The following is a 72089-nucleotide window of genomic DNA, read 5'->3' as shown; positions in this document are numbered from 1 at the left end:
ATCATAAACTACAAAATATCTCTTAATATGTAAAGATCATTGAGAGGATGTAATTTGTTTTCTATTTCATGATGACTTCACTCTAAAAAAAATGAAAATGGCGTTTATCTGTTTTTGCATTTCAATTATTAATACACAAACACATACACACACATTTGTTTATATATATATATATATATATATATATATATATATATATATATATAAGATTCATAGTTACATATTGTGATCGAAAGAAAGGTGGGAAGTTTGAAAGGGATTATTGTACCAAACTTGTCCACACTGACACACTATCATCATGCCTATCCCCCGCTACATCATAATCCCCACTTCAAATGTGTAAATGTGTATGTATGTACTGATCCCTTGGGCTACATGCCTATATGTTGCAAGGACGTCCTCTGAATACAAAACCTCAAAAGAACCAATGAAACATTGCACGGTGTCTCATATTTTAACGACTGCAATCCATCGATTTCTTCTCCGAGGACTCGTACGACCGATTGATGATCGATAGCTAAAACGACAGCAGCTTCCAAAGAGGGCCAGAAATCCCCACCTACTTAGTGAACGACCATTCCCACGTTTGAAGCCCTTCTGGCCCCAATTTCAGGAAAAAAAATCTTTGCTGCTGTAATGGAAATTGTCATGGCAACGAAAAGAAGCAAGCTTCCTGATTCGCTGTTGCCACGGGAAGTTGCTATTCCAGCAAGAGTTGCTATCTTAGCATCTTTTATTAAACGGAGCCGCCCTGGTGGATTGCATTCGAGGCTTTTGGTATCAAATCCTCCTAGCTTTATCTTATTTCTTGAGAATTGCAGTAGAAACAGACTCGAACTGTAACGGACTGGAGTCATTTAATTCTATTTCAAATGAGGTTCAATATAAGCATAGATGTCACGGACAGTCTGAACTTAAAGGACAAGTTCACCTTCATATACATGTGGATTGAGTGAAGGCAACAATGTTAGTAGAACACATCAGTGAAAGTTTGGGGAAAATCCGACAATCCGTTCAAAAGTTATGAATTTTTAAAATATCTGTACAATCACTGCTGGAGGAGAAGACTACTACAGTGTATGATGTCACATGCGTACAACGATATAAGGAAAATAAAAAGAGAATTTCACAAAACTTGACTTTTTGAATAAAGTGCACATTTCCTCGACTTGTTACTGACTTATGTTAGGGGTAATATTATTCCCCCTGACTTCTGAAAGAGAAAAGTCGAGGGTTCTTTTATTATGTGAGAAAAGTGAGAATATCTTGAATTTTCTTTATACTTTCTTTATATAGTTGTACTCATATGACATCACAAGCTATAGTAGTCTTCTCATCCAGCCGTGACTGAGCAGAAACTTCAAAAATTCATAACTTTTGAACGGATTGTCCGATTTTCCTCAAACTCTCATTGATGTATTCTACTAATATTGCTGCATTCACTCAACCCTCATGTCTATGAAGGTGAACTTGTCCTTTAAAGTTATTTAAGCTTGAAACACTGTATACTGAGAGCATTGATCAACGCTCCGATTGTCCTATTCCCTACAAGACTTGTTTCGCAGGATAGCTCAAACTATCTGCAGCTATATTATCATGACCTTTAATTTTTGCCAATCATTGTCCATACGTGGCACGAGAATTTGCATTCGGGTCAAGTAGGTATACTTAGCTTCACTTATAGATTCGGGTAAATAATCTAAGGTCCAAATGGAAGGCGAAAAAAGGAAAGGGAACAGGGCAATAATAATGACAATAGTGGGTTCATAATGTTATAATAATGCAATACCTGTGCAACTATACTGCTTCTACTATCAAATATTGCGATATTACTCACTAATTATTTAAGGCTGGATCAAATACTTTTCTCCGTCTAAATTCTTCCAAATTTGGGAGAACATGTTCGTATTTTATGGCAATGATAATCTGGAATGCGCGCAGACTGGACTGCATGCAAGAAATGAATTCCAAAATGAACGCAAACTGCCAATAGATACATGGCAAGCCTCGTTAACTTTCATCGATTGACACGGACAGCTCTTTTTGGGAATACCAGTTGTACAGAGAAGGCATGCGATTTGATTAGATTTAATCAGAATACGAGGACGAGGTCCTAGAGAACTATTTCCATATCTCCTTTCATATTACATTCACATTTTAGTCAGAGGTCCTTTAAACCCCTATATTATACTGCAATACCGCTATAACACTGCCGTGCATTTTAAGGTAACCTTATCTGTGTTGCATGCAGTGTAGACTTTGCGCTTTGCTGCTGCTTGGCTAAAAGAAATTGTAGGACTTACTAACTGGCATTTTCTATCTGAGAGTACCACTGAAATTTCCGGTAAAAACTATCAGCCAAAGTTCATATACTTAGATAAAAACTCAATTATATCTTCAGGGCAAGGAGATAAATACGAAATAAAGTCTATAAAGTCTTGTTCAAGTATTTATTCTTTGAAAGCTTCACTTAAACGATATTTGATACAATTATATTCTCCAAACCAATTGAGCTAACAAATATTTATAGTATAGATTGTCATCTTATTGTCAATTTCTATTTTCTTCCTTCAACTGCATCTTGCACTCTCACCTGCAACTGCACTGCACTCACCTGATCACCTTCCTCCAAGAGAGTTATGTCGTTGGATAGTCATTTTATGAGGCCTCCATCCATTTCAAGCTTAATCGCTTATGATGGTGGTCTCCTGCATTCAATTATCTCTGTTGTTTACTGAAAAATACTGTATATTTTATTTTATGTTTCTGTGTATCTACATTGCTCAATGCAATCACCTATGTGTGTCTATTTATGTACTGTTATCGATTTATTTCACTGCACTTGTTATTCTTTGTCTTTGTACTTTTTGAAGTTTGCATTTAAATTGCATCTGATTGAATGCAGAAATAAAAGCAAACAAACAAACAAACAAATGATAATAATAATAACAGATAAAGATTCAAATGAAACAAACAACACCCAAATAAACGGTACATGCACACTAAGGGGTAAAACAACCTGTGACGTGTGTTCTAATGTATGACATTCACATGTTGGAAAAATACTACGAAGAAAATACCAACCCTCGTTAAGAATGAAGAAAGCAATGACATTATTATAATCAAACATACTGACAAATCCTTTCGTGATGTTTATACAGTATCTAACTGAAATTCTTAATAAATTTCCGATATCACATTTTTTGTGTGTATAGGATCGACTTAGTGTGAATGCAAGAAAACCAGTTTAGGTTCTTCATTAAAACGTCTTTACTGCCTCAGATTAAACCTAACCCGACTGGACCTGAAAAGAAGGAAGGCTGACGCTGTAATTCCACTTTTTCCACTGTGTTTCTTTCTTATCTTATTTTTTTTTCTAATTTCCACAGGCAGACTGAACAGTTTAATCCGAGCCATACACTTAGCTCACCTGTTATTGAGAGTACAGTAAAAGTACATGGTTTATTTTTGGGCGCTCCACGCTTGAGCAGTGGATCGAAGATGGAACATTACTGTTCAACCTCTTAGGTCTTCGCTCGCTCTATGCCTCTTCAAACCCACAGACCAAGGTTGAACCTACTGAACGCTTGACACATAATCTGATAATTATACGAATAAATCACACGCTACGCTAACCCTCCGTAGGATCACGCGGAGATTGCAAGCAGAAACACTCAGTCTCATCCAAAAAACTACAGAGTATTCGGTCGCCATGGAAACGGGGGAATCTTCCCCCATGAAGGCAGATCAGGATCGGTGCATCTCAATGTTACATAAGATGATAACTTCACATTGATACTGAAACGGCAACACTCTTGATATTTAAAATGAAAAGGGCGTGGTGACCAGATTAAACGAGCTCCAGGGCACCTTGAGTGAGCTCAGAGGGGCTGTAAGCACTAGAGAGGCGCCACCTAAAACCCATTCACTTGCCCCTAACTAGTCGTTTCATTAAACTCAGAAAAGTACAGTCACCTTTCAACCTAATTTCTCAACAAACAAACAAAATGCATCACAATGCCCCCAGGGTAGTCCTCTGCGCGCGCCAGTGATCCCATTGTTAAGATATAGATGTATATTTTCCTTGATTCTCGTTCTATCTCTCTCTCTCTCTCTCTCTCTCTCTCTCTCCTGATCTATCTTCAAATCTCTTCCTCTCTTTCTCTCCTCCACCCCCCCCCCCCCTCCTCCTCCTCTCTAAGCAACCACAAACTGTGCCGAGAACGCCAAAGCTTGAACCCTGGAAACATTGCCAAATGGGTGGAATCATCCTTGTCGCCCACTCTCCGTTCAAACACACCCTCGTATTGCCGTAAACTCATTCCCCTTCTCCCATCCCGATTTAATTTCCCAAAGACAGACAACCTCCCATACACACACATGCACACACACACACCAAACACCAAACACCCACACTCACACGTACACATATACATACATACATAAAACATACATAAATGCATACATTCACATCTACAAACACATAACCTACTTTGCATAAAAAATAAGTTAAAACGTCTCCATTCTTCGAATTCATGAAATTTACGTCGATGTCGGGCAATTTGTCAATCAGTCGCAAAGTCTCCATTCTTCCAAACGATTCTTCACATTGATGTAACCTCTCTGCCGCAATATGATTTTAAAGTGCGACCCCACTGACTACATTGATTTCCATTTCTTGAAATGTAAGATCTATTTCACTGTCTTCATTATGACAGTCCTAAAATTACTTTTTTCCCCCTAAATTTCTTGAAGCAATTACTGGGGTAAACGTGGTAAGCACCAAACGATCAGAAGCTTTCTTTGAGTAGAAGGAACTCTGTAACGCACGATCATTCTATTCGTGCATTGAGTCATATGCTGTTACGGCAACTTTCATTGTAATGACATATATAGGACCATTATGTGCACCCTATGTCTTATCCTTCTACCGCTATACTGTTGTGATCATCCTGAATGTACAGTATTCATTAGCATATTTCTTAGCAGCATTCTGATTTCCCATATTTTTACCCTTCTCTTCACATACGGACATTATTTTCACGAACATTCTGCAGCGGAGATCTCCTCGGTTTTACTTGGTTGTCGACGGTAGAGCAGAATTCGTGTCGGTATGAATCACTCGCATGAATATGATGTTGCCTGACTCTGTATGTCACGCTCGATGTGTTACCAGCTGGTTCCTTTGTCCATGAAAGTCACATTCAGACAGCCTTTATTTCTTTTTTTTTCCTTTTGCAAGATTGAAGGAGCTGGAGTATTAAGACAGAGTCTTTCAACAATACACACATGTGTCATGCTCATGCGATCCATAGCACGTAAAGATGTCTGAGAAGTATTTCGGGGAAGATTTGTCCATGAACTCAATGCCCCAATCGTCAAAATAGATGAAGATTCTAGCACAAAAAGGTAGGAAGAAGGCGAACTGAGGGAGAAATTGGAGGGCATGAACACACTCCGGCGAATATAAGTATTCGGCCCCCTTTCATAAGGACGTTTGAAATTATTGTAACTTGGTAGTTACAGACACACAGACAAACGCAAACAAACAAACAAACAAACAAAACAACTGTGCAAAGTTGATTGGTTATTGTTGGCTTCTACCATGATAACATAAATAGACATTCCTAATTTTTTTTTCGATATTTGTCTTGAAATTTTCAAAATTGTATTACTGTTCTTGTTGTGTTATTATATGTATTCAAATGTTTTAATCATATATGTTGGATAAAACGAAATGAAATGAAAACAAAATGAAATGGCGAACAATATCATACATACACACACACATACACACATACATGCACACACATATAATTATGTATATCCCGCTAACGTTTTTTTTTTTTTTTTTGTAAATGCTTCATAAATGATTTTGAAACCAGTACTGCTAAGAGCTCAACATACAAGTATTATGGATGTGTCAGTCATTAATTTCCGTTTCTGATGCTTTGATACACAAATAGTCCAAAATAACTATATGCACGTAGTTTGGAATAATATGTGCCTCCAGTTCATATGTCTTCATTTACTAACTGAAATGTCAAGTAGATTAGATAGACTTGAACATTAATTTCTTCTGTCTGTTCTTCTGTTGGACTATAACCAAGTAAGAACTGGAAGGGACCCATTGGATTTATTTCAGGCCCTATATGTTTGTATACTGTTTATACAGATAGATAGATATAGATAGCTAGATAGATAGGTAGATAAATAGATAGATAGATATAGATAGATAGATAAACGCGCATATATATAGTTATGTGTACATATGAAGAGTTTGTTCGCAAAAACCGATTAATCCATATTTGCCAAATGGAGATATTTGCGATTAAAGGTCAAGAAAAATAAAGAGAATATTGAAAAATTTTTTGCTTCTTTTGACCAAAACTTCAAAAATGTACCTTTACATGTAGTGACCAATATATCATTTAAAAGGTATTATTTAGTACATTATGACAGAGACCGTAGTTCAAAATCTTCAAAAATGGACTTATCGGTTTTTGCGAACAAACTCTTCAATTATATTACCTATGATTTATATGTTCTTCCGAAGTAGATATCTATATAAATAGATAGGTAGTTACGTCAGGAGAGAAAGAGAGAGAAAAATATCGTGAGAGAGAGAGAGAGAGAGAGAGAGAGAACGAAAGAAACATGTGGCTCATTGTTCCCACGTAAACCGGGAGCAAACGGTTGGTTGATAGTACTGCGCACTGCTGCGCTGTACTAGCCAACCATGAAGTTAGAAGTGTCAAAATAACAGTCATCCATGAACATGTTGACATCGTGTTTGCAACTGAAAATGCACACAGCTGCTGATGTAGCTAATCCAACCAAGAGAAGGAGATAGATAGATAGATAGAGAGAGAGACAAAACAAAACACCGTGCAACACGAAAGAATAATCTGCAGTTTGATATTCAGACTTTCTTTATCTTCTTAAGTGGGACTTCTATCTGCATTTCTACTGTTGATGTTAAACTATCGGCGCTAACAAACAAGTATATACTAACGAGTCCTAGGAGATAATGTACAAATCTCTCTCTCTCCATCTCTTGATCTCTCACCATCTCTCTTTCTTTCTCCCTCCCTCTTTCTACCTGTCTGTCTCTCTTCCTAGGAATCATTTGATGTTATATATATATTTGATATATATATATATATATATATATATATATATATATATATTGGCAGCAATACTTGCAGAGAGACGTGGCTGATGTTGGGTTGCACCTCTTTAATCAAGCTCTCGGGCGAAATGCCCTTCTTCAGAATCTACACAGTCAATGACAACAACGTATAAACAAAATCAACCTAGATGTAAAATCATACTAACTTAACTAACCTTCAATATTATAGATTCCAAAATATACTCAACATATCAATGAATACAAAACATACAAAGTTACAACACATTTAAATATATATATATATATATACACATAATTATAATATATAGATACATATATAATATATTTTCCTTTACACATACAAATTACGCGTATTTCATATATGATTATATAGCCTGCGCTATAGAATAGATGATGAAGAATCAGTCTTTGCATGATAAAAATACATGTACCTGTCCATTTCCCTGTACAACTTAGTGTCATCCCACCTTCTTGTTAACGGTATACGTATGAGCTCACTTTTTTTTTCCCTTTATCAGTGGTCATTTTCAAGGCTACGAGTCCGATTCCAGTCAGGCCTATATATGTATATCGAGCTCCATAAAATTCGCATTGATAAATGCACTTTGCGTTTCTTGATTAATGACGGCCTTTTAAAAGCCTGCAACCCCGACCCCCCGGATCAACCATTCGTAGAATCAAGGAGCTTTATGTCGAATCGACTTTAATAGCGGTATCGTTGGATATAAATGACGTACAAATCATGTGGTGGGAAATTCTCGTCATGAGAAGCGGCGTACTTTGATTTAGGGATTCTTAAAATGCAGTCGTATTGTCCGAATGGACATTATATCACTCTGTCCAGTCCACTGACCATGCTGACCATCTCAGCTGCAGCCGAGTCGGCATAGGGCGGCCAAGCGAAACCGTTCCCATATTAGTAGAAGAGAGAAAAGTGCAGTAAACCCTAGTCTCTCGTAGTCAGACCAAACTGCGTTAATCCCGGATGTCCATTCTGGGTAGTCCCTTTAATACTTATACCGGTGCTTTCTGTTCAATGTATTTTTATTATTTGCTTTCGCACCTTAAAACACTGGACTGGCTAAGAAAGACGTCTTCTGTTATCAAAATGTATATCTTTATGAAATGGTCATATCAATACATGGTAAGGAAAAACATTCACATTCCATACTTCAGTACAGACATGAAATACAAAAAAAAATGTCGATTCGGTATTGTCATAAAAGTCATAGCGCCTATTGTTCGTAAATTCACAGTGTTTTCCTGTCTTACAATTAATGTTCTATACCGATTTTGTGGAATTATGTACTTACAAATATTCTACTATTATTTCATTTTTGCTGGAAATAAAAAGAAACAAATGAAATGAAATATCAATTGGTTGATACACTGATATTCATACATTTATAAAAGACTATTTTCGTCAAAATTACTTTCTATTGGATACTCAGTGTTCATATTCTGCGGAAGCATACTCTGATCTGAATTCGGAAGTTCTTCTGTCTGTCACTGTTTGATATTGCTATTTTGGTGTATGTCTGTCTGTCTGTCTGCCTCTTTGTAATTAATTCCTTTAAGCACACACACACAAACACACACACACACACACACACACACACGCACACACACACACACACACACACACACACACACGATTAAGCATGTAATAATTGTACCTACACACATTCATTTCCTCTCTCTTTCTTTACTCTCTTCTCCTTCACGGAGAAATCTAAAGAGATAATTCACCCACTCTGTATCGGAATTGCATATCTTAATGATGACGTAAGTGTGGGAACGTGGGAAAAAAAACATCATTCATTAATCGTGTTTTTGAGGGCTGATCGTACATTTTATCTGTTTATGCAAAGACGTGTCTTTAGCAGCCAGAAGTTCTCAAACCAAAATGGGTTAACGCAATTTCTTGTTTAAGACCAATTAATCTTTTTATTACACTTTTCATTTCACTCATGGGGTGGAATACCCTCGTCAGCCAAACGTTGCTTTTCAGAGGGCGGGTTCGCACAGGTTAAAACTATAAAACATACACCATTACATACAGAACAGATGAAAAGAAAAATATTTTACTGTCGAATGTTTCGACTTATCCATTCCTCTCGAAGGGAACTGCTTTTTAGCGTCCCCTTCAATCAAAATAATTTTGATTCTGAACAATTATAAAAGTTACAGTACTTCTTGTACTGCAGTTATAACAGCATTATCCTTTCTTACAGTATGATGCTGATTTTGTATTACTATGTATTAGTAAATTTTTGGCGTTGCTGGAAATGAAATGGATGAAGTGAAATGACAATTCTTAAACATCAAATGTAACTTAGGAGAGATGGCAGTGTGTGTGGTGGTGACTTTTTTCTACTTATGGCAGAGATGCTATCTTTCTCTTTCTCTCCCTCTTTCAACCCTTATTAACACACACGCACACATGCACAAACACATTAATAAATATGGTAATATTCGATTCAATTGAATAAAATCTATTTCTATTTTTCTTCCACAACATATAAGAAACAAAATGATCTTGAGTACATATGTTCATTGACTGTAGAAGTGAAAACTAAAAATGATTTAGAAATTGAGAACATGTATAGATGAAAACAATTTCAAACCAAACTTATTGCATTATCCATATTCTAAAAAAAGGAAATTGAGGGGTCCACTAAAAAGCAATGCTTGTAAAATGTGAACAACTTATGCAATATCAGAATGGAGATCGACGGGGAAAAACAGCTTTGACTCTATTAATCACGAAAGTAAATACAAAGTAATTGAAATCAGGACAGACATTACGGGACAGACAGGGCAGGAAAAAAACACAACACATACACAGAAGCCTAAAACTGAATGACTGTAATTGTAACGCTAATGCATTGTAAATGTAAATGCAAATGTGAATGTAAATGCAATGTAAACGTAAATGTAAATGTCAATCAAATGTAACTGTAAATGTAATGTAAATGTAATGTAAATGTAATTGTAAATGCAAATGCAAATGCAAATACAATGTAAATGTAAATGAAATTGTAAATGTAATGTAAACGTAAATGCAAACGTAGTTGTAAATGCAAATGCAAATGTAAATGCAAATGTAAATGTTAAAAAATTGTAAATGCCTACAACCTGCTAATGAGGAATCGGAATTAACCGAAATGATGAGGAAGAGATGCAAGTTTGCATGTGCTAAGTAACTGCTAATAATGTATAAATGTCTTTGGACAGATGAAGGAAGAATTAATGACAAAATGAAATATCGCATATCTTGAAAGTGCGATCACATATCAAATGGCATTTTTAGAATTGGAGTAGTGCCATGATTTTAGAAGTTTTTAAAGACTGTAAAAGCAGGGGAGAATTTCGTTGAATTTTCTTGGAAAAAATATAGAAACCCCTCTCAGCGTACGCTTTTGAATTTATTCATATTTTCCCTGTTACAGTTGTTTTGCTCACATAATAAATCTTTGTGAGCTATGCAGTACTATAGGTACACAGTACATTCAAATAGGGTGCCACCTACCTTGGGTAAAAGTGAAATCTTCCATGAACTTTTAAAAGATAACATGATCCCTCTTATTCATTTGATTTTCGTAGATAATTTGGCTGTAGCCAGAGCGACAGAACAATAATACAGAAAGGGAAAGGAAGAGAAATTGAAAAAAAAAAAAACAAAACAAAAAAGGACCAGTCTTTTTGGTTTTAACAATAAGTGAATGACAGAGGCACCCATTGTGAGTGGGTGGTCCAGGTTCGATTTAACGGTATACCCCCTTTTATTCGCTTAAATAAAAGCAAAAGCCTGCTTAAGATGTAATGAGGGCTGGAGGTCCAGCATTGGTATGGTAATTGTTTGTAAGACGCAGACAATAAGTTAAATGCTGGAACCCATCTTAAATTCTCGCTTCTAAACGTTCGCCTCTGGCAAAATGATTTCGGCAACTTTTTTTTTTTACGCTGTCTAACACACAAAAGATTGTGCAAGGACACATATAGACATGTTCGTTATTGTTACCAAAATTTGGAAACTCTAGGAAAACAGGTCAACACTTTTCTGTTCGCACGTTCAGTAATTTAAATGTGTGTGTGTGTGGGGGGGGGGGGGAGGGGGAGGGGCACGTTGATGTAGCTGATGATGCTTTATGCTCTTTCCGGCGGAGGATACTGGTTCAAAGCCTCGTCCACTTTAGGCGAGCTACTTACACTAGAGGTGTCCTTCTCCACCCTCGGATATCGTAGGTAAACGGTAATGCTGTTGTGAGGCGTAACTATTATAGGTTTTACAAGAGATCCTCTGGGAAAACAATGCTCACACTTATTTAAAAGAGCCAGAGTCTATTTTTTTTTCACTATGAACTGGTTTCGTTTAGTTGTATACAGCAGAAGTTATAGTGAGTGACCTCGAAAACATATAAAGATAATGGTATCAACTTAAAAGCAAAGTACAAGGAGACTAGTCAATATGTCATTGTGAAATTTTTGGTAGGAAAGCATACATTTAGTCGCAAAGGCGTCAGGATAAAACATGAATCTCGAAACACGAAAGACGAATGAAAGGTGATTTATATTTTCCTGTCAATAGATTTTTATTCGTTTGTTTATTCTCTGTAATCGAGAGCTTTCAGCATCCAATCAGCACACGGTTTCACGTAATCACAAATCAAGACGATTCGTAGTCTTCAAAATAAAGAAACTGATAAACACAAACAATAGTTTTGAGACACGTTTTTAGTCTTTTATTCAGGACAATCTGCGTATTCTGGCATTTTGTTAGACGGACTTCCAACAAGAGTTAGAATGTCTTGGAAGGAGACTACTTGTGGCGACACGCGAGTGTAAGCAGACGTGACGACGAATCGATTTGGCGGTAAAACTTTCAAAAGCGTCAAAGGAAGAATAGGATGTATAGACGGCCATAAACAGCTGATTCGATCTATTGTTGAGATTGTGGCCGAACAACAGCTCGGGCCTTCAGGCCCAGGGATAGCGTCTTAGTGCGGGGCTTTTAGCCCAGGCTTATCCCAAAATTACCAGACCCTCGTGGCAGTTATTGTGGCCGGTCTGGGTGAGGCGGCAGTACATTGTGGCCCCTTTCATCAAGACTGATGAATCTTTGGTGGAATGACATCGCCTGTCCAATTAATGGGTGAATGTTGAATATGCCCTGATGATTAACTATCGACTGACTCCGGGTCATACCTGCCGAGGGGTCATCGGTACAGTTTAAATACTTACATCTAAACATGGGAACACGGTTATAATGCCCTACATAGGCTATACGTCTACCCTCTTTGAGAGTTCCCAAGCACCATTGGAGCTATTCCCGTGACTTGTGCAACTTACGTCATTGGATGGGATGTTTACGAGCAGAAATTATAATATAAGAGGGGTCATGGTGGTACGCAGTGATCAGATTATCGCGGTAGGACCCTGCCACCGGAGCACACACAAACATTATGGCGCCACTTCGCTTCGTCACGACGTTAACACACCACTATAATGAGCGCTGCGGCACCAGAAACATGAACAAAATTATGCCACTAGAAACATAGTTGTACGATCAAAAACAAACAAAAACCCAATAAAATCACACACAAAACAAATTCGAACGATATTTTCTCAGGAGCATTCTGGCTCCAACGCCACCACAATACCACAGAAATCGCATACCAGCTTCATGGTATCACACTTTATAGCACGCACACAGGAGCAGGAAAGAAGGTATCAATGACCAGCCCGATACCTCTTTTAGCACCACCACACCACAGTGCACCATTGTCAACAAAGAACCATGAAATTACAAAAATGTTGACTAGCAAGAACACGACAAACACCACTGACTGTAGCACCGCACGCCCCCAAAATACAAATAGATTGAAAGAAATACACATGGATTATTGCAATACTCTACTTAAATACAGTAATGCAAGAGCACCGTAGTACCATCGTCACATACGCCGCCCAGTACCACATGTAGGAACAAAAGAAACTCATCGACCACGGAACCACAACAGAAATCAGAAGGTGCCACACATACACCACACCCCCGCACCATCATTAAACCGTCATCCATAACATGAACAAGGCCTTGCCGCCACCATGGCACCAAGTACCACCACAATAATCTAAACACACCACAATCACAGGATCATCAGAAAAATATTAGCAATAAAACTATATAGCATTGCCAAAATCATTTTGATACCACTTGTTTGATAAAGGATGGCACCACGGTAGGACCTGAACAGAAACAGCTAGAACAACAGGGAATTTTTATTATATTGTAATTTTAAACACATATCCAAGGGCTACGAACGCTGCACCATGACCAGGATGACATTTTTCTTGCAAGCGATGCGACTGGAAGGACCGCTCCTTGTCGGAAGTAAACAAAAGAAAACTGGAACAAACGACGGAAGAAAAAAAGCAACAGAAAGAAGTGACGAGTAAGAATATGGCTTGTGATAAATTGGCTCATTGTACCACACATGAACCTCCTAGATCAGTCACGCAGCGAGTGAATTCTCCCGTGTTTAGCTTATAGTATTATATATCACTAATACAACATTGTTATGTCACTAGCTATTACCAAGGTTATCAATAGTTAAGTCAGAATTCCTTAAAACCGCTTTTTTCTTTGTTTGCTTGTTATCGTAAAAGCTATCCATCTGGTGATCTCGAACTTCGCTAGAATGTTGTTGTTCTTGTTTAACCCGATATTGTCATAACAGCGATTTACTGTACACCGATTTATATTAAACTTAAATATTATACTCAACTTAGCAAGAAAACAAACTTACGATGAAAGAAGAAAATAGGTGAAAGGTTGAACCAATGAGTTTTTTAAATCATTGAACTCACTGCACTTCCGATAAAACCTAATAGGTTAAGTGTGACAAATCGCATAAGTCATGATTAGAATTAGGCCGTATCCATTTAAAGTCATAAAATCTTATTGATATTGGATATTCAATGTCTTTGTCTTAACGCAAATGTGAGACGCTGTAAGCATAACATAAAGACAGATAGAAAGAAATGAAAGGCTTAGTTTAACATGTCAACCTTGATCTATTACTTGCTTGGTCACAACTCCAGACATAACTTTGTATTTTGCCGGTATGCATGTATAATTTTGTATTTGTTAACTATTATCTACCATGTAAAATCGAATACATGCCTATGTTATATCTTCTGATTCATTTCGTGTTATGTTTGCCGAAAAGAAAGAAAGAATGAAATAAATGAAATGAAATGAAATGAACTTCTTCCTGTCCCAACTGGATACACTGCAAGGGAAGAACTCCGTCATTCGATCAGGGGATGTGCTGAGAGGTACACGTATGCTCAAAGGAACTCAATCTAAACAGGGAGGTGTTAAAGGTAGGGGATACCTTTTACAGACCTCCCAAAATGCAGCAAAACATTAAATATGAACCTCAGGGGACTTGCTTGTTTGTTTGTTTGTTTTATTTTATTTAATCACGGGATAAAATGCCCTCGATCAGCCAGATGAGGCTGTTTTTCAGAGAGGCCGTGAGTACAGTGTTACAGCAACAACAAAAACAACACAACAGTTAACAAATCACTCAAAGTAAATTACCACTTACACAAAAACACATAAAAAACAACAAGCATAACATAATGAAATACATTACAATATAGCAGAAACTAGATACCAAGAACAAAAAAAAAAGAGAAGAGGAATATAAAGGTAACCACTTAACACAAACGCTACAAAAGAGGGTGACACAAACAAGTTCACGTAAATTCAGGCAAGTTAGCTCAAACATAGTTATGAAATCCACACTATAACACATACTCTAACATTCTTTCAAAAGCCTTCAAATTACCGAGTATTCTTACATTTTCGGGGAGACTATTGAATATTTTAACACTGGAATAAATGCATCCCAATTTCATGAAATTTGTTCTGGGTTTTGGAAGTATAATAATATTACGTGAATTACGTAAATTATATTTATCTATTTTGATAACTACTTTTTTACAGATAAATAATGGCAATAACTTGTGTAATAGTTTAAAGATAAATATTGCCGCGTGTTTTTCCCAGCGATTCATAATTGCTTCTACGCCAGATAATTCATATAAGGCTCGACTACTGAAACGATTATCTACTAATAGAATGGTGCGGAGAGCCCTCTTCTGCAAAACACTTATTTGATTTACTAGACTTTTACTGGCGTTCCTCCACACAATTGAACAATAATCCAAATGGGGCTGAATTAACCCTTTGTATTAAGTAAGGGTGGTGTCTTGCGGAATATATGGCCTTATTCTCTTGAAGCAATACAACGCAGAAGAGAGTTTGGCTTTTACATTGGCAATGTGATTGTTCCACGTCAGGGTGTCGTTTAAGGTCACACCTAAATACTTACAGGAGCTTTTTTGTTGTACGCAAAAATCATTAACCGTAACCTTAACGTTATCAAAGAGGTGTTTTTTCCGCATAGGTGTGACAATCATGTATTCACAGTGTATGAAGAAGCTTCCAGAGAACGGACGAGTCACCCTTATTTTTCAAAATACTTTCATTTATATATTTTCTTTTACATTTACGAATCAAAGAAGTTACACGATTTCTCAATTGCTTATATATATTCCAATCAGATATTTGTTTGGTCTTCAATGCTATCTTTTTACTTTTATCTCTTTCAAACATAAGCGACTTAATGTCATCATTCATCCATGGGGCTGATTTCTGCTTAACCCTTCTGCGTTTCATTGGAGCAAATTTATCTAATACAGTCACATATTTAGAAACCATCATCTCGTAGGCGGTATTGGTGTCTACTTCACAAAACACTTCATCCCAACATTCACTGCGTAGCTCATTACAAAATGTGTGAAAATCCAGATTTGCTAAATTGCGAGAGTTAACATATTTATGATTTGATGTGGCTGTTTTCACTCTACCAATGGCTGATACCACCATATAATGATCACTGAGTGTGATTGGTGCTACGTCACAATACTGCATATGTTCATGGTTAGATGAGAACAGTAAGTCAATGGTTGTAGCAGAGAGTGGTGTAATTCTAGTGGGCTTTGTTACAAATTGTTTCAGACCATAATCTGAGGCAATGTTTAACAGCTTCCTAGTATGATTAGATAACACAGGCTTCGTTACATCACAATTCATATCACCGATCACAATATAATCAACAGATTTAGCATCTAAACACTGAAGAATATTTTCAAATTCTTCAAAACATTTCACTGGAGCATCTGGGGGCCTATACCACACCACAATACACAGTGACTTCTGCCTAAGAGTAACATTTATACATAGAAGCTCGATATCACAAACAATTTCTGTATAAATCGTATATGCTACTGAATCTCGTACATATATAAGTATACCCCCTCCTTGTCTATTCCTATCACGACGTATTACATTATAACCGGCTATCTCTATCTCAGTGTCAGATATAGACCCATCAAGTCTGGTCTCACACAAGGTAAATATATCAAAATGATTATTGGTCAGTAAATTTTCTACTTCTTCTAAGTTCTTCATAAGAGAACACACATTTAAATGACAAAGTTTTAAACCACGGTGTGATTTGAGATTGCGAAATATTGTCTCGCAGTCATCATATTGAAATGTGTTTGTCGATAAGGACAATGCTGTCTGCGTGGGTTCATTTGGCTCAGGCAAGTTATTGAAAGGCAATTCGGTGAAGATGCACTTACTACAAAACCAGTCAGCTGTTGAATGAAAGAAATCGTGGTCCACGTTTGAGCATGAGAGATGAATCCAGTTGTGGCATGAAACACATAATATAGCGTTGTGATTAGATTTGACGGGCTTTGAACATTGAATACATGGGAACTTGTGTAACATAACGGATGATCACGCTGTCTGCGATATTCAGTGTTGACAAAACTGAGCTAGAGCTTTTCAAGGTCACGCTCACTGTTGATTTTCACCTTCCTGTTGTCTGTTGCTTAGGCCACTGCTTAGAAATTTGGAAGTCAACAGTTATCTAAAATTTGAATAATGCACAAAACTCAACTACTCAGTAGTTCTGTGTGTCAGCCACACTTAAGCCTTTTTGCTGCATTCTTCTGTATTTGTGATCTATAAACACAAATCTAAAAGTACAAGAGCTGATGTAATAACATATAGAGTGTGTGGTAAGAATGTATATAGAAATGTTTGTAAGTGTTGATGAACTTTCTTCACAAAATATACATGATGGACACACATGCAATACATGGGTCTGCAAAGGTAGCCTAGTAATGTACTGGAATTTACGGTGAGCCCCGAAAACAATTCAATTCAAAATCTAACCGTCAAAAAATGTACTAAATGTTACCGTCCACTTTCAATACTTTATGGGAGTTTCTAAAATGATATTCTCTTCAACATACCACTGTATTTATACAACTCTTCATTTAAGGCGTGCAAATGGGATTCCCTACCTTTAAAGAAGGAGAAACAAGAATCTCTCTTTTGTACCAATGCTCCGTGCCGCCGAGAAGTTTATCGCAGGTGTTAATAAATCGTTTTGACAAAAGACAACGCTTCTGTTTAAGTATGTATCATTCCGAAAAATACAACATACCTAGCCAGGAGCAATTCCATGTCCCTTTCAATATTTCCGGCAGCAACTGATTAGTGTGCAAAGAACGAATTATTGCACATGAGGGGGAAATTAGTCAAAAAAAATGTACTTCTTCAACTGTAAAGTGCTACATAACGCGTAGAAACACGCATTAGCCAATTACTTAATTTGAAAGATTTAACGTTCAAATGGTAAACCTGGCGAGCAATATGCACATAATGTGCGCAAAATGTGCTAATTAGTATATTTTAGTAATGACGTACTAATACTCCTTTTTTTTTTTTTTTTTAGTTCGGTGGTGTGAACAACGGGTGCACGTCACGAGACCGACACCCACGAGTCATACAGCCCACGGGTCATACTGCTCACAAGTCATACAGCCCATGAGTTATACAGCTCACAAGTCATACAGCCCATGAGTTCGACACTAAGCGAACAAGGCCCACGAGACTGACACATTACGCGCCGTGTTGTATCTGTCGAACTCGTGGGCTGTTTTTACCTAGTGTCGAACTCATGGGCTTTATTTGCCTAGTGTCGAACTCATCGGCTGTATGACTCGTGAGCTGTATGACTCGTGGACCTGTTTTCAATGTCGAACTCGTGGGCTGTATGACTCGTGGGTGTCGGTCTAGTGGGATGACCCCTGAACAACAAGGAGATTTGACAAAAAGAAGTAGTTGTTCCGTACAAAATTACCACCAAGTTCGATACATGATTTCAACATTTCTCTGAAATACAGTTTAAATTTGTTAAAATCAAGAACCTCTTCTTTGGTCGTTATATCCAAAATTCTATGGAAGAGCGGCTCGGAGCAGGGAACATCAAAGCCAGTGAAATGCTAGCATTCATTGACATGCTATAGAACCTACGCATGAATTTGCACAAATTGCGAAGAGATTCCACTCTTACTCTAACACCTCCCTGTTCTAGAGGAGAGGATAAGAAAAGATAGAAGAAGTTGCTCCGGGTGCTACCATTTGTCTGAATTCTGGGTAAGCGAAAATCAAATTTCGGTCCGTATATACAAAATTCATTAAGAAGCTATAACTGCTTTACCACGTCAGTGACAAATCTAATTGTAACTTCTTGCTATTACTTCACGATTCCCCTCTCGGCCTTCAAAACGAGGTTCGCACCGGTCATTCTTCCCCTAACATGGCGTCGCATTTATGTCGCTTGTTGTGCCCTCTATAAGAGGCAGAAGCATTTCTCAAACTGCTCAACAAGTTGCTTTCTTTTTCTTTTTTTTCTCCGAGTCTTTTACATGTCTCGAAAATTGTGCGTGTCATTAGAATAGAAAGGTTCACCCAGCGACTGGACATTTTCTTTTTTCTTTATCACGAAAGGTCGGACAACCTTTTCCAGCTCTCACGTCTCTTTAGAACTTCACATTTGCACAAACACTGATTGTACTGCGAGATGGGGTCCTTGGGAGAAAGAAGAAAATTGTTCCCTATAGAAATCAAAGAATGACAATTGATCCCAAAATCTCCCGGGGAAAAACAGTCTAGCTGTGAAGATGCTTTGCCGAAGTTTATCTTGTAATCGTCCGGTCGTTTTAAGGCCACATGTTAATCCCTCGATTTTTTTTTTGAACGAAAGCTGTCTATAGACGAGGCTTGTCAACATTTTCTGCAGTTGGTGAAACTTTATTTGGTGAATCATTATTTATCGATTCGACGTTTTTTTTTTGTTCTGACGTTGATGTTGTTGCTGCTCTGAATGATATTGATAGCTTTTTGACACATGTGGCATTCTCCGATTTTTTTTTAAATTATTTTAGTTGGATAGCATGTGGGAAGAAGAGGAGCACCTTTAAACCCAAGGAATTATACACGAAATGTTAATCAAAGCCACACACGATTACGCATATTAGAAATTTACACAGGCTAAATCTAACATAAATTTAACATAAATGGTAGATAAACTCACGGTTTTGTTTTGTTGGTTTTTTTTTTGTTCCTGTGTACAAACATTCTTATTTTGTTTGTTCGTTTAAATTCACAATAAAATGTGGTTGATTTGTCAAATAAATGGAATATCTAATATCTGTCATGTTCATTTCAAGATTCCTTCTCCAAGGGGATTTTGTCGACCTGATTCTTCAAAGGACACATTTCATTCATTATCTTTTGATCAAGCCCTGGTATTATTGGTGTCACTTTCATCTTGATACTTCCTAGAAAGTAATTTTCACACGGCCACAATCAGAATGTTTTGCGCGAGCAGATATATTTGTTCCAGTAGATGTTCAAGTAGCGATATCCATTTGAAAACTATACGCTTGTAGTGAATGACAAGGAAAAATCCTTATAGTCCCGAGGGATGTCTGTAAAAGAAGAAATACATTGCCCATTGCTCCATCATGTCCATGCAACACATTAGTTTTCGTCTCTGAATGCGAGAGACGAGAAGAGATATGAGTGTTGTTTGCTGGGGGAAAGTCACATTTGGGTGTATTGTCAAACGTTAAGCCCCTGTTCCACTATGCCGTTCTCGCTACGATTTGACAATTTTCTCAGATCGGGAAGGATCGGGTAAAATCTGAGCCGATCTGGACACAGTACGATGTTAGAACGCTCTAAGTACACTGCAGTTACGACTAACACGTGCTTGCTACGCTCTTACTGCGATGATCGGGAATGAGGCATTACGATCTCTGCCGCTGCAGCTACGCTTTAGAACGATGTAGCTACGCTGTCAGTGCGATGTTGCCGATGTTATCCGATCGATGCACGCTGTATCTACGCTCTGAACGATCTATACGATCTTATCACGCTGTCACCCCGTTCAGAGAGCTGAAAAGTGCCCGATGTGACCCGATGTACCCCGATTCGACTGTCGATCTGCAGTCCGTCAACTTATTAGCATGCAGAACCGAAGAAATATACTGTGTACCTCGAAGAGTCACCTCAACTCCCTGTTCTTTTGCAGAAATACATTGTTACAAACAAAGACGTGCTGATTTTTCCAAGGCTTTTTCTTGATGTCCTTGCTTTTATAGTCCGTCTTCCTCCAGTTGTAGATGATTTCACATTCTTCAAAATTCTGCTATGTCCTCTTCCTCCTCTTTAAGCATCACGTGCAGTCTCTCTTTCTTCGCCTTTTGGGTGGCTGCTTTGCTGCTTTCTTCTCTTCTTTTTCTTCATCTCTTCTTCTTCTTCGAAAATTTGAGCTCCTTCTTCTTCATGTTCTGCCCCGACAGGTGCAGTGGCAATGCCATCCTCCTCCTCAACAATTCTGCCTCTCGATCTCCTTGATCTTCTTCTGGCAGACATTTTTGTGTAAGTTTTCTTCCCGTTCTTGTGCCGATGTTACTACGCTCAGAAAGACCTTGTTACGCTCATCCCGCTGCGTTTACGCTGTCACTACGCTCTCCCCGCTTGCCGTACGATTGAATTTAGGTCAATTTTGATCGGGGAGATCGGGAAGAAATTTTGAACAGGTTCAAAATTTCTTCCCGATCTGAAAAAATGCCCGCTCCAACCCCGACCTCCACACGCTGCTGCTACGATGCTTCCGATCCCCGTACGCTATTGCCGCTCTCTCCCGATCTGCTAGATCGGGAGAGATCGGGGTCCAGATCGTGATAGTGGAACGGGGGCTTTACCAAGAAAGGTTCATTCCGGGACTATTCGCTGAATTGTGCTGAACTGAGTCGAGTAATACTCCCATTCCACAGAAATTTTTGCTCATCGGTCACTCGTCGGAAGCAAAGTTTGTTGCTTCTGGCCACCAATCGAAGTGTATCGGATCGCAGTCTGATGAATCCGACTTGTGTTAGTCGACTATCAGGGGGGCATTTCATGAAGCAGTTTGGTCGGATATTTTTCTGACAAACTGTTACAAGCTACTGAAATCCTTGCATCTGATTGGCTGAGAGCAAATTTGTCCGACAACTTTGTGGAACAAAATGCTTCATGAAATGTCCCCCCCCCCCCCCCCCCCCCCCCCCGGTGAGTGTCAGACATGATGCGCTTGATACTCATTGGTCCATCTTGCCTCATCGGATCCCGCCCGACATATCCGACACTGACCTGATACTGTAGTCGACCGACACCACTCAGATTCATCAGACTGCGATCCGATACACTTCGGTTGGTGGCAAGAACAAAACAAAACAAAACGAAACAAAACAAAACTTTGCTTCCGACTAGTGACTGATGGGAAAAAAATCTATGTGGAATAGGGATATAAACGGCTGTATGCTCATGATACCAGGAATACACAATTAACGATGTTTTTAACAAGCCCTTCATGAGCATATATACGATCTTTCACAATGAGTTTGGGCAATCCTAGAACCTTGTTTCCTTATACATTGTTTTCAAATGAATTATTTTATATATAAAAGAAGAAAGAGATGGCAAAATAATTTCGTATTTACATCTTTCATCCTTTGTCGTCTTGGATGTTGAATGATGATGAGGAACACCGCTAAAGGATAGTACTAGTAGGATAGGACCAATAAGTGTGACCAGGAGATACCGCTTTGTCATGATGAATTTCAAGTTTCAAAACTCAATATACTCTCTCTCTCGCGCGCGCACACACACACACACACACACAAACAAACACACACAAACAAACAAACAAACAAGCAAATAAGCAAACAAACAAATACCGAGGTATAGTCCTTTTGGAATATCTACCTTATATTGATAAATTTGACACCAAATCAGCTCAGGTAGAAATATTTGGATAGTGACTAAGTTGACTATGTTGACTATGTCTTTAACTGAGATACCTGACAACGCACAATCCACAAAGTGGAAGTAAAACACAACAGTTATTATTTCAAAATTTATAGCTCCCAACTTCTCTTCTGTCAGAATGTCAATACTTTTCCCCCAGCCTTTTTTTTTCTTCGAAAACGAAACAAAACCATGACGTGCAGCTGGTAGAATGAAATCACTGTAATGACACGATGCTCTGATGGCTTGACAATTTTTCAAATTAAAAAAAAAAAAACCCACACACACACAAGTGCATAAAATAGAGTGATGAGTCCCAGCTGTTGGCGATAGTGGAGGGCACTGAACTTTTTTTTTCTCCCCTCCAGAGGTCGATCGCTGAATTAGACTCGACGGTATCGGATAAACAATCGCTTGTAAAATTTGCGATGCATGTTCTGACATTGACCTGGCAACGGTTTCTAGGAAGAGACAAAAGTCCAAACGGTCAGAGATCATCGCCAAGTGTGTTTTTCCCGCCATTTGTCAGTATCACCGACTGATACCATAATTGATACGCTTCTACACATCAAAACACCCCCCCCCCCCCCCCCGAATCCTATTTTGGGATGAACGTATCTCTTTCAAATGTACTTTTTGCCCCTCTCTCTTCTCAGTACATCGAGCTACAAGAACGAAAGTGAGAACGATTTACGGGTAGACGTTATCTTCCAGAAAGCAGAGATAACTCGTTAAGTTTACTCATGTGTCTACTTCCTAAGTCATAAATCTTGATCATGTATCATCGTGCCATCATTTAAAACAGCCCCACCCTCAAACCCTGGCCCATCTCTCTTCCCTCTCCCATACCAAGCTGACGTGGATTTCGCTTTTAAAGGGATGGTATAGTTTTGGTTGAGATAGGAGATTCAGATGTCAACTATTTGAAAGAGATAACCAGTAAGTACTTGTGAAATATCAAAGAGCATACAATTCTGAGAGATGTTTAAATGTTGTTCTTTGAAACTCGGTTTTAAAATGGTTGAGATATCCGAAAACACAGTAATACAAAGTGATCCTAATAAAAGGTGGGTCCCACCTTTATTAAGACCTCTTTGGTTTTTTGGTATCTCACTTATTTCAAAAATGGTTATCATTAAAAAAAAATTGAATTTCTCCTAGAATGGTTGGCTCTTTGATATTGCATGTAGGCCTAAGTATTTATGATTATCTCGCAAAAAGTTCGAACCTGAATCTCCATCTCAACCAAAGTATACTATCCCTTTAACCTATCTAAACGAAGAGACCCCATTTCTGTTCTTATCCATACGTGCTGCATCTATTTTGTTATATTTTACTTTTCATTGTTCTTGTTGGTGCTTCATAAGGTCGAGTAAAGATTATCTTTCATGCGTAGCTTTTCGTTGTTTTGTTATAATTGTTTCCTTTGTAATTAAAAAGTTCAATAACTAATTATGTAATAACTTCTTAAATTGACAACACAAATTTTGACATCAAAATTCCTGTTTCTCTCCCAAACTGACAAAGTCTTGCACATTTCTTTTTGATTTTATGCAGATGTAATCAATTTCACCAGTTTTACGTAACCTCTTTCCAGCATGAGATATATACAATGCGATTCATAGGAACCAATCAAAGAACGATAAGAGCATACCAGTTATTTCTGCGCCAAAAGAGTCCCGCAGGTATGGTGAGGTTAAAACATACGGCTTGCATGGAGCCGAGAGTGAAAGTGACTGACGTTTTCAGGTCAAGTTTGCAGTCCGGGGGAATCTCTCCGGAGGGCAACGAACTCTCCTGTCAATAGGAGTCACGGACTTATCTGTACTCTGGAACAAACGAGTAAAATGGGGTTGACTGTTCTTTTTTGTTTACCTGTTTATAAACATGACATAAAAGAGATGGGGTGGTGATATGGTGGTAGTAATGATAAGCACAAAATATAGTTTTTTTGTGTGTTTTTTTTTTTGTTCGTAAGTTATATGACATTCATTATAACAGTTCACTTTCTTTTGAATCTTTTGATTTGATTTTATTTGATCTAATAAGTTTGCCCATTTTCATGCCGGCATCGCTCCATTGTTTAAAACAATCAAGATGAAAACAAAGGGAAACGTCTCTCCTACTACAGCAATATGCCACTTCGTATGAACTTAGAAGAATTAAACAAAACAAAAATACAGATCAAAACAATGCAAAACAAAACCAACAGATCGTATAAGCTCTCCGAAGCAAACATTCATCATCAATCCTTTTGTCTGGCAACTTTGAATACCTCTAACTCCATTACATAATTATATCTCCCTTAAAATATATTTCTGATTCCAAAATTCGACGACTTCTTGCGACGACAATTTGAACGGGTACATTCAGGTTGAAAGCATACTCACAAAATTTAAGGGGAGTTTCTGAATTTGGGTGCAGATTGAGATGGTGGGTCTATAAAATCGTTTGATTTTGACTTTGATAATATATCAAACAACTTTGGCTTGCCTTGGCTTGCAGTTTATGTACTGCTCTATTACAAAGCAAAATTTTATTGACTCCAAAAGTTGCAAAAGATACCTGCATTAGTTTAAGAGTAGAACCGGAACCTTATATCTCTTTTAGATTCCAGCGGTTTCAGCTTGAAAGGAGAAGACGTAAACATTCTCTTGTTCTTCCGTTTCAAATTGTCCAACAATGAGCAAAGGGCAGTAAATAATTCTAGATTCCAACAAGTATGTCCTGTCCATGATACAAAGAACGTAAGAATTAAACAATTACCAAAATATTACAAGCATAATAAACACAACGAAAGAAAGACGAAAACATACGAGGCCTTCAACAACAACAACAAAAGCATCAGAGACAGACTGCTGGAATTAAAGCTTTTCAGGCCGCATGAAGTCATTGATGTAAGGGAAGAACTGGAAAAGACGCTATTTTATCCTCGTCATCTTTGTTTCATGTCCAATTAGTTGGCTGTTCACCCTGGCCTGCACTTCAGCGCCCTGACCCGGGGCAGCGTCCCGGGCGACCCATCGAACTCTCCTGCTTGACTAGCTTTCTCTCTGTCTCTCTTTTTAATGGGGTAAATGTGGTTGGGCGATATTTTTGTTATCTGTGTCAGTTTTAAAGGCATAATTTACCTTTTGCAGATGAAACAAATACCCAGTTTTAGTGCTTCAAAATAGTTCTAAAATGTGAGTTGGGGATAGAAACAACCAATGTAAAATTTTTAATCATTATAATCAATGTTAAGTATTGTTAAATATACCAAATGTGAACGATAGTTATAACAAAATTGTTTCTAGACTAAACCGTCTATACAGTTATGGTTTAATTCAAATTCAAATTCAAATTCAAATTCAAACTTTATTTTCACTTTTTTTTCCAACAGAATGTACAAGAAACAATATGATACATTTGGCATGCAAGTCGTTGATAATATACATAGTCGGACAGGGATGATAACATGTTCATGTCTACATGTTTAGTACAAAAAGAAACATACACTCCATTTATACACTCTGTGAAAAAAAAAGTGGAAGTACCCACTCAAAAGACTATGCTTGTAACATATGGGTACCTCTGAGGGAAAAGGGGGAAAGAGGGGAAGTAAAGGGGGTGAAAAACTACAAAGAGTGCGGGAAACTGGGAAAGTCGGGAATAGAAAAAAGAAAGAAAGAAAGAAAGAAGAAAAAAGAAAGCAAAAGTGTGAAAATAGGGAACAGAAAATAGGGAGAAGAGGAAGAGAGAGAGAAAGAGAGAGGGAAAAACCTAAATTACTTTGATGCATACACCAAGGGGCGAAGCCCACAGAGACAAATAGCCACGCGTTTTCGAGAGTGAAACAGTGTTGAGCTGCTTTCCAGCGGAACAGACTGTAACCGTGAGGGCACGTATGGAATACAAAAATACTAAACGCGGCAAAAACGGTCGATGCCTCAAGATAACGCTGCCTATAGTGAAAGAAGATACATTACAGAATTATATTTATTCGGTTGCATTATAAGACTTCAAAAGAAAAATCTTCAATCTCTTTTTTAAAAGAATTCAATGACGGTGCACTTTTTATGTCCATGGGAAGGGAGTTCCAGAATCTTGGACCTACATAAATGAAAGTCTGCCGAGCAAACACAGTTCTCAATAAAGGTAAATGAAATTCATTTGACTGTCTGGTTGGATATCCATGATATGTCCGGTTGCGCATGAACATGGAGTTAAAGATAAACGGCAGGCAGTTATTATTACAAGTATACATAAATTGCCCGAGTTAAAACAAAAACAAATCTTTAATTTTCAGAATCTTATTATCAAAAAACAAAGGATCTGTATGAGAATATGGAACGGTGTTACAAATAATGCGAAGAGCTTTCTTTTGTAGCAGTAAAACCCTATCCAATAATATTTGATGAGTGTTTCCCCATACTAAAATTCCATAATCTAAATAGGGTGATATCAAAGATGAATACAATGTAAATAACGAATGTTGAGGAATAGGCAATTTTAGTCTATTAATAACACCTATGTTACGTGAAATTTTCTTACAGACATTATCAATATAAAATTTCCAGGAAAGTTTATTATCGACTGTAATTCCGAGAAACTTAGTATGGAAAACACTTTCTAAAACAGCATCACCAAAACAAATATCCATGTTCAAATTATCTAAAGTATTACTGAAAAGCATATATATATATTTTTTTTTTTGATATTTAAAGACAACTTATTTGCTCGTATCCACTCACATATTTTTTTCTAGCTCAGAATTAACTGTCTGCACAAGGGTATTTGGTTCTTTATGTGAACGAAATACATTTGAATCGTCGGCAAAAAGTATGAAAGATAACACATCGGAAGAAACACAAAAATCGTTGATGTAAACAATAAACAATGAGAAAACAATGATGATATCTCCTTACATTTTAGGCTTTATTGAGAAATTTTTATGTGGTAGGATGTTTTGGGATACAGCTGACCTACTACATAATTATTATGCATCAAGCAGTCAAATGTGATAACTCGAACATTGTTTTAAATCACTGTTCCCAATGGTAAACAGTACCTTTAAGGACTGCGAGACTACGTCATAATTGCGGTATGTCGGGTTTTTTTTTTTTGGGGGGGGGGGACAGGAATGGTAAGGGGAAAATTATTCGATTGTTTGTTCTTTTTAACTACAAAACTATGCCTACTCCCTGTCACCATTTTAATCACAAAAGGAATTGCGTACCGAAGTTGATTTTTTTCCCTGTTTGACTAATATTTGGAAGGACTACACCTTCATACCGATGTCCCCTCCTCTTGTCTGTTCTGGTTTAGCACTAAACCTATCATTCCTTTCTCCTTCACATTCAAGAAGCACTTGAAATGGTTTGATATAAATTACGATTAATTTGTGACGTCACCACATTCAGATTAATCACTTGGTATCAGAGTGTCATTCTTACAATGACCACTGGTTATCCAGAACGCTACATGACATTATTCTTTCACAGCTGCACTGCGAATGTAATTCGCCATCTATACAGTCGATGCTTTAACTTCTACTGCTTCTGTATTTTGACTTTGCTGCTTTTTCTATTTCTAGCCATTAGATAGTAGAACGAGTATCAATGTGTGATTTTTGTAATATGAATATAATAATATATTCATATTTGTGTACATATGTTAGGCCTAAATATATGTAGATATACAATAATATATGTTATATATATACATATATATATGATATACATATACATGTATATCTATATCTATTATATATGTTATATATATATATATATACATATATATATATGATATACATATACATGTATATCTATATCTATTATATATGTTATATATATATATACATATATATATATGATATACATATACATGTATATCTATATCTATTATATATGCATGTTTGTATATATCTATATACCAATTTAAATCAATGAATGGTATTATATCTAAATCAATCATATAATTACATTACCATTTTCCATTACACAATTACATACGTATGGATGTCTACATGGCTGTGAACACAAATCAGAAGAGGCAACATCATTGAAGTTCTTGAGGAATATTTTATTCGTAGATAAGTGACATTCAAAATAACATGTATTAAGACACATACACAATCTCCTATCTCATACAGTGAATATCTCTCGAACATGCGCATTTCACAGCTCTTGTGGTGCAAAATGTACTGAAAAACCGAAAGAATAATGAATAAAATATGAATACATTCATTTGCTTCTGTGCATGCCAGGATGATATTAATGTCATGCATTTATATCTTAATTCATTGGAGAGAATACGGCATAATTGGTTGATCTCAGCAATGTGCTTTACTGGCATACAAGCGAATCACGAATGTTCTATATCTTTGTATGACGAAACTTGGATAGAACCCTTATATTCAATTGTCTCTAGTCATGAAATACAATGAATACAATTCGTTTCTTTTTACTGAGCCATGCATGTAGGCTTCGATCCTTCAGGAACAGGAAATAATCGTAGTTACAACATTGCTTTTAATCAAAATGATTGCATGAGAACTATCACAAGTCCAGTAATGAATATATTACGAAAATGAATAACCCGGACTTAAAATCATGACACCGTTTTATAAAACAAATAATACACATTACTTGGTAGGGCGTTAGTAATAACGCCCTCTGTAATTTGCATTAGTTTTTCATATTACATCAACTCATTAGTGGAGGTTCTTTCCATGAATTAAGACTGTTAGTCAAAAGCTAATGTAGGTAGCAATGATCATGAAAAGCTCGTAAAATCGTGATTTTCCCCTTTTCAACAAAAGTCATCGAAACAGAAAACAGTTCTTTATTCTGCAAATGCAAGTAAAAACTCCGAACGAAATCCTGCGAATTATGCGGCCTGAAAACCTTGTTATGATCCATATTACAGATTCATTTCAACGATAGATCTCATAAATCATCATCCCACACTATAAGAAAGATCTAAATTGCTTGGCTTTTATGAACCTGCGCTAACCAGGAAATTGTGTGAACCTACTGAGAAATACTAGTAAATATGACAACGTCCTACTAGAGGTCTTGATTTATTGACTGCAGAGAAAGAGTTTCCGAAAAAGAATTAAGGATGTTTATTGTTTCCAACTATGTAGAGATACTTGTAATGACTGCATCACATACTTACTCTTACACATACATTGAAGCCTAAAACGGACCATAAATACAAATCACACTTGAGAACTAATGAGTCAATGAACAACAGGCTTTTTTTTTCAAGCAGAATCCTTGAATTTAATTCAATCACACTCACACGTTTTAGGGGAATAGCGACTTCATTCATTTCTAAATGTATATAGAACACCCTCATACGTGTGAATTTAACAAGGTGTTTTTCGTTTTTACCTCACATTGTGGAGTTTCTGGAAACTATATATGTAAAATATATCCTCGCATAATTTAATATCACTTAACTGTCATAAACTATATTTGATCAAGCATATCTACAAATCTTTGGTATCACAGAAATATTGGTCTACGAACTGCAGGAGATAGACCAACATGAGAATACTGGAGTTTCCAACACACAAACATAAAACTAAAAAGTTCGCCAATAAAAATATGCTATACATATAAACCTGAAGAATACAATAAGTGGACGAAAATCCCATCGTCATATCAGATCTCCTTCATGAAAACAATGAGCATTTCAATACGACTGAACGTAGTCGACGATAAAACCTCCGGTGCATGACAATCTAATTTCGTGTGCTACCTGACTTGAAACAATTAATGTTATTGTCAGGAATAGAGAAAACAAGATCAACAACATTCAACTGTATCAAGGAAATTTGGACACTTCATGTATCCGATCTTTGAAGTAACAAAAGAGGAAGAAAATGCGGATACGACATATTTTTTTTTTCACCAAGACTGGATCAGTGACGATTGTTTATCTAAAACGGAAATTAAACATCTACCCTTGCAAACAGATTGGAGGATACATGTATGTGTCATCATACTCCAAATCAGATTAATTACTCAGAAAAAAAAGATGATTTTACAAAAATCAAAATACAGGATTATCAAGTCACATTTCTAGTCTGTTTGGAGAACGGTCAATTTATATCTTACAGCCAGAGTTTAAACGCCGTTTACTCCATCATATGAAAAGAAATTTATGTGGTAAAGAGGTATCTCTGTCAATCATTGACTCGATGCATACCAAGTGCATCGAAGCTATGAGGCTAACCATATTTTAGAGGCAAGGTGAACAAAAAATATTAGGACAGATATACAACAAGGGTTCCTCCTCTTTTCAAGTCGATATGAAATGTATTGTGACCTCCAGTCGAATTCACTGTCACAAGACTTACTTTCCTCTTACGGATACAGACTGTTTTGGCAAATTAAGAACAAGGATAAATATCACATCAAAATAAAGGTTCCACATACTTCCAGGCTAATATCTACTACTATTTCAGCTTTGGCTAGATTTACTGTAAGAAAAAAAGATACAGGCTATTTTCAGTAAAATGGAAGTTGACACAAAGAACAAGGAGGTCAAGGAACTGTTAATTGGAGTGCATGAAAGACTTCGATATGTGTTTTTCTTGGTTGTTTTACATTTTTCCCCTTGATATCGCATGACGAATCCGATCAGCCGATAGCCCGATAGGAGTTACCCACTATCGATCACCAGTATCGGGCGAGACGATACACGTACGCGTAATGATCACGACGATTCCACGGCATCCTCGCACTGCATTTTAAGATCGATACTCGCAAGATCCAGATAATCTCCACAATCGCGTCATCGCTACACTGCTCTATGACGTTTGATCTCAATGGTCGGAGCAGGGTATGCTGCAAACATCCGCGTCTTTGAGGTATATATTAATGTCACGCATACATTCGTTTCTGCAAACATTTTGCTTGTCAGGAAAGAGTCAGACCGTATGTTGCGTTCACTCCTGAACGATCTTTCGCAAGACCACAGTGCTCTTGCACTGACTACCGTCTGCAGGTGGTGTGTTAGAAGTTGTCCAGCGCAGCGTGCGCGTCGTCCCCTGCTTCCCGTGAGCAGCACGCGCCCGCCTGATATCCACAGTGCAGAAAGTACGCAAAGTCTTGCGGCAACGAGAAACAGAGGGTTGACCAAAAAAAGTATTGTTTGGGTTGAAGTACCAGAGGTTCTATCGGACTTCGAGACATAATTTGTAATCGCAGACTGTCCTCACAAGCTCCGAGCCAGGCTCGAGGTCCGGCAGCGGCTCGCCGACCGCCTGCCGAAGGTTAAACTGCTGCAGAATTCCGCCAACGAGAAGACAGAGCTGCATGATGGCCAGCTGGCTGCCGAAACAGGCCCGGCTGCCGAGGCTGAAGGCGAGGAAGGACTTCGGCACTGACACACGTCCGTGCTCGTTCAAGAAGTGTTCTGTATGGGATAACAGACAGGAGAAAGTTACGAGGAGTGATCAAGAGCTGACACTTACAGCTGTAAGGACATAAAAGCTAAATTTAGATTAATATACAACAAAGTCAGTTTGTGAAGATACAACGTTTTTCATGGGTCTAAGCGATCACAACTGATAAAATATTTCAGTCTCACAGATCCAAGTTTTTTCTGTTGTTGTTCATGACGTCATTTGTTGCTTTTAGTGATGACGATAAATAAACATAAGTTTTGCTATTCGTCATATGTTGTTGAATAAACGCATTTATGGGTTTAATATGAATCTATGATATTTCCGGTTTTCGAAGATTATTATGCTGTATTTGATTATAAAAACTTTTGATTGATTTTGGAGCGATTTTCTTCTTGCCATAATCTGTATTTACCATTTGGAAGAAAGATGCAGACGCAAAACTCTACATCAAGGCGAAATTGCGAATACGTCGCTGGTATTTCGTTTCCTACCTGGTCTGAAGCTCGTCGGAAATTTCCAGTTCTTTGGATCATGATGAACCCACCAAAGATTGCAGAATACTGTCGTATCCTTGGGAATGTCGAACCCCTTAACCCTGAAGAAAGGAAAAACGAAAGAATACAAAAGGAAAATTAATATTTAAAGTGAAAGGGTGTGTCTTTTCTTCTGAAGATTCTTGAAACGATGACAGTGGAATTTGCGGTTACTGTAACCACAGCAATGAAAGGATGATCATGGTAACTATCGGACCAAAATATGTTCTTGAAGTGGGTAAAAACGCATAAGAAGACGAGGAATATAGCGATGGAAATTAATTATGAGAGAGAGAGGGGGGTGGGGGTTAGAGAGATAGGGAGAGGGATCAAAGAGGTGGATGCACATTTTATGATAGCTCAATGAGTACATTTGCCTTCTTTAATAAAGTTATGATATTTTATCAGACAAACGAGGCCTTAAAACATGCATGTAATTTTCAACATGTGATCTGAACAGTGAAAGCAAGACAAATCAGTAGTGTAAAACACTATTACCACGCATCCCTGTGAACATTTATCTTCTGTCAACCTACTCGTTTATCTCTGTCCTTACCACCACCAATCTTAAAGGGTGTGTACAGTTCTGGTCGAGGTGAAGATTTAGCTTTTAACATTTTGCCAGATATTTAGAAACCACTCTATAAGATGTCAAAGAGCATGCAGTTCTAAGGGGTATCAAAAGTTTATTCGAAGAAAATCGGTTTTGAAATGGCTGAGATATCCAAAAACAAGGTGAAACAAAGAGATCCTAATAAAGTTGTGGCATGTCGCCTTTTATTATTAGCACTTTTTTGGATATCTCAGCCATTTGAAAACCAATTTTCATCAAATAAACGTTGAATCCTTCTTAAAATTACATGCTCTTTCATATTTCATATGAGGATTTTCATTATCTCACTTAGGAATGTTCAAAGCATGAATCCCTACCTCAACCAGTACTGTACAGTCCCTTTAATGCCACGAAATGTTCATGACGTACAGTCAGACCTGTTTATAGCGACCACACAGTATGTAGCGGGCATCTGGCGTATGCGACCACTAAACACAATTCCTTCCCAGAGAAAAAGCCATATTAATGGCCCTGTCTATAGTGGTCACCTGTCTACAACGGCCACTATTCGTTTCCCGTGGGTGACCGCTATAGACAGGTTTGACTGTATTAAGATTTTAAATGTGGAAGTGTTAAGGTAAGATGACTTTCAGGTGGACGACTTACTGGGTGTCGCAAGTTGTTCTTCTCGGGCCGTTCATGGAAGACATCGAGCTCTGTCGCAGTGTCTCCAGAATGGTTGCCTCGAGGAACGGGAGCTTAGCCCGGTCCTCCCACGTTGGCAGCCGGTCACCGATAGCCGCTTTCATCTCAGCCTGGATTTTAGCCTGGACCTGGGCAAGTTAGAGGATAAAGAGCAGACGAAACAACATGACACTTTAAATCTGATATTCGTTTCTTCAAAACTTTTTCTGCCCTCGTTGTTTCAATGTTGTTGTTTTTTTCTTATGAGTTCCTGACAACTCTCTGTCGATGCTTTCTGAGTTTCTGAAGAAAAATTCAAAGTCATCAGTCCACGCGTTTAATCTGGTCACTGAATTTGATTGATCAGAAAAGTTGTTATTTATAACAGCTTACACTCTTGACACGGCTATCATCTAAGGCGTAGAGATGTACTTGTGTAAGACGTCGGTGGAAAAAGGAGAAAAGTCATTCTTGAAAGTTGTTTTTATTATCAAGTTAGCACGTCATGACGAAATTTAGCAATGGCAATGGCAAATGTTTGTAGCTATATACACACCTCTGGGTGATGAATCAGAAATGCGATGGCCCATTTAATCGTCTTGTACGTGGCCTCGTAACCACCCAGGAACATGTCCCACGTGGCCATGACCACGTGATCAGCTGAGAATACGTCATTTCCGTTCTGGTCCTTGGACTGCCGCATGGTGGCGATCAGTGTGTCCGTGATGTCCCGGATGTTGTCTGGGTCAAAGGTTGCGAGGTGCTCTTCGTATTTCTTCTGGAGGATGGCATCGCGGCTGTCGATGAGCTCTTGGACCAAGCGCAACTTCTTGCTTGGAAAGATCTGGAGATGAGAAACAAAAGGTATCATATATTATTTATTTATTTATTTATTTATTTATTCATTCATTCATTCATTCATTCAATCATTCATTCATGCATGCATGAATTTATTTATTCATATTTGTTTATCTATTTGTTTGTTTTTCTTTCTTTTATTCTTCTAAGTCCATCTCTAGGACTGTATATCTAGTATACACCATTTGTTTTCATCTTATAGTTATCGCTTATGCAGTCTGTGTATCATGTTCACGCAAGGGTCATGTTGTACTCTGTATGTGTGTTCATAATTACAATGCATTATGTCTCCAAAGTGGAAGAGTTGAACAGCAGTGAAACATAGCTCTTCTCCTTTATGGCACATGGAAGAATCACGTGTACATTGTCAAGTAGTTTACGCAACTTTATCAAATCATTCAGGACTGAACAAGAAGATGTCAATGAAAGAATGACATCCTGCCCCGGATCTCCCCGTGAAAAAAAAGAAAAAGGGAAGTGCCACCTGCTGTATGGTAGAGGGCCTTCAAAAAGTGCAGGAGGAGATTGAAGCCAATTATGTGATCTTAAAAGACGGGATAATTACATATACAACGCGCGAGGGTATATACTACAAAGTATTACATGGCGCGCTGGCTCCTGGGCGTGTATCCGCGTAGGTGGATTGTTATGAGTAGAAAAGGTCACTTGCGTAACGACGCGTCATTTTTCCCCCTTCTCCTTCCTTCTCTCTTGATTTTAACCCACACTTCTTGTTGTCACAGTGTCTCAACTCAGATGTTCGTCATAGCATCCAGAAAAGTGCAAGGGACCCTGCTTTTCTGGCGAGACTGATTTCTTCTTCATTGATGTGATCATGGTGCGCCGGTCGGTCAGGATTGTTCCCGTCGCACCCGATTTCCCTCCACACGTCGCAACGTGAAGCGGGACGGGAACGAAACAGTACATCAGCAACTTTTAGGAACTATTTTCTTGTAAAACGCAGGAGGAGATGATAGTACAGTATTTCAATCTCATTTTCTCCCTCTCCCTTTCTCGCCCCCCCCCCCCTCTCTCTTCCTCTTTCTCTGTCCCTCTGTCGCTGTCGCTGTCTCTCTCCCCCTCTCTCTCACGCTCTGACCCTTAAAGTGAAAGTGGGTGAATGAGCAGGGGGAGGCTACTGGCCTTAGATAATTTCTTTCATTTAATCTGCATTCACATTATTAAAGGGTGTGTACAGTTCTGGTCGAGGTGTAGATTTAGCTTTTGACATTTTGCGAGATATTCAGAAACCACTCTATGAGATGTAAGGGGGAATGCAGTTCTAAGGGGTATCAAAAGTTTATTCAATGAAAATCGGTTTTGAAATGGCTGAGATATCCAAAAACAAGGTGAAACAAAGAGATCCTAATAAAGTTGTGGCATGTCGCCTTTTATTATTAGCACTTTTTTGGATATCTCAGCCATTTGAAAACCAATTTTCATCAAATAAACATTGAATCCTTCTTAAAATTACATGCTCTTTCATATTTCATAAGAGGCTTTTCATTAATCTCACTTAGGAATGTTCAAAACATGAATCCCTACCTCAACCAGTACTGTACAGTCCCTTTAAGTTAACTTGACACGTTGGTCACGGGACTGATAATTGCAAATTTTATCAGGTTTACAATTATATAAGTCGTATTGGGATACCACGTGAAATTATCTCGTCGGTTCTAACATAATGTGGGACGGTAGCCAAGGCAACCACAAATCTCATCACTTGCCAACGGACGATCTTCAGCGTCGTGCAAATAGCAAACGAGAGTCTAACAATACTGGCATGAGTCCACGGTAATGAAAGGATTAATGGTGAGAAATGTTCCACACAATTACGCGATGCTGCAGTAGCGGAACTACGACTATTCAATACGCGATCACATCTATAGCTTTCGAATTTTCAAAACAAATCGATGAATATACAATATATATCTGTACTGTACTGGCGCACTAAGTTATAATCCAACAAGGCTGGTTTAACAATTCAGTGTACAATTCAACGTCAATCACTGTCATAGGCGGCATTAAAGGGACTGTACAGTACTGGTTGAGATAGGGATTCATGTTTTGAACATTCCTAAGTGAGAGAATGAAAAGCCTCTTATGAAATATGAAAGAGCATGTAATTTTAAGAAGGATTCAACGTTTATTTGATGAAAATTGGTTTTCAAATGGCTGAGATATCCCAAAAAGTGCTAATAATAAAAGGCGACATGCCACAACTTCATTAGGATCTCTTTGTTTCACCTTGTTTTTGGATATTTCAGCCATTTCAAAACCGATTTTCATCGAATAAACTTTTGATACCCCTTAGAACTGCATGCTCTTTGACATGTCATAGAGTGGTTTCTGAATATCTCGCAAAACGTTAAAAGCTAAATCTTCACCTCGACCAGAACTGTACACACCCTTTAACTGCTTTATTGCATTCAAGCTCATTACACAGGAATCCGTCATAATCATTTGTTTTATGATAATGCGCTTGATTTGGATAGGTCAATTAATCTAGGCATATATTATTGCAGGTTTAATTGTCCTCATATGATGATTGACTGATTTGTTGATCGTCTGGAAGTGGTCTTCATTACAGTGACAGATTGTGACGGAGATCCTTTAATTCCATGATTCCACGCCACCCAATCCTATGAGTCTATCATCAAATTGACTGCACGACGCCAAAATCCCAAAACAATATACCCTTTCCACCCCCTCCTCATCCCGGCCACCTGATTGGATGAAAGTTTGTGTGATGCATCATGACGTCACTAGCCTACACGTCTGGGCGCGAATCCCATTATGACGCACCACTGTCATGATAGGATACGCGGAGCTAACATCACCTTTGTAACTGCAACGACAAGCAAGGTGAGAAACCGGATTTCTCGATGTTCATGATAAGGTTTACAGCGCAAATATTTACTTGGCGTTGCAATTAACCTTTCCCCTAATTTTTGCCAGTATTTTAGCGTTACTACGATCAACTTGTTCACAGATTTCAAGCCCAGACGAAATGCCCCATTTAGAGGGGGACGACAGACGTTTGATGAACTTTTACAAAGGTGAGAATGATCCGTGTGATTAGGGGACGTGGGGAATTGTCTGAATATAATATTTTTAGTTGAAGTTTCATGGGGACGGGCGACTGGAGGTGAACGCGAGGGTGTCTGCACGGAGGAACCGTCCGGAGATGAATGACGCATTCGTCCCCTGTTGTCCCCGATGAGCCTACACTCGACCCAGACGAACAGGGGGTTGTTTGGTGAAGAAACGATAGCAAATTAATTCCATCACTTCCGGATTCGGTTGTCAGACACACATAACTGTCTGTTTCTCCTTTCTTTTTCTTTTTCTTTTCGTATTCCAGTGTGCTTTTGTTTTGCTTATTAGTTTCTCCTTTTCTGCTCCCAGATTTTTGAATAACACCACAAGGTTAAACATTTTGAAAGCGACATGATGGTGCCAAGTTTTAGCCTCCGTCATATGCGAATTTGCGATATTTTGTCCTTGGCGCGAACGGCAGATTATTTTGTAGTCTAATCAACTTCCTCTGATAACAGTGTCAGGTTGGAGCGTTGTGTATCCAACATCACATTTTGTCAGATAGATTAGCACGACTCATGTCTCCGATGATGCGAACTCGAAAGAGAAAGAAAACTTTGATTGAAAAATGGAATAAGTTTAACGCATGTGAGGATAACAGTGCTCATACTATCGGAACATACCAATGACATACGTCTGAACTGAGACTATGATCTTGCGTTCCACTCAACGTCAGGAAGCAGAGCCGTTCCACGGGCTGGGCCTGTCTATCATATTTGGAGAAATTGTTATTGGCCCAAAGCGGACGGACTCCCACTGTGAAATACGACCCGAAATATGTCTTTGATTTTCCTGGAGACTGCACATCAACGCTCCCGAGATTTTTTTTCCTCCTCTCAAAATAGGTCAAATTTACTGCGCCCTCTAACTCCCGGTCCCTCTCTCGGTATATACGTGTTTGCTTCTTTGGTAGTTCGAATGGATAATATATATATGTGCCCAGATTAATCGTACGGTTCTATCATATTCTTTCGTGTCATAAATTTCATGATCTCCACATATAATAGTGCCAGCAATTTTCTCCAACTCTAGTCTACTTTGGCAAATAGTCCTTTTCACACTATTTCTTCAATCTATCACTGGTATCAACGCGTTGTCGTTGGTTATTGCTATGATGCCACCCCATCATCATTCGTAACTTGATCCAGTTTTATACTCAGTAAGCTTTGTGGATAATCAAACAACAACATTAACGCTCACTGCAACACAAATATGATAGGAAAACTTCACATTTTATCTTAGGATCTAACACTCATTCGAACGCATTAACTCTCATGTTTGTGAGCAGGCGTTCATTTTCTTTTAGGGTACAGCGCTCTCTGAATAGAATCTCGGCCCATGGTAACATGGATAGTGATGAAATATTATGCAATTGCGTTCAACACTTTTCGAGAATTGGTCAGGGGTCAATGCGGTGGCGTTGTCGTATTCCTCGTAATGTTGTGATAAACACCACTATTGTGTGTTTTTTTTAATCAATCGTCATGACTGTTTTGACAGTGTAGGCCTACATTTAAACAGAGCAATGGACGACACTACGGCCTTCATTCAAGCGGTTGGACGGAAGGGTTACGGGAGAGGGGGGGGGGGGCGGTTGTTTGTTTTCGATCTGTCAATTCCAATGAAGTTCATCACCGTGCACGTTGTGCCTTCAAACGGGACGGAGCGCAAGTCACAAGATCAGAACGGTTACGTTTAGGCAATGTAGCTGGAATGGGCTCGAGGGCTAAGTGGGGTGCCAGTTAAATTGAGAAATAGATCCAAAGTTGGAGAGCAGAGGGAGGGGATATTTATTGGGTAGGAAGGAAGACAGCCCGAGAACGGCTACTGCCCTTCTGCTAATTTTTATCACACGACAAGGGAGAGGGAGAGAAAGAGAGGGAGAGTTGGGGTGGGGGGGGGGGGGGGAGGGGACAGAGGGGGAGAAAAACCAACAAACCGCACTGCGGTTTTGTATTTGCGACCACCATACCCAGTCGACAAGCGAGGTGGTGGGATCGTAACGCGGAAATGCCATGGCCAAATGCGAGTACAGTGCGTTCAAAAGCGCTAGGTTGGGTTTATTAGTTGTTAGCAAATGGAAAAATATTATGAATTTTTTTCTGACATCCATGGTGGTTATAAAAATGGCACATCTAAAATATGTCAAATGTATACTTTGTAACATGTATCAACTTTTGTTGGACGAAAGTAAAGTAAAATGGAATTGAATTCAAAAGGAGCACAACTGCACATCGCAGACTGCGATAAACCACGGAGGTGGAACCCCCACCTCCCTGGATAAATCCTTCGTATCCCCTGAATGTATAATCAAAAGGGGAGGGGGTTGTTAAATAAGTTTTCAAGCACATTACTTGCCCGTATGCGTCATGGTACAAAGAATTGAGGATAGAAAACAATAGGGAAAAGTCAGGAGAAAGAGGCACGAAATTGACTTATTTCTGACATGATTCTGTTTTCATGTTACCCTTCAACTAAGCCGGGTTAATCCGTTGTTTACATTCTCGTCTGTCTTTTTGGCTCATCTTCCTATCTCGTGAAATGCGCGCCAAAAGTGTGCCACGCGATATTTCCGTTGCGCTGTCAGCGAGCGACCGAATTTCACACCTCACAGGAAAAAAGGGGCGAAAAACAAAACAATAGGAGAAGGAGAGAGATGGGGAGAAGGAAGACGTAGAAAGAGCGTAACTAAAAGGTCGGAATGCTGAAGGAGAAAAGTTAAAGCTTTGGGACGCCATGCGGGGAACAGCGATGACAGGTAGGCGCACGGGGACAACTCCAGGAGGACGTGAACTTGGAACTGGATAAGAATGGTGCTAGGGGGGCCCCGGCAGTCTGGGAAGTTAGGGACTTGGGGATTGACGGACGCTGGATGTCGAAGAGAATTGGGGTCTTGAGGAGATTCATTCCCTGCTTGTTCTCCTTTCCTTTTCCTTTCTTTAGGGTAGATCATCTCATATCGGTCTCAGGAGACCCGTTTGTGGTTTTTATCAATGTTCGGGGTTAAGCCTTTGTTATCTATGCCGGTGAGACGGGCGACAACGGATCGGCTGGGTGAGTGATGTCCAGGTGAGTGATCGATGGCTGGTGACGCATGGCCTCCTCCAGTCATGGCAGTGCAGGGATGTTTCAGGATGAATATATTCCATCTCTTCCTCTCTCTCTCTCTCCCTCCTCCATCTCTTCTCTGTCTCTCACTCTACTTTTACTACCATCGAGTTGATTTTAAGTCTGGTTTGAGAAAAACCTCTCCTACCCTCTGTGAAGACTAAACTTGGACTATCAATAAGTGAAAGCAACAATAAGAACAACTTTTAAAAAGTTTCTCTTTTAAAAGGAAAGGAACATTTTGAAAAGAGAAGGGGAAAAAGTTTTAATCGATGGATTGGCAATGATACTTTTAGCATACTCCTTATATTCTGTCCATTTAATGTGACTGGGCAATATTTGATTTCTTGTGGCATGCAAATCTAAGTTCATCTCTGATAGAGTGATTATTTTTTCTGGGTAACCCCTCCCCCCACACATGATATAGTTTTTGACAGAGAAGAACGAAGAAAAAGAAGTCATCTAAAATATGACTTTCATTCACAAGACCATATCCATCTTGAGTGCACTAACGATGGCAGGAATAGAAATATTGTTTTTCTCGTTCTTTCATCAATGGCAGACCTGCGGTACGTCACGAGCCTGGCCCACTAATTGGGCCACGAACGATCCATCGCCCCGTCGCGTGCTCGGCACGGGGCCGCAGCCGGCGAGTTAACCTCACTTCACCCCATCCCAGCAGAGAGAGGGCGACGTTTCGGTCCCCACCCCTTTCCACCCTTTTTTCCTCGCTTACTTACATTTTTGCCTGTGACCATGGTAACCATCCACGATTCACGGAAAGAAGCAACATGCATGTTGACAGAAGAGATTTGTTTTTCCTTCTAATTCGGAGAAACCAATGGCTCTGTATCATGTGTATATCGGGTGAGTTGTTCCACTATAGTTGATACGTGCACACACTCTGAAGAATTGATTAGCAAAATTAATGAATCGATCCTGAAATTAGCTCACGGATCATGGAAGCACCAGTGCTGATGAACATACCACAGAAATGAGGTACTCTTCCCCACTCACCCCCCCCCCCCCGCAATGAACTCTTTAGTTTTAACATACGCTGGATCTTGTGGGCAATGTTACGCATACAGCCATGTTTCACAAGTCCATCTGTAATTGTTGAATCTTAGTGATATTGTCTCGCTTAAAATTCAGGGGGGTGTTTCATCAAGTTAGTCAGCGCTGACAAGTTGTCAGTCTCTGACAATTTCAGCAAAGTCCTTGGTTTTGACTGGCTTAGATGCTCTGGTCACTGACTGTTACCATGGTGATTGTCAGAGACTGACAACTTGTCAGCGGTGACTACCTTGATGAAACACCCCCCCCCCCCAGATCTTTGGAATATAGAAGGAAAATAGGTTGTTCTTTGTTCATCTGCAACCCTACTTTATTGTCGAGGTCCTTGCAGCACAACAAAAATTTTACTTTAAAATTCCGTGACATTTCATGTTTTAGGCTCGACTATGATAAATCCTCTGCCATTTGTCTTATTTCATATAATTTGTACATTATTATGACCAACTTTAACATGATTTATTTCAGTTGACTCGCTGCTGTTGGAAAATTTATTTTATAAGTCTTCACTTCCATACGGCAAATACAAAATAAATCTTTCAAAGAGCCCCAAAGAAAACTGCGATAAGTTTTAAGGTTTATTGCCATTCATCCCTCGGGTCAAATACCAAACGAAAAAGCTTAAATTTCACTAATTGCAGAAATGACAAAAATCTAAATGTAGAATGAAAGACACGAACACACGCACAGATGTTTCTATCACCCTCCTATATAAACGATGATAGTTTAGCGATCATCGGCTGATATCGGCTGAGATTTGTGTGTATGCGTGTGACAGGAGAAGATCAATTATAGCACTGCGACAACACTCGTCTGTGTTTTAGCATTCTAAGTGACATGCGATATTAACTGCGGCGGCTGTTGCGGCCGACATAGTATGTTATCAACCCTCGATCAGCGGGCATGCATGTAATTTTATGTACTATGGAATGGTCAACATTATTTAGCGACATCCCCTCCCACGCCACTGCACTCGTTTAAACAACATACATGTACTCTTATTTTTAGCGGCCTGTAATAACGCTATCGCACTACTATTTTGAGTGTTGTTGGAATGTCAATAACATTTGGGCTCGTGAAGAGATACTGTAGTGGGGCTTTTTCTAGGCTGCTGTGAAAGACGTTAAAAGGGTGAGAAGTACAACTCCAGCGAGATGCGTGCGTACGCGCACTCAACAACACCCACGCTTCAACAACACTTCACAACATCTCCGGAGCAGGCTAGGTTTCTTGTACGCAGCGGCGAGGCGAAGCGCCGATGCTTGAGCGTAAAGGGCACTGACACGGAAGCCGGTGTAGGGGTCACTAGGTCATATTCCCCTTGTTTTCCAGTTTCCACCTGTCCCTTACAGCGATCACACTCTACTCAGAATTTTCCAAGACCTACTTTTTCTTTCATCTTGCGTTCGTTCGCGAAAAAATCTGTTTTAGTTTACACCGCAATCCCTCCTTACTACTCCAGCAACAAACCTTCCTTATTTCCATATTCTCCCTCTCTCTCGAGGGGTGAAAGAACCTCGCACTCTTCATGGCGAATAATAAGAGGCTTGCGAACCTGTTTCCGTCGTGCTATGTAAATCGTATTCTCTAGCGCTACTCAAGTCGAGCTAACTTATTGACAACAAGGAGTCTTTTTTTTGAAGTCACTAGTGAGTTGGTGGCACTCGACACTCGATGGACGAACGGTTGACGAAGGAGCGAGCCCGTCTCTTCTTCCTCCCCCTCATGTTACGGAGATGTAGAGGATGAGAACCTTACTCCATTTACCTCGGACATGTCGAGTGTGTAGCCTCGTTTCTCCGGACAGCTTCTCAAGATTCCCCCGGTCAATCTCAAACTCCCCCTCTACCCGACATCCACCCCTGTGGAGTCTTTCCCTGCTCTCTTATGTCTTCTGCACTTTCTACGTCTCAAATAAGATTTACGTACGTTACTCTGAAATACAGATTTTGCCACTCACACTTTCTTCTTCAGTAACATAACGTATATACAACTGCAATGTTGTCTGTGTCTGCGCCATTTTACGTTGGGATATCGTTGCCGTCGACTGCGAGTGCTGCCCCCATTCACAATCTTTTTCTCAGTCAAGAACGTATAGCATAACGAAGGAGGCTGGTAGGAAGTGGTTCACCTCGGTAGTATGACCTGTATGTAGCGTGCTACCGCGGATGCGTTTACTGTATGTACATGTACGTGATTAGCGTCATCATCGTCGTCATCCTCATCGTACTTTATGATATAAACGAAGCCGACTGACAAGTCGACTGAAACTCAAGTTCTGTTTCTTCGTCATATTTCAGTACGAGCAGCTCGACTTGGCGTGCAATCGCGTAGGCCAACCAACGTGCTAATCAGCTGTTCGTTCCGGTATCAGTGTTTGTGTTCTGCGGTGCATTAGCGCGTCAAACCTTCGCGATTCGCGCCGCCAAGTAGCAGAGCTGCTAAATATTGCCAATAATCCACCATGCATATCAAAGTCATTTTCGTTTCTATTCACCGCCGAGTGACTCAATCGAACAAACAGCTAGGTTTCCCCCGAGTGGAAGGACTTCACTGCACATGCCTAAAAACCAAATTGGAGCTCCCACACCCGCGCATCGACCGATGTCAGGCAATGATGACGAAGAGTGAAAACGAACGACGTTGAGCTTGACATTAAGATCACAACGGTTGTCGACATCGCAGACTGCATACTCGGACGATGATAGAACGATGGGAGAAACGCAGCATTTCAAAATTCCCGCATACTCTCGAATCGTCCGACATAGAATAGTCGTACATCTTTAGATGTAGGCCCTTATGTAATACAGCACGCAACGGAGAACAGAATAAAGCAAATTGGAAAAGCACGTCGAGAGTGAAGACCTCCGCCACACAGCTCTTTTTACACCCATATTGCGATTTCCACCCTATATTATGCATTGGTATCGTCTGCATTGTTTAGATTCCTTGACCATCGAAACATTATCCACAATATTTGAATCTGGATCACTACCAAAATTTGTCATTTGTGGCATGACCAAGTTTTCCTGAAAATCTCATTCAAATCCATTCCTTACTTTTTGAGTTATTTTGCAAGCAAACAAACAAACATGCCAACGCTGGCAAAATCAGAACCTCCGTGGAGCTGGTGAAAAAAGAAAGATGAAGAAGAAAAAGAAATAGATGGAGAGGGGAAAGAAGGATAACATGAAGATGAAGAAGAAGAGAGAGAGAGAGAAGGTGAAGGAGAAGAAAAAGGGACAAATAGCAAAGAAGTTGAGAGCAATAAACTGCTCGACACTCGACTTCTAAGTCGACGTCACATGGGGTTGAATTCGAATTTACGCCGTCTTTCAGTTCTGCCGTTCGGTAACCTGCGCCGATTCGGTTCACAGAAAACCGTATTCGATTTCGCTCGAGGGGGCCTGTCCGGGTAAACCAACTCGGTGACATAGTAACGGCTACCGTTAAAGGCAAAGCTCCCCAAGCAGTGTGCCAATATCCAAAGCAAATCATCGCTACTATTTTTTGGTAATCTTGCACATTTTTTGCTGACTTTGTCGGTATTTATCACTAACACGACATAATCCTTACATCGAAAAACGATAAGAAGTTGTTATCTTTAGAAACAGAAATGATTGAAGAAACTTTGCAGAATGTTGTGTAAAAAATACGGAGTTACCCATCTCTTTGACAAACACCGTCAAACACTGATCTTGTGTTTGGCAATTAACGCTCATCCTGTTGGTCCCAAACATTCTGATATTTGTCGTTGCTTTGCTCTGCGAAATGTATTTGAATTAGTACGTGTTTTTTAGAAAACAAATCATATACCTTTAAAAGCAGATGAATGTCTCACGCAGCACAACACCCACGGCTATAAACTCTGATTTTTACTGCCTTCAACGAATGTATGATGACAGACACACTCCAGACACCAAAGGTAACCAGCATCCAACGACTCTTCTCAGTTCATCATTGGTATAAATCTCTCGATGGTGTCTTTACGCAAATTCTACGAGCTTGATTGAAAACGCGTATCGGTTACTGCGTGGCAAATAGCAAAATACGCAGAGGGTGATTACGGTCAAATATGAACCGCATAACTTTAACTGGCTGATGACTTACAGGCATATGTTCTAACTGGTGTATGCAATTATATATAAACAATGTATATCTACATATCATATCTATCTATCTATCTATCTATATGTATATATCACTCATCAACATAATATTATTTTACAAGTTGTATGGTATTCTCATCGCTGAAGTAAGAAATGTCATCTCGTATATCAATCTGCAGCTACGCTTGTTTTCATCATGTATCAAGGAATGGGAAAGCAATATAGATATACATAGGAAATAGAACAGTTTGGTGTTTTTTCGTATTTAGTTGTCCTTGTATGACCCAAAGAAATTTATAAGTAAATGCACTGTGGATTTTTTTTTTTCTCAATGAAAAGCTGTGTCTTTGCTCTTTGGCGAGGGGACAGATCGATGCTATTATGTTTAACCTGGTTTTTCTCTCCGTTCTATTGTATCTCTCCTGATCTCGAACGTGTAAACAAGACCTTCATTACAATATCGCTCGTGTGTATATGGACTTCAAGCCGTTGTGTACATTAACTGACCGGTGCCTCTTCTAGCGGAGTGAAAACCTTCTGTCCATCCTGATGCGCACATCATCAGCATCTTCCTATGTTTCGTGCACACACATCTTCTCTTTCTCTTCCACCTCTCTAGTCTCTCTTTCTCCTCCTCCATCTCCATCATCTATAGCAGTTGACTTGCGTACGCACGATGAACTGAGTGCCCTCACTTTGGCGATATTCCAATTCTGATGACACAGTGCGTGCTTTTACTTGCACGCCACACACACACACACACACACACGCACACACACACACACACATATACACAAACACACACACACACACACATACACACACACATACACACACACATACATTCACGATGTTATAGGCATGATGAGGAACTGAAGTGATGATAGTGACAGTGGCCATAGACGCCATTCGTTCAACATTGACCGTGCCCGGGCGAAGTATTTACTGGCAACATGGATACCCCCACGTGGGAGGGGGAAGGAAAACATGACGCCATCTCCCTCCGACAATCTAATCCTTTCTCTTTCTAGTACTAGAGAAAAAGAAATGCTTTTAAACACATTCTGTTACTGCTTCATCTCTCGTTCCTACTCTCGTTTATCCCAGGAAGATTCAAAGTATATTTCCAGCCGTCTTTTGCAGCTGTAACTCAAATCGAGGCATATATTTGAGGAGTTTTATGACAAAATGTAAATACCATTATAAACATAAATCCATCATCATATAGAGCAAAACAAAACCTTCCTAGTAATACCTTACTTGTTACATCCCAACGAGGAAAATTCTTAAAGGGATGATTAAAGAAATCTCATTTTTAAAAAATAATTTTCTTTGTTTTTTAATTGCATTAATTGCAAGTATCTCAGATCAACAAGAATGGAGTTAAGTCGTTTTGTGGTCAAACTCTTCATATGTACGCCAGGCAACAACCTGCAGACTGCTTTGATCATCAACAGTACATCGATAACCCTGCATAAAGATGCAAACCCGGTCATCAAAAATTGTCGACCCATCACGTGCCGTTCATATTCTTGTAATGGGGCGTTAAGATCACACAAACCGTTTCTGAAAATTCCATCAGCGTCGAACACAAAAGCGGGTGCTGAAAATATGATTTTTACTTGCCTAACATTCGCGTGAAGAGTGTGTTCATTCCAAGCTCTCGATTTGTAAAGCCGAAATTTTGCCCGGGTATTTATCAACACACGTAAGTCAATATTTTAACGCTCGCTTTTCTCCCGTGCCACACCGTTTGAAGGGGGCAACGCTGCCTAACTGCAGCCCAGGACCAGCGGTGACGGGTCGCCCTGCAAACCGGGCCAGGCAAACAAAGTTGGAGTGTTTTGGCAGGGCAAGTGTATTGGTCCCGAAATGAAATCATTCCAGTCCCCTTTCTGGCTCTCCTCCTGTATGTGCCAATATTTTCCTGTCGTCGCATGCGACGGATTACTTATGAATATCATGATAATCGACAATTTAAGTTCATATCACGCAATTCCCAGTTGAGACCTTGTGCGTGACTGGTACAATAGCAAACACGCGTAATCAGGTCTATTTAAAATTGTCCAGCCTCTCCGTCACCGCCTCCGTTAACAATCAGTCGAGGCAAAATAATGTTTGCGATTTCTTAGCTCCAGGTCCAGTGAGGAGGTCACATTAACGGTTATTAATAAGGGCCTTGCGGTTCTTTGCGTTTTATTGCTCGGTTTACAATGTATTGTGCTCGCGTCATTACGTAATTAGAAGTATTGTGTTGAGTTCTCAGCTCACTTTATTGCCGATATATTATGCACTTGATTTTTGTAAGTTGGTAACAAATGACATTCTTCAACTTTGATTTACCCCATGGGTATCACAGTTTAAAGGCCCATTTAATCTTTTTTCCAGATAGATGTCGCTAATAAGTGATGTTGATTTTTGATTTACGACCCTAGAGTATAAATAGTTAATTATGCTGTAGGTTTACGACATAGGCCTAGGTCATTTACTTGTGTATTCATTTATGGATATCCCCCACCCCTCCCCCACCCCTCCCCCCACCCTTTCCCAGCAAGACGCATTCAATCCACCTGTAACATACTTTAGCGCCTTTCAATAGTTGGAATGCGCTTTGCATGAGCCAGTGGGCGCTACGGCAGGCAAGCATTAGGCAAACCTTGTCAGGAAGGCAATCTCTCTTTCATGGAGGCATGCATAAAATATTAATATATCAGGGAAACTGGTGCATTTAGTGCATGGTACAGTGGGGATGGCAAGAGTTTCACTATTGAAATGCATGTGATGGAGGTCTACTATATTACACACACACAAGATAGTGCACACGAAACATAGGAAATGATGTGACTTCAAAGTTACGTAACTCACCTTAAGTGCGGGAAATACGTCGATGGGGTCCCCTGGTTTGAGGAGGCTCGAGAACTTCTGGTTGCTGTCAACAAGAGCTAGATACTCGGGATCGTCAAGGGTGTAACGCGTAGCGAACGTCAACTGCGAGATGACGTTGATGATAGCGAGATTGAGCTCGTCCTCGATATCGCAGACAGGCCCAGCCTTTTTCATGAGGATCTCGTTGATGTACTCGACCTCGCGTGTGATTTTCACTCCGATGGATTCGCACCCGATGCCGCGCACGTTCTTGTGAAGCGCCGTGGCCGTCACTCGACGATGCCTTTTCCACCCCGGTGTGTAGTCACCGAAGACAATGTCGCAGTTGTTACGACTCATGAGACTGACCGAGTAGAGACAGGGGCGACCCGCGAAGTCGGTGGCGCGATGCTGGAGCGCTTCCCTGATGGAGTCGACGTCGTTGAGGACAAGGAAAGGGGTGGTGCCGATCTTGAGAGAGAAGACGCTCCCGTACTTATCTGCCAGGTCCTTCATGACGAGATACGGAGCCCGATTGGTCATAAAAACTGGCAGGTTGCCGATGAGGGGCAGGGCGGGCGGACCAGGCGGCATGCGATATCGCTTGGCGTATCTCCGCGACAGGATGGTCTTCACCAACCACAGCACGACAACGACTATTAGGAGTTCCACAGCGATCATGATTCACGATTTCTTAGTCCAGGTAATTTGTCATACAAAAAGGTACAAACAAAGAAAATACCCTCACAGAGAAGCTAGGAATACTTGATCCAATAATGTCTACAAGAACTCACTGGTGAAGAACATAAAGACACAAGAGCCACGTCCCTTTCCCTCGCGAGCTAAATCCTCGAGTCAGCTGATAAGGCAGCTGATCTCCGTGATGTGAGAAATCTCTGTCAGTCGAGCTCTGTTTAGCCCGAGCTTAGCGCACGCGACGAGCGAGCTCCGTAACCAGCTGATCCAGGCAAAGCTTCTACGCTGTGAACGCTGCGGGCCCGTGACAGAGTGAGTATTCACGCCAGCTACCTGCGGGGGGAAAAAGAGACGAGGAAAAAATAAACCTTGGCGATTTTGCGGCGGACGAACGCGCAACGCAAAGATGTGTCACTGCCCATTATCGCGTTTATGATTTTATACCTTTGGCGCGGCTCGTTTGTTTAATTATCCTACTGTCTGTCAAACGTGGAGCTTCCCATTTTTCGATTCGTGAAGCCTGATTGGTCGCCCGCCCTCTCTGATATTTCTTATTCATGCTGATGAGCACACGACCAAGTGACCAATCAGGATGCGTCTGCGCTCGAAAAGGTAAGTTCAATGAACAGGCTCTGGTCTATCGCGCGAGTGTTTTATATTCACTCTTCTTCTTTTGTTCATCTTTCTTCCATTCTTTTTCGCTCTTTTCTTCTCCCCCTTTCAGACTGACGTTTCTTCCATTCTTCTAAATACCCTAAGTCCACAAACACCTCGTACAGTTCGCCTCTATCAGTGCAGTGACTTGGTGAGACTGATTATTTCTAGGGTGCAAACTACAACAACTGCAGCACGGCCGTGTATTGGCTTGGCATAAATATACCGTGTAGCTCAAGGCTCACAGTTGTAATAGTACAGTCACCTCTTGCGTGTACTATCGGTTCGCTCCTTCAAGCGCAGTGCGTTTCTGAGACCGTTCGTCGCCCGAGACGAACGGTCTCAGAACGTGAAAACTGTAAGACGCCCCCTTCCGAGGATGTAAGGTAAATACAACGTAGGGAAATACGTTGATCATAACTCGGAGGCAGACGTATAGCGGGAAAATGTTATTGTTGGTAATAATAATGACACTAAAAATATAGAAAATGATGACGATGTTGGTTATTTGATGATTAATGAAAGATAATAATGATTGAAATAGCGAGAATAAAGACAGAGATGACATAACAATAAAAGAAGCAATTTGGGGGGTTACCATTCCCACATGCTCCCTCCCCTCTTTTTCCATTGTTTTCATTATTGCTATTAGGTGATGCAATCGCGATTATTGTCAACGTATGTAATAACAGTTGTAATAGACATGTAAAATAGCGCAACTGCCACTTCCATTATTCTAGTTCCACCCCCGTCAATAAATGTATACTCATTCAATTCAATTCAAAATCAAGTTAACTTTGTCAACTCATATTCAAGTTAACTTTATCACTACTTTCATAATGTGAAAACGTACGAATGAAAAACGTTTTCAGTATATAATTATCATTTATCAGTGTGTTGAAACTATGTGTTGGGAATTGGATTGTCATTGTTGTTTTTTTTTTCTTTTTTATACATTTGTTGATACATAAGGGGAAAGTGTAGGGGAAAAAATCTGACCAAAATGTCAAAAAGGGGGACAGGCATTATATTACACATTTCGAGCGTAGACTACTGGGCAGACGCTATAGATAATATCAATCTTGTACATAGAATTTGATTATCATGCTCTTATGCCTAAATAATATATAAGTCTTTTATTAAACAGCTTTTCCTAGAGCAGGTGTTTTCCAACGGGCCAGAATGGAGCTCTGTCGAGTTTTCTCGGGCAGCGTTCACACCTCTGAACCGGTAGAAACTGGCATGATATAAGGGGGAGGGGGGGGGGGGAGGGGGTGGGGACCGAAATCATGCCCGTGCGTTTCATGGCTGCTCGCTGGTAGCCGTGAGAGCTGTTTAACGTCACGCATTAGATGTGACACTATCCACAGTATGATGAGAAAGAAATATGAGGGAAGTGCAGCAGCGCATACGCACACCTGTGGCGATCACACATACACCTGAAAATGAATAATATATACCGTAATATATTATATATTACGCCTCATATGTAAATGCAAAAGGGAAAAGGGTAGTGCGTCATGAGGTACACAATATTTCCTCTACGATTACAAGAAACAGAGTCCTGCTTTTTTCTTCTTTTCTGACTTTTCTTGCATTCCTCTTTTTTCGGGGGGAGGGGAGTAGAGAAGGGCGGGGGTAGCATGAACGGGACAGGAATGGGGAGGGGAGGAAAATAAACAAACAAATGTTGAAATACATAAGTAGAAACAGATGATGCCTACTTAATGTCAAAGATACGGTTTTATAGCACGGGTGAGCTCAAAAATGCACACACAAGTTCCGCGCTGGTTTCAACAACGGAAAGATTTGTATGGGAACGTACTATCGTTCTCCCGTTCCATCCCTTTCTTGTGAGACCGCAACGTCCCAAAAGAGAGATATTTATATTATATTGGATGGCTATGAATGGGATACCAGGGGATATTGCATGAGTTAGGGCCAATATTGCACGAATCGAAGATGAGTGCAATATTGACCCTAACGAGTGCAATATTCCCTGGTTTTCCATGAATCAAGGCCATCCAATATAATTATTATCATCTATACAATCAAGCAGAGCAAGCATAAACTGCACAAAATTACCCGGCTACTACTCGTCTTTGAAGTTGACTCGGCAGTCCCATCCCAGCGCTGAAAAGGGGAAGCCCCTAAAACTGCGTATGACACAAACAACTAGCAAGATGTTTGCGCGCTTGTGAAAAAATGTAACAAAATGACGCGCACTAGTAGCAAGCGTTTGCGCATTCAGCAAGCGCTCACGCAATAAACGAGACAGAATTGAATATCGTGTGATCTTGAACGGCAAGTAACAACGGTAGCCTATGGGGAATTAATACGTTGGTCTATGCGATTCGTTCAATATGCTCCGATATTGAACGGTAAAAATTGAGTTGACTACAATACGCGTTTTTAATGCGCCGCTAAAACGTCCTATATAGATGATAATCATCTTTCCTGCACTCACCCATCCTACATGTCACTCTCAACTTGTCAGCGCCACTCAAAATATGATGTGATGTGTTCAACGTGAAATCACTACAAGAAAAACATACACAAAACAATATATTCCCAAAGTGCATCTAATATATCGTGACTGACACATTGATTTTAATTTTCTTCCCTGTATCAATGAGAAAAGGATTTGAATATATATATATATATACATACATATATTATTCTTTTTTTTCTGCGTCCCTCCTCTTTACACTATTTTTCTAGTATTTTTGCAGGAACCTGTAAATTATTTACCTTGTATTAAACTATTATTGCCATTAATTCATCAACATTTCTTCTGCTTTGCTTGCAAACAAGAAAGGGCAATTTGTCAATCAGTTACAAAGAAAAACATGACGTCATTGTTTTACGTGTGCATGTATTGTTTTAATGGTTACGTCAAGTGAAGTGAATAATTAATCAAATATCATGCTGGCAGGATGCTTGATGAAATGCAAAGGAGATATCATCCTCCCACACTGAAATGTCACGTAAACGTAATCATTCAAATCCAGAGACAAAGACTATAAAATGAAAAAAGCATAACAACAAAGCGAGACTAAAGACAAACAAACAAGCAAACAAGTTGAATATTAGTCAATAGCTGAATAATTAGAGAAGAGATTGAGAAATTTGAATCGCATGTGAATTTAAAAAAAAAATGTGCTTTATTTTTCAAAAAATATCGTGTAAGTTGTTCTTAAGCGCTGTGTACGAAGCGAATGCAATGTTATGTAATTGGTCCTCCTGTGACCTTGCAGCAGAAAGTTATAATGGCAAACCAAAGGTCATCATGATTGATAAGGTTATATACAAGATGGCATAATTTCACAATAAGCACGCAAGATGATCAAGGTAGAGTAGTGTCTTAAGTATGTTTGCTGGAAATTATCCTTCCATTACTTTATAAAACGATGTCGATCACGGACGCGGTCGCTAAAAAAGCGACAGTCATTATTTCGGAGGATGTTCCTACATAGAACACAAATACGATGCAATGATGTCGATAGTTTTTAGTATTTTGCAGATGTTTTAATGCAATACTCATAGTTGCATATCTATTGTACAGGCCCAGGAGATAATAAATATAGCCGCACTTTGAAAACGCATGCACGTACAGTAATTATTATGATTACGGAGCGCGGGTTAAGGACACGAAGGAGTAGAGCGCCTCTCGCGGTGACAGCCATAACAGGTTGACATAAACAAAAGGACACGCATGGGCTCTCGGCATTGTCTCATTAGATGTTTAATACCTGAGAGCATGCATGTTTAATTTAAACGTATTGTAAAATTATCCGCATAATGCTTTTATACCTTTTCTTCCATGAATCATGTGTTGCGAAATGGCGAAATGTGCAATATCTGTTTCTAATTTCTTTTTGACGGTACATCTCCCTCTACTCATCGACTTATTTACATATTATTGCAACCATGAAGATAGTGTTTTTAATGTTGATGTTTTTCATAAAGATATAATGACGAAACATTGCTAATCAATAATAAAAGAAGAATGCACCCTTAAAACTCCTGTGGAATATATCGGCTGAGTGAAAACACCCTAGACTAGGGCCAATATAGATTATTGCTATGCTGACGGATAGGAAGAGACTGGCAGACCTATTTTCCCAAGCAAGCAATCAAAGGCGGTCACTTCAACAAAACTCTTTGCTCAATTTTTACGAAAAGACAAAAATGATGCATTTCTTAGACTGATAGTACGGATCAAGATTATTATTGATGTTTTGGACAAACGCAGATTACCTCTCGATTTCGAGGGGAGTTTGTGAAAATGGAAATATATTGATAGACGTCATCCTTGGGAAAATGATATAAATTAGTCATAGCCACACTTATCAGGTACATTGCATATAAAAAACAAAACAAAACAACAACAACAATCACGTGATTAAGACAACTTGTTCGAAGGTCCATTTAACTCTTTCTGTGTTAGGGACTCTGCACAGTGTGTACAATGCTATGAGGTTTACTGTGTCAATCAGCACTCAAAACACATAAAGGGTTAGAGGCAATATTGAATAAATCATTGACATCCAAGTGGCTGTCTGTTTCCTTACTTTCGCCCTTTGCAATCAAGCTTTCAACTAGCAATTTGGTTCATTTTTTGGGGTGGGGTTTACTTGTTGTTCGTACTCATTCAATAATGATACATCATCCGTCAGCGTAGTTGTATTCATGTATCATACACTAAATCATTTTTTTTTTCAACTGATTGACAAATTGCCCTACATCGACGTAAATAGGTGCAATGAAAACATTTCGACGGAAGAATTTCATGAATTTGAACTAAATCATTTTGTTATCATTATTTTTTTTTTTGGTTGTCATCAATGATATATAAATGAGAATTTACTTGAGTAAAGATCTGATATTTATGAACATAATGCCCAGTGTAGAGACAGGCAGACATGCGTCTGTGCTTTTGGAAATTTTCCATTAGAACACCGGGTAAATTCCATCGATCATAACTCCCATTTGCTAAAGAGTAAATTTCTGTTCCAGAGCTCTTGCAACATTCTGACAAGATGAGGTCCAACGCAGCCGTGGAACATCGCAACCAACGTCAAACAGAACAGACTGGAACAGTTTAGTATATAATAGCTCCGTGTTGGGTCTGATTCGCTGTGTACAGACCGAGCTGTTGCAGGACACGGGTGTGATTCAAAATGGATGACGAAGGGCCCGTGAGTATATTTCCAAGGGAAGCTCCTTGGTATTTCAGCACCGCGGCTAGTAGTCGACGAATTTACACACGCAGTGCTGATGACAACGCTGCATGGACCAAGCACCTCCTTGGCGGCACGTGAGGAAATGGCATGCACTGGTCTGTTGGTGATACCAAACGAGCTCGCGAATTCACAGAGATCTCCAATATTTTGAGTATTTGGCAAGATGGCACATCTAATCATATGAATATTCTACGATGATCCACAATTGTGCTTTGGAACTGTGTTCTCATGTGTAGACTTCGATCGATATCATTACTAACTTAACAAATATTTAACTTCATAATTACATTGTAACCTAGACTGCGAAGTACTGTAGAAATCAAACGTGTCTTGATCATAACCAGTACTTAGATTCATTTCAGTGATATAGGTTAAAGATGGCAACGTGATGACCATGGAAACATACAATTATAATCACCTTTACATGACAACAATGAATAATGATATTAATCATTTACTAGAACGCTTTCCCCAATGATCAAATCACTCGATATATAATTCAAAAGTCATAATCTTTAAAGGCATCATGTCGTTCATTTAGTTGAATACAATTCACTAGCCATTGGAATCAGATACGAGCAATCACAGGAATATCAACTGGAATCAAGTATTACCAGAAACTCAGTGAGTGGTGACTTGAGTATATGAGGAGTTTTGTTGAAAAATTGGCTAAGCACCATTTTTAAACATTTCAAAGTAAGTCCATCATCAGACAGAACAAAATAAAACCTTTCCAGTAATACCTCACTACTAAGGCCAAGTAAAAAAAGAAAGTAGTTTCTCGTCCGGGTTTTTTGAGCAAGGCGATGAGGGAGGTCCTTACTATTTGATATCTTACTATTTTTTCGAGGATTGTCAAAATGAAAGTAATATGTGTTTATATGTGTGATATAAACCACTTATCATTTGAGTGATGCACAATTTAATACCAAATCTGCGTATATTGCTGTTTATGCATGACAAGTATACCAATTTAACTACACTGTGACTGTATTCATTCAGTCATATCAATGGTATGGAATTTAAACATAAAATATACACATTTATGCATCACTTGTTGAACCTATTCGAATCCAACCATTATCTCTGGAAATGCATAGCATTATTTTTGCCTTTCAACACAACACAAACTTACTGAGTGAGATCTTTTCTCATATGAAAACTTACAGCTGTATTCGCTCAAGAATTTAAAATGCCGCAGACAGTACTGCCAATTCAACAGTTCAAGAACGGATGTACAAAACGCGAAGAGATTTTCGGAAGAAAATAAAGAACGCATTTTTAATCCCTTCGAGCGCAACGATCATACATTGTATAAAATTACAGCCAAATGATTCATGAAATTATCGAATTCCCGCTGGGTACCAACAGCGTAAAATACCTCGCAAGTTAGCGGTAAACAACGCACGTAGTTACTCTGAAATCATCGCGATCTCGCCAGGTGACAGTAGCGTAAAAAAAGTTGAATGACGCATATTAACCTAAATCAGAAAAAGAAACAAACGCATTTATTAGTTTGAATAGATCTGGTACAGATTTGCGTAAACAGGATAACAACCTCCCACATTCAATCCTGTCACATATTTTCAAGAACGGTCGTACAAAACGCGAAGAGATTTTCGGAAGAAAATAAAGAACGCATTTTTAATCCATTTGGGCGCAACGGTCATACATTGTACATGTGTACAAGATTACAGCCTAAATGATTCATGAAATCATCGCATTCCCGGTGGGCACCAACAGCGTAAAAATACCTAGCAAGTTACGGTAAACAAGGCCTGTATGTTACTCTACAGTATATATTTGCCCCCATATTTGCGCTGGTGTTTAGAAAAAGCTTAACAAACAAGAATTACAATAAAGAATTAACTTATCATTTCAGCCTCTATTTCTTCGTCTAATTCACAAATAATCTCCCTTTATTCTCTCAATAATAACGCTCAATAATTGTGTAATAACAACGCAAAGGATATGTTTAAGTTTCATTGATGGGTATATGACGTCATGCTTATGTTTTTCTTTGTTTTTAATGAGTATGGTTATAACGAGGTACCGGTTATAACGAGGTAATATCGCCGGTCCCACGGATCTCGTTATAACGGGGTTTGTGGTTACATTGCGCAATCAATCTAGCAGCACATGAAGCGGGCAACAGCACGAGAGAAATGTACAGAAGGTGCTCAACGTCCTGTCTACATCACGACGTACCGAGTGGCTAGTGCGCTGTACATCACAACAGCCCAGGCCCGCCCCCATCCAACTACAGTTCAACTGCTTTGAGGGTCATTCCTTCTTGCCGAGCTCGCAGTGTGAAATGCATGCGTTATTACATACGTACTACTGAAGCTACAGCAGTACTACAGCTAAGTAGAGGACGCAAGGCATAATTAGAAATAAGACATCACGATTGGTAGGTGAATTGTTGATTTTTTTTTTTCGGCGGCCGAAAAAATAGTAAATATCAAAAAAGTCGATGCGGCAACTGAAAATCGATGCGGGCGGGGAGCGGGCTGGGACGAAAATTATGAATTTCTTGGTATTTTCAGCGCCATTTTGAAAATAGTAAATAGTAAAAAAATCGATGCGGCGGCCAAAATCGATGCGCGCGAGGACGAGAAACTGGTTTCTTTTTTTACTTGGCCTAACATAATAAGAAATATTCTAGAAGTTATGATTATATTATATTCTAGAAGTTATGATTAACTTAACTAAAAAAAAATAAAATGAATTGAATTAAAACTGTCGCATATTTTCTCATTATTTCCTTTAAGCTTTAATCACAAATATCTCAACTTAACAAGAATGGAGTTAGCTCCTTTTGCGATTCTTATCTCCTTAGTATGTCGTCTTGTTTAGACAGTCATTTCTGAGGCCATTATCCTCGTCAAGCGTTTACTTATGATGCTGTTCTCCTGTATTTCTGTTACATTCAGAGATGCTTGATTTGTCTATTGAACGGCAGGTACATGGGATTCTATGTTTGCCTATATCCATAAAATAACGTCTGCTCTTTCATTTTAATAGAATAATGTCGGATATTTATATCAATTATTTATTTGATTTAAATGTCTGATTCAGATACTATTGTACTCAGTTCGTTCAATTAACTTTGTATTACATTTATGCATGAAAAAGAAATTCAAAAATAAAATCAGTCAATCAATCAGAAACAAACTGGCAGGTGAGGGGATAATAATCAACTTGCTTGGTATTCGTATATCATTGTGTGTAAAATATGGGGAAAAGTGAGCTTGAAGGTGCCTTTGTCCTCAGCCTTCTCCCCCGGTACTCCTGCAGACTGACAAGTCAAGAGAGTAGTTAAGCCCCAGGATTTGGATTCTGGGCCATACCTTGAACACGAGTCTTAACCTCAGATTGGTTCAATTCAGGCAGAGCAGGATGAATTTCAGTCCTAGTCCACCCCCCCCCCCCACACTTCCCCAACCTTATCCACCACACGATGTTTTTAAAAGTAGTACTGGAACATCATAGAACAATTTGGAAAATGCAGGATGATACAGGATTGACGTTGACATTGATAAATACAAATGAAAATACATCGCTACACTTTCCTAAATGGTATTAAGTTTAAAGGAATAGAACTTCAAAGGAACCAACATAATTACAAAGATATTGTCAGGCTACGCAGAAGTAGGATCCTACTTAGACGCGCTCTCACAGAGGTAAGAAGTGAATTTCGACATATGAAACATAGGAATAATAGTCTCTCGAAATATCTTTGAAAAGGGTTTCCGCCAATGTTTATGACCTTTAATGGAAATAAAGCACAGTATCCTGTAAAGATCATTCGTTCGATAATATCTATACAATTCTAAGAAGCAAATGAATGGGATGTATTCACATTTTTTTTTGGGGGGGGGGAGGGGGGGGGGCTGAGAGAGACTAGGCGTACAAAATATTTAGAGATGTATTTCTGGACTAGAATTAAACTAGCACTTGGATGTACTTCCTCGTTATGTGGTAATTCAGTGGAAAATTTAAAAATTATGGTAGGGCTCTCAGGAAGAGGTCTTGATGGAATATGTTAAGATCATGTTGATGTCGCTACTATTGTAATCAGCACTTTTTTTTTGCTTGTTTGTTTTTGTTTTTTTGCTTCCGCGATACACCGTAAGTTAACAGATATTCCCTGAAGACTGGATATACGTGATAGCCCTTACAAGAGCTCAAGTAGGACGTTTACCAATGTTTTATGGAGTCCACAAATGACAAAAGAAGGCAATTAGGATTCTGATGATATCTGTCATTTTACCACCGACGAATGTCCTGCATTAGACATGATCTAAGATGTTGAAATTAAACTTCATTATGTTTCGTTTAACAAATATAACATTTTGTACAAAACAGAGAGAACAAAGAAAAAGAGTGTACAAACATTAAATGCATAACATATGGTATGTGCTATGAATGAAACATAGAAACTAAAAAAAAAAAGACCTGGGGGTGTTTCATCAACGTTTGTCAGCGCTGACAACTTGAATCACCATAGTAACAGTCACTGACCAGAGCATCTCAGCAAATCAAAACCAAGGATTTTGCTGAAATTGTCAGCGCTGACAGTTGTCAGCGATGACAAACGTTGATGAAACACCCCCAGGTCTTGTCAGGAAATCTCCCAACAAAAGAAAGTGAAATTATAGTTTTGAACAATTACAACATAAAACAGAGGAAAACATTACACAAATAGACGCAAAGGAATGCATTATGGTAATTATGAAATCTGTGAATTTTAGATTTGTGATTAAGTTTTGTGTGTCGTATTTCTTAACATATGTTTGAATGTTCTTCTTTGTTTTAATCGGTTCCCCCGCTTATATGGTATGGTCTAAATAGATATGTGTAGTCCATATTTCCCCTTATCTGATTGTCCCGGGACCTACGACTAAACAAGCTCGCTTTTTTCCGTAGGCCCCATCATATTTCTCGTACTATGAGCATAGCGCAATTACACTACTCTAAACAGACCTTTTTTCAATGTTAGTGTTTATATTGAGACAGACCGTTGAACAGTTTGATGAAGTTTCACCTTATTTATGCTTTGTAATCTTGGTATTGTATAACCGTATTTTTCTGTGCTATTTTCGTGAAAAATATGATAATAAATTGAAATTGAATGTGACATTGAACTATATAAATCCACACTGAAAATACATGAAATACATATACAAGATTATGTTTATGCTGTATTAAATAGTATAGAATCTAATAGTTTAAGATGTCTTTGAGATTTTTTTTTCTTGAAGATATTAGGGCCTAGTAGTGGGAGAATATGAAGAATTTGATCTCAAAAGAGTTAAGCATCATTCCCAAACATTTTAAAGTAAGTCCATCTTCAGACAAAGCGAAATGAAATCTTTCCACTAATACTTTCACCTCCTTTATGAAGAGATATGTTTTGTAATTTATGACTGAATACATCCAATATTCAAATTCATGAAATTCTTCCGTCGAGATGTTTTCATTGCAACTGATTAACAAATTGCTCTACATAGACGTAAGCAAGCACTAAATCGCTGCAGTGTTTTAGTAGTAGCCATGATAAAACAAATCATGGGCATACATACTTATATGTATCCTATATTTTCTCATTATTTCATATCTCATTTTCTTTCGCAGGTTTAATAGCAAATATCTCAACTTGACAAAAATTCGTTTTGCAACCAAACTCTTTATATGCAACTATATCTGGTACATATATCCCACAGTGAAGCTCATGTAGGTTCATGCAACAATCTTAGGAGGAGAAAGCTTTAATAATATGAATAGTCAAGCAGCCCAGAAATTCATCAGAGATGCGACGTAACGCGTTGAAAAAAGATAGAATTATAGAAGCCAAATCAAACAAAACTTTAAAAAATAGTAATAATGAGTGAACAAACAAGCAAACTAACTAACTAAGTAACAAACCAACAAACCCGGCTCCTTGGGATGTCAGATTTAATTCATATTTGAACCATGCATTGAATGTTATGCTATTGTATACTTTGTTGTATGTGATGTAGTTTTCATTGAGAAATATTTACATAAATTGAAGAAATGAAATGACAATGAAATGCATCAAATAGAAAGTTTCTGTCATGATGGTACCCATGTACAAATTAATCAGAGATCTCCGAAGAGAAAGAGAAATAGAGAGGAATCCATGTTGACTGACAAAATAGTTTAATATAGACTGAAATCAATAAAAGTGATCAAGGCCCCTTCTCTGTGAAATTATCATATCGATTTGCGGGAAAGTATTTGAGAAGGGGATCCAACAAGCATGATCGTACCATCGAGTATTGATAAATCTTGAGGGTGTGGGTATACCCTGCCCATGAACTCAACGGGATTGCATCGGGCCGCCACGCCGCCCATAATTCTCTCTGCCCAGACGAAGTGGAACCATTTGGGCGCCAACCAAACACGAGTCTTCGCGCCTACCGCGACACCTAGCCCTCCAACCTCGCCTGTCTTCGCCAACAGACGCGAAGGGGCGGGAGGCACGCGAACAATCGTGATGGGCCAAGTGAAGTAGCAATTCCATTCTTTTTCACTTTATTCACCCTATTCAGGTTCAGACTCAAACGCAGAGGAATCAATAGCATAGAAAACAATGGAACTGTATAAATCGAACTTGAATACAATTGGCTGGGGGACACTTTTTTTCCCTCTTTGCTAGCCTGAGACTAGACATTTGGCACCGAGATCTATTGTTTGGATGTTTTCAAAGTGAGCGAAAATTTGTCTTTTTGAAATTAATAGATGTCTGTTGAAACCGCTAGCAAGTATATCAAAGTACGTCTACCCCAATAAAACAAGTTCGAAAGCTTCATATTTGTAAGGATAAAAGTATATATTTTCTCTCACATGCTCTTTACCCTCTTTTCTCTCGTATAATTTATGGACGAGTGTAATAGATATTGTTTATTGTTTGTACGAACAATTGTGGCCATGGGCATCGGGTAATCATGTAGTTAGATTGGTAGAGCTCTCAGAAAAGATGAATGCGTGATTGATGTCAAAATGGTGCTGACAAGATAGACAAGTGTTATTACCCTCTTCTACAACATCTTTAAAAGTATGAAACCTTGGTTCTCGCCTTTCAACTATATTGCACGCTTCTTTCCAAAACCACAGAGCTCTATCATAGAAATGGTTTTGCTCGTGCATTCATCTTTATCAAACAAATACACGCTGAGACACGCAGGGTTACCCTTTGAAAAAAAAAGATCCATTGCTATTAAATACAAAATTTTCCATGCATTTTTACCCCCCCCCCCTTCAAAAAGACTATATTGCGGTATAGATACTCGTAAGATTAATTTCAATTAACTGTCATTATAAAGGTCTCATATATTTGGATATTAGATAGATTTTTAGGTATTTAATGTATAACAAATTCTCTTGATATATATATATATATATATATATATATATATATATATATACTGACATCAAAGGACTTAACCACAACATGGCGGGGCGGTGCAAGAACAGTTAATCTATTGACAGCAAATCTTGCACATATAGACGTGGCTGGTGTTGGTAGCACCCCTTTAATCATCGAGCTTTCGGGCGAAAAGCCCTTCTTCAGGATCGATACAGTCAAAGACAACAACGTATAAATAAAATCAACCTAGGTATAAAATCATACTAAACTCAACTAGCCTCATATACTATAGTATGCTGATTTGTTTTTTGTTACAAAATGCGCTGAATTGAGGTATGTTTTATGTTGAGTATATTTTGAAATGTATAGTATATGAGGCTAGTTGAGTTTAGTATGATTTTATACCTAGGTTGATTTTATTTATACGTTGTTGTCATTGACTGTATAGATCCTGAAGAAGGGCTTTTCGCCCGAAAGCTCGATGGTTAAAGGGGTGCTACCCAACACCAGCCACGTCTATATGTGCAAGGTTTGCTGTTGATATATATATATATATATATATATATATATATATATATATATTATGTTTATATATATATATATATATATATATATAATGTTTATATATATATATATATATATATATATATTCCAAAAGTTTTGTACTAATCTTATGAGATTACAGCTCATTTCTTTTAGTTGAAATCGTATTTTCCAGGATGGAGTCTCTATCGCTAGCATCGAAACCAGAAATTTATAAACAGCAAATTGATCACCCAAATACAGTGGTATTGATAATTGATTTTTGAACGTTATTTTCTGTTTTTGTTTTCGTTTTAATTTCAACTATGTTTTAATTTTCAACAAGTCCATTATGACATCACCGAGCTTCTTAAGATTTTGTTTTACTGCATATTACAAGGAGTGAGTCAAGAGATTACTTCAATTTCATAACAGATAACAGCACATTCCCACAGCGCTTTTAAGAGGAGAGCTGTGCACATAGCATTTCCATCATTTCTACCGTATAAGACAGCTTGTAGACTAACGGCTTTGGTGCTTTCCATATCCGGGACTTAAAAATAATCCATGCTGAAGAAAAAAAAATGTTATCACATCAACCCATCGACCCATCGTCAGTACCCTGATCTATGAGTTGGTGTTGATTACATAAATGGCCAATTCAAAAGGACTGGCTGTTCTCTTTAGTATATCATGGTGAACTCTAAATGCAGCCTAGATTACATTGTGGTCTTATCAGCAAATCATTCCGCAACCCGACGAATTCTTTGCACGATGTAAAATGCATCATGCCTCACAGTTTGATTTAGGCAAATGATAGATGTTATCAGAAAATCTATGGTAGATTGTCAATGGAATAAAAGAAAAAGATAAATGAGGTTTATTGAAGCTATCAAAATTATTGAAAAATTATGACATATATTATAAAATGCCATTGTAATTATCATCCCTCCGCAATAATTAGTATGATAATCGTCACTATACCAATCTAAGGAGTATATTAGTGGCAATAATTGGTATCATTTGTTATTAGTTTTATCGATGTGTTTTCATTCAAATAAAGATCTTTCATTGTAGATGACCTCTCGAGGACGCAAACAGTGCAATCATGTTGGTGTTATACTCATTCTGTGGTTGTCCATTGCTTTGTTTTCTCTCTTGTTATCTTCCAGTCGTCCTTGGTGCTCATCTGTTGCCACCGGTCCCGCCCTTGCCACCTTTCTGTTTTCCCTCCAATCTACCACAACGGCTGCCAAAGTGCGGGGAACCCTTTCCACCAGGGGCTCTTCTCACACCCGATGCCACGGGGATGGCACGGGGAGTCGATAATATGACAGGTTCTAGAGGTTAACCCCAAAGTGCGATGTTGCTCCGAGCTGACAACGTCATAGCATCGCGTCGTTTATTTTTTGGAAGGAAAGGCAAATACAATGTTTTCTCACGACCGAAAGAATAGTTTGGACAATATAGAAAGAAACAAAAGGAAGAGAGAGATATAGATAGATAGAAAGATACAGAAAGAGGGGGGGGGGGGGGGAGGACAAGAGAAAAGGAAGGGGGTGAGCTGCAATAGGACGAGAGAGCACATCAGGGTCGCATCATCATTTCCTGGGTATAGTCATCAACAGTGATTCTCTCAAAAAAGTTCGAAATCCATATCAGGAAGGATATGTATTAAACTGTGACGTTTGACCCCAGATGGGAATGTGATAGCGCTTACAGTATGAAGCCGTGACCCATCAAAGCTTTGGGACAGGATGTAATACATCACAGATGCTTTTAAAGTACATTTACTTATCGATATGATCACGTTCTATAACTGACTTTATTAAATAGAGTAGAATGAGATCTGAATTGTACAGGCTTTATTTAGATCATTAGATCAGGTATTCAGCAGGAAAGGTTTGGTATTGTAAAGTTTCACATGCTATCACATTCATTCATTCATTCATTCATTTATTTTTCATTTCCAACAAAAACATATAAATATATTACAAAAATTGAATACAGTGCATAAATTTCATCATACAAAGTAAAGGATAAATTTACAGAAAACTTGTAGGTATAGGAAAATGTTGGAAATGGGGAGGAATGCTAAAAAGCTGAGCTTGTAGGCTGCATTCCCCCCACACGTAATACAAGAAATTATATGATCGATAGACTGATAAGCATTGAAAATGGATGAAACAAAGAAACTAAGACAAAAAGACCTATAACCTAACTTATCCGAAACAAAAACCCTGAACAAATCCCTACACTAAGTCGCTGTCATGCCGGAAAAGAGAGGAGAGAAACAAAATAGTATGTGTGTGTGTGTGTGTGTGTGTGTGTGTGTGTGTGTGTGTGTGTGTGAGTGTGTGTGTGTGTGTGTATGAGAGAGAGAGGGGGGGGGGGGGGGAGAAAGCAGCTTAATGCGTGGAGTGAAGATAAAAGACAAAAAAAAAATAGAAGGACACAAGAGGTAGTGGATGGATGGAGCCGCTTAGCTGTAATTCCAATAGAATATAAGGTTGGATTTTACACTTCTTTGCAACCAATAAAGAATCAACAATTCTTGTAACTGTTCAAAATATTTTTCTTCAGATTACTCTTAAAGGAGCTTAAACTTGGAGATGTCCTCAAACTGTTAGAATAATAATGATATTAGTTATAACCACGTTATGGAAATTAAGACTGAGGTAACAATGTCATTAAATCTCAACTCTCCCATTTATTTGGTAGAACAGTATCAAAGATCTTCGAATCATTTAGTTCTTTGATATAGCATCTACAACCTCCTCTCCTAATTTGTCCAAAGAATTCCATCGGTCCTAGTTTACCTTGACGCAGCCATGATTTGTTACAAGTTATTTTCTTTCTTTTTTTTCAATTAAGGGTATAGAAAAGGAAATCTAGTTAAGATGCATTTGTAGATCAATAGAACTCATGTAAAGCAGTTGAATCACATCACCTCATTTGCATAATGTGGTTGCTACTGAAATTTTTGTTTTTCGTGAAGAAAAATCTTTGAATTCCATAACTTCTTTTTATTTTAGGTAAGAATTTCAATGAAAAGTTTACCGCCCTGTTCGTTTCATTTTACATACTTAGTAAAGCCAGCTTGCGCATGATTCACATAAGTTTATTTATAGTTTATCTCCACCCAACAATACCAAGCATAACTTCACAAGTCATATTATTTTAACAAATCGTAAGAAATTTAAAACAAGGCGAATAATGAAGTACATGTATTTATACAATATATAGGTCCAAATGAATTGAAAAGCGAAATAATGCACACTTTGCCATCCAGCTCAACACTTCAACTAGTATGACTAGTCGAAAAAAAAAAAAAATATATGCCGCAATTTTCGTCTCGTGATTTTGCCGTCTCATTGCTCGTATAATCTTCGTACCGGTATTTCCCCCGAAACTGGAAGATATGAATGGATACGAGTATAACATGTCTGATAATATCTAAGAGTCATTGTACTTTCGTCATATACAAGCAGATGGAAGTGACATTACAATCACAGGATCTATAAACAGCTTTGCCAAGTTGCCGTTTGGATGACAGCGTAGCTTTGAACGTACTCTCACACACTCACACATACACACACACACCGCATATGATAAATACATTTATAGATATGATATGATATGATATGATATAATATCATATCATATCATATCATATAATATACAATATGATATAATATAATATAATATAATATAATATGATATAATGTAATATAATATATGATATGATATAATATAACATAATATAATATAATATAATATAATATATATTATGATATAATATAACATAATATAATATAATATAATATGATATAATATAATATAATATAATATAATATAATTCATATTAAAAATCATGACGATCTCTCTGTCCAAATGTTGGCTCCAGTACACAAAAGATTACATGAAGAGATTGCGAGGCATTATTACCATCATTATCATTATACCTGTAATGGACACGAAGAATAGAGTATTCATGTTGCTAAAAAATTACTGTCCGAAACCTTGACATGTCTGAAGAGGACACTTGGAACTTTAGTGCAACCAGTGAAAGTTGCTGGACACAAATAATGTTATATAATCTCTTCTTTTAATCTTTCATGCAATATACATGTATACATAATACATGCATGCATATACACTATAAGATGTAATATAAACGAAAACAAGAGTCGACTTTTGTTTTCGCTTATAGCTTTTATCTATTTTTTTTTCTATAAAAGTAATTCAAATGAAACCTAGAATCGTTGGTCGAACCTCTTAAGCGTGCCCGTCACGATGTTGAATACACAAACTCGTTCTCACGGCGATGTAATAATGGCGACACAATTGAATGGAGTGACGTACGTACACGATCATTGGCAACCACGCGAGAATCAAACACAGAAGAAATCCAAACAAGATATCTATTACAAACACGCTGTCTCCTATATTACCCCTTCGGTAGTGCTCCATGACAAAATATGTATGAATTAAATCAACACGGCATCACCGAGCCAAGTGCAAAGAAAGATGGTTACCCATCAAACACACACTTTCTACAAGACGTGAGAATTGTATTTGATATTGATATAGAAGCGGCCAATAGACGTTCAGCGGGCATTGTGGAAAAGGGCATTGCTTGTTTTTCTTTCTTTGTGGATGGCGCCACGTGTATTGATCTGTCTGAGGAACTCCACTGAAAGAGAATGCTTGTATAAGATATATTGTTTCATACAGCAATGTGTGTATTCATATGATCCGCATATTATATATATATATATATATATATATATATATATATATATATACATATATACATATATGAAGACTGGTAGCAAAACGAGTTAACTTCATTTTTTTAAATTTCTAATATTTGCTCATAAAGCTGCTAAAGGGCAGAGAAAATAATTAGATAACATGGGTAATTTTAATTTTTATATTTGATATTTTGATATGTATATGATATAAATTATAACTTCAAGGATATTTTTTGACGTGTAATAAGTGAGGTACCATCGGAAGTGTTTTATTGTGCTCTATTTGCTGATGGACTAACTTTAAAATGTTAAAAGATGGCGCTTAACCCGTCTTGCGATCGATCTCTTTACATAAACATGCCTATTGTTGGAAATAATATGCAATGGTTTAGCCATGTCCTTTCAAGCAATGGAGGATTTTTCTAACATATTATGTGACCAGTCATCACATTGCCATGGTTAAGTTGCAAAAATTAAAGCCAAATCAAACTGTGAAATAAATTGGTTCTGGTTGTTCAAAAAAAAGTGTGATGTTGGTTTAGAATTGAACTGCGCGATTTCTAAAATGTGCTGTCAAGAGTTCAAAGGCTGAGAATGATTTTAACTATAACATATTATTTCGGTTTCTTGGAGTAGTTTGGCATTGACCTATTGTGTTTAAAAAAAATTCAAATTCCCTGCACTGCTGACTGCATCTTAACTTAAACTAGATTTTCTCAAAACTGTCTTTATGTAGAATTTTTGAAGTGATGTCTGATGGATAATTTATCCATCGAAAATCTAAAGTCTGGGATAGTGAGAAATGCCAATCTGAGAAATCGATATTCGGTGATTGTACACAGGATTTCGTGGCAACATGAAATATATGCTATATATTATATTTTGTCATATTCAAATGTATTCTCGATTTCTTCAGTGATTAAATTGAATTATATTTACGTTCTTGAAAACGTTGTTGAAAAGGTTGTTCAACTAATTTTGGGACTCTTGTCTTATTGATTGTCTGAAATAAGTTGCAGATCAAATACAGCTGGTACATAATATGTACTCTGAGAGGGAAGCATTTTTATCAAATGATTTGCGATGGACTTTCATATGTATCACGACAACAATGACTTACGTCACGTTATGTAATGTGCATTTCGTGAACTTCATTCAATTCTATAAGACTGATACGGTAACAAGTACTAAATTATTTGCATAATAATCAGAATCAATTGACTGTTGTACATGTACACTTTCTCAAATTACATTTATAAATCAGGGTTGTATCCTTAATAGAAAAAAAAAACGAAAGAAAAAAAAACGATGAAGATGAATCGAACTATAGAAGTAGATGGAAGGACCAAGCTATTTTCCTAAAGTGACTTGTGTCATGTTCTACTTGTAATCTTGCCAATTAGCACGATACAACAGAAATATTAGCTATTGATATATTCTCCCTTTCACTGCAATATATTTTCGCGATTTCCAAAATCTGTTCCCCTTTGATTCGTATTTGCTACCTTTCGCTTGCTTGCCACATATTATGTAGCCTACCTACTGAGAAGACAAATACTATTTCTCAGCAAACGCGAAAATTATAAAAGGACCACGTGAAATGTAAATATCCATCGTGGGGATGAATATCACCTACTCGTCACCTCATATGGTGGGTGAAGGTTTTGGACTCCATGATACTATATCAGCAATCAAATTTGTATTAGTTTTCTTTATCAAAAAAATAATGAAATAAGGTCGTCAAATACGGAATAAAGTGTACTCTTAATCAAACGAATTTATCAAACGATCATCAGCTACAAAAGCGTTTTATGAATCTGATATTGACTCCTCTACATTTATCAATCATTAGTGATTTTTGATACCATAAAATATTTTAAATTGAAAACGGTTTGCATATTAGCTTACAAGATTTGTTATTGATATGATTTCATTGATAGCCTCTATACCAAAAAGCCTCTCATTTTTCTTAACAGCACAATTCTAATCATGTTACTCGAATTTAGACGATAAGCTTTGTTATAGTTGTCTCCGAATCATTTCAAAGAAACGGTTTTTAACAATATCACTTTTTCTTTCTCAAGAATACCATTTTATTTTTGTATATAAATGCGTGATATCTGGCCTGCGATGAATCAAAGATCATGTTTTCTTTTTTTATTAAACAATTTTCTGTCACTCGGGGAGAGATAAGAAGGTCTAACATACTAAACTGATGTCAACTATAAGAAGGCATATTCAGTGTCTTCATATCTTGTCGTAAGCCATATGTATTCTTTCATTAAATTTGAATGATAGTACTTTCTTTTCCACTTTGAAGGTGAATTAAAGATGGCTGCAATGTCGGGTTGTCGCAGCTTGTTGAAGATTATTACGTTATTTTCCTGGTGTGACGATCATGTAATGAAGTATAGTTTACAGTTGCCTGTAGCCGTAGAATGTCAAGAAAGATGTTACATTCGTTCGCGTTGAATTGACATATTTTCGTTGTCCTGTGTACGATGAGAGCAATGATGATGTCTCTTCTTCCCGGACTTCGGCGGGGACGGGTCTGCGGTGACTAGCCGTACCATCAGGGAGAGGAAGAGCCCAATAGCTGGATAGATGCGCTTCCCTTGTCGTGATGGCTGAACGCAGACTACCATCAACTCACGAACCACTGTCGGAGGAGCTTCGGCCACCAGGCGATCAGCATTTCCGTTGGATATGCCCATGAAGTTTTTCTGAACGCATTTGGAGACATTTGGCAATTTCTAGGCAGCCTCCCATATGTTTTGCATTTTCTGCACTATTTGTCTGATTTTTTTTTTTGTTAAAAATAATGTGCTGAAATGCAGGAAAACGATAGCATGCATATATATTGTAAACCAAGGTAGCAGCTCACATCCAAAAGATTTCTAATTCGTATATCTGAGCTGGTAGGGGGTCCTGTTTCCTTTATTTCTTTGGTATAGTCTAAGTGTTTTTCTAATAGTTTATACATTTTAATAAGTCGTTTTTTGATTTTTGATTTGAAATTGTTTTGGGTGTATACAATTAAGAGAGAAATTAAGCAAATAATATGTGTATATAGCAGCAGCGCTATAGATGATGATGTGATAAAAAGCGCTGTGAAACAACTTACAGTTTACAAGAGTGCTATACAAATTTATCTATTGTATTTGTAGTTATATCTTTTACAGTATCCTGGATGTTTCCTGAATTTGAAATAAGGGTAATTGACATTGTATTGTGGCATGACAAAAGAGTGTCGTTTCAAAATTTTTCTTGAAATTTTCAACGATAATACCTGATGACAGTGCTTTCAAAAATATTGAACAAAACGAAAGCAGTTCCAGATTTGATTTTTTCCCTTTCTAAGAATCTATGGAGCATCTATCAAAGTTATGTAAGAGAAAATCATTTAGGAGACAAGGGGCTTGCTCAATATTCTACAAAGAAATATACAAATCCAGTATGAACTTACCAGCTTTCACGGTTCCGACAATAGTCCGGAGGTACTTTGTAGTATATGAGTAAATTACGTGATAGAGAGAGCACGTCTCGACAGCATAACAAGATATATTGCTCTTGGCTTCCAAAAATCTTCGACGTCAAAATATGGAATCTCGCTAGTTTTAGTGAAAGCTTGTACCTTGACCTCTCATCACCAGGATTGAAAAAGAAGAAGGAAGAAGATGATACAAGTTACATCTCGTCATAACTTGAAATCAATTAACAGACAAGATAAAAACCTGGCGCAGATGGACAGATATTGTGCAAGATGCAAGGAATAACAGTTCGCATTGCCTTCTGATGTGATGGTGCGTGGATGATATTCCAGAAAATCGCTGAATAGGAAGTAAAGATTTCTCTTTTATTCTCAACGATAACACCTCTCCTATTTTTAATGCCTTTGATAGTCGTGGTACCTCCTGTCACATGTAAGACTAACCGCATCAATGTAGGAAAGCATTTTTATAACAATGCCGACAGATTGTAGGCAATACGAAGTCAGGCAAGGAATACGGTTTGATGAAATTCACTGTAATATTGCATTAAATTACCGTTTTCGTCAACACCTCCCAAACAAAGGATAAACTTATGATTC

General features: G+C 38.4%; 1 protein-coding gene across 1 annotated transcript; it reads right to left on the bottom strand.

Annotated features, from left to right (window-relative positions):
• Nucleotides 1–31617: 31617 nt before the first annotated feature.
• LOC139729421 (steroid 17-alpha-hydroxylase/17,20 lyase-like) lies at nt 31618–49412 on the bottom strand. The gene is made up of 5 exons (XM_071640347.1): nt 48732–49412; nt 34178–34465; nt 33604–33770; nt 32343–32446; nt 31618–31859 (listed from the first exon to the last, which is right to left on the bottom strand). The coding sequence occupies exons 1-5, from the start codon at nt 49410–49412 to the stop codon at nt 31618–31620; spliced, it is 1482 nt and encodes a 493-aa protein (XP_071496448.1).
• Nucleotides 49413–72089: the final 22677 nt, after the last annotated feature.

The sequence above is a fragment of the Diadema antillarum genome, unplaced genomic scaffold (assembly GCF_040938485.1).
Source record: "Diadema antillarum isolate AM-2024a unplaced genomic scaffold, OU_Dant_1.0 seq00000239_RagTag, whole genome shotgun sequence".
Lineage (NCBI taxonomy): Eukaryota > Metazoa > Echinodermata > Echinoidea > Diadematoida > Diadematidae > Diadema > Diadema antillarum.
This window is presented reverse-complemented; position numbering and strand designations above follow the sequence as displayed.

Bases quoted from the DNA above. Each gene is read 5' to 3' on its own strand.
- LOC139729421 (XM_071640347.1), bottom strand. From the start codon at position 49,412: ATGATCGCTGTGGAACTCCTAATAGTCGTTGTCGTGCTGTGGTTGGTG. The intron at 34,466-48,731 runs GTGAGTTACGTA...TCTCATCTCCAG, and splicing joins ACGTATTTCCCGCACTTAAG to ATCTTTCCAAGCAAGAAGTT. The intron at 31,860-32,342 runs GTAGGAAACGAA...TATCCCATACAG, and splicing joins TCCGACGAGCTTCAGACCAG to AACACTTCTTGAACGAGCAC.